The following is a 72,089-nucleotide window of genomic DNA, read 5'->3' on the forward strand; positions in this document are numbered from 1 at the left end:
GTCACCTTGAAGTCCCCACAGATGCGAACCTTCCTTGGCTCCTCAGACTTATTTGTTTAACGTTTTCTTCATGACAGGAATGATGGGTGTCGCCCACTCGCTCCAGTCTACCTTAGATAACACGCCTGCTTTCTCCAGATTCTCCAGCTCTGCCTCGACGGCTGGGCGAATTGCATACGGTACCGGTCTTGCTTTGAAAAACTTGGAAATTGCATTCTCCTCTATTTTTATCGAGGCAGTTACGCCTTTAAGAGTGCCCAGTTCTTGTTGAAATACCTCTTTGGCGTCAGCTAAGATTGTTGACAATCGTCCAGGAATGACGTCGTCATCCTTTTTACCAGCCACCGTCAGTGCCTGAATGGAGTGCCAGTCTAAACTTATCTTTCTGACCCATTCACGTCCCAATAACGGTGGTCCACCATCTTGCAGAATGTAGTGATACAATTTCCATATTTTCTTGCCGTTATATTCGACAGGCACCCTTATTTTTCCTCTGGGGTATACTTTTTGCCCCGTATACATCCTCAAGACAATGGATGTCTCTCTCAAGGGTATGTGTGAGAATAGCCGCTCGTAGTCTCGTCGATTCATGACGGTTAGAGCTGATCCTGTATCCAATTCCATTTTGACTTGGGACCCTGCTATCGTGAGGGTGACCCAAATGGTTCGGTGATCCTCTTTTGCGATTACATTGTGAAGTTTGAGACAGCTTAGTCTCTTGTTCCCGGATTCACTATCGCTCATCTGGTCTTCAGAACTACTGTCCGTCATCTTTAGTACTTTCCTGTACGGTTCCTTAGTAGCCTTTTTGTTGTCGTTGGTCTTCTTCCCAGACCTGCAAACTCGTGCAATGTGTCCCATCTTTCCACATTGCCTGCATATTTTGTCCTTGGACCAGCAGTCCTTCTGGTCATGGTTTGTTCTGCCGCAGCGATAACATTTTGCAAATCCCCGTGTCATTTCGTGGGTGCCGTATTCCTGTGGCTTTTGTTGTATTTCCGCAGCTCCCCTTGCTGCTGCTTCGTACGATACTGCCACGCTGAAAGCCTTATCTAGCGTCAGCTCTTTCTCTGAGAGTAACCTCTTCTGGGTTCCTTCACTCAGGAGTCCACAGACAAATTTGTCCCGTAAGGTATCTGCCAGTCCTGCTCCGAACTGGCAGTGCTTTGATAGCTTGCGTAGTTCCGTAAGGTAATCAGCATTGCTCTCATTTTTATGCTGATTTCTCCTGTGGAATTTAAATCTTTCTGCTATCAGCAGCGGTGTAGGATTTAGGTGTTCCTGTAGGATAGCAACAATTTCGTTAAAACTCTTCGCCTTCGGTTTGGCTGGAGCAATCAGGTCCCGCAATAGGCCATACGTTCTTGCGCCCATTAAATTTAGCAATACCGATGCCTTTTTCTCATCGGCTATTTCGTTTGCCTCGCAATATACCTCGACTCTTTCCACATACGTGGTCCAGTCTTCTATTGCATTATCGAAGGCAGTGATATCGCCAGTCTTTGGCATCTTGAAAATCTAAGATGGCGCCTCCCGCGCTTTGCCTTCGTCCCCGATGGATCAAAATGGCACCTCCCGCGCTTTTCCCTCTTCCCCGCCGAGTTAAGATGGCGCCTCCCGTGCTTTCCCGCCGCTGCCGCTGCTGCCAACGCTGTTGCTGGCGATTATATTTATTTTACTATCCTGTAATGGCGATGCCCTCTGGTCTTCGCGCCTCCCCGATCGCTGCTGCCAACGCCGCTCTCCGCGGTATTTTTATTTTTCTATCGCGCTTCAATATTTGCTCCGTTAATTAAAGTACCGTTCCCGTCATGGAGCGGACCCTCTGGGACACTTCCCTCCCTCTTCTTAGGTCCGAATGCTGCCTGGCTACGAAGCACCGGCCGCGCCCTGTGTGCTCCACCCTCTCTCTCTCTCTTTGCTTCCCGACTCGCTGCCCGGCCCCGTTGCAGAGCCACCCGATTGAGCTCTAACCCGCCGCAGCCCAGGAAGGATCAGTGCACTACCTGCCACCAGCCCGATTAGCTGGGAAACCACAGACTGGAGACCAAGCCTGGCTCTCGACAGTCTCTCCTGCACTTTTCAATTCGATGATTTGGAGGGCGGTTGCCCACGGTCGACGCCCGTTTCTCGAGTTTCTTTGGATTTTTTTTTTCTTTCTTTCTTCTGGCTTCGACCTTCAATAACGTCGTCTGAGGTGCTGCCGAGTTGCAGGTAAGTTCGTTTCTTACTCGTCGCCAGTATTATGTCCGTGTATAATTGAGACACGGAGTGCAGGAGTTGATTATAACAAGTCTTTACTGAATGGAGACAACCTGGAAACTGAAACTACAGAAGCCTGCTAGGGCCTTTTATACAGGGGTGGTCACTGTCGGTACTGCAGTCTGAGACCAGTTATTCCCTTAAAGGTACATACACAACGTATATCGCCACTAAATAAGAGAGTTTGACTTCGACGAACTATAAATAAGTTGTTTATTTACAGGAACAGGCTAATTACAGCAGGTAAGATAGCAGGTAAGATGGCTGACTGCAGGAGCACCGTGGTGTATGTCTTGTCCCAGCGGGGACTCCACGAGGACTGAGTTCGCAGTCTTGTGGGGAGCGTGATGACGTCATCGCGTTTGTGTTGTGACATCATCACGTTGTTCGCGTTTCCCGCGCTTAGGGCGTCACGTGATGCGCGTCATTGCGTCGCTGGCCGTTGAGGCCGAGGTTGCGAGGCCGGGCTGCGCCGGTGCTTGCCGCGGGAGCGGAAGATCGCGTCACTCCCGTCGGCTGGCCGATGCGGCCAAAGACGCTAGGCCGGGCTGTGCCAGCGGCCGTCCTGGAAGGCCGAGTCGGGTCGGCAGCCGGTGCACGCACATCACGTCGTACGTGACGTGACGTCAGCGTGCTAGGGCACGTCTTAAAGGGGCAATGGCCCCAACAGGTAAGTTAAAAGGGCAACGGCCCCAAAAGGTAAGTTAAACATACAGTAAGGTAAGTTAAAGGGAATTATGTGTCTTTATGTAAGGTACAACCGGTGGTACCACCACATGGGCCCCCCCAGAATTCGCTTTAATGAAAGTCCAAGGATGAGATGGTCTGACGAGCTGGTGGTCACGGCGGTCGTGCTGTCTCGACTTGGTAGACGAGGTCTGAAAATGCTGCTCGTGAGCGGATCCTTACGCGCGTCATGGCAAATAAAACGTATCCATCAGGCGAAGGACCGTGGAGACGTGCGAAACAGCAGGACTTGTCAGAGTGACGGGCAGGACGGGCGGACGCGGGCGATGACTCTGTTGATGTTGGAACAAGTCCTTGTTCTGACGAGATCTGCAGGAATGCCGACGGGCGATCCAGAAGGACTTGACTGGTGAGGTCAGTGAACTCGCCGACAGGCGAGCGAAACCTTCAGGAGGCTGGAACACGCGAAACGGTGCGTGCCATAGTGCTACGACGTGAACACAACAGAGGGGGAAGAGTTGCTGCGTTGATCAGTGATCGGGGAGGCCAGCAACTTTCACGTGGCTGATCGCGGCCGCAGGATGCCCGTTGGACCCGTCCTCGATGTGTGCAGCTTCAGTAGACGTTTGCGTTTGCTAAAGCGAAAACTGGATAAAGGGCAGCAACGGTCCAGGTTGTTGTTACTTTCGGGCAGGGTGAAATCTGCCTGGAGGGCGGCAACACTTGAAACTGTTGTAGATTTAGGAGAAAACAGCCGGGAGGGCGGCACGCTTTTGTTCACGCCGAATCGTGTAGTAGGTAACACAACCAGCAGGCTGAAGGGCTGGTGCATCGTCGGCGGAGAAGGGGTCGTCGTTTCGCACGAGGGATGAGTCCTCGTGATTCGTGAGGGATGGCTCCTCGTGCACGAGGATTGCGTCCTCATGTTTTGCGGGGGTGAGTCCTCGTGGTATCCCCGCAGGGTGCGCTCCGATCTTGTGGGCCCAAACATGCTGTACCCCGCGCTTGGAGAGATTTATACTTGCTGTTGCTTTGGACGTAGAGGCGGACGATCCGTGTGGCGGTAGAAGACTCGAATACGGAGGCCGTGAGCACGTGCGTGGTCTGTGCCGCATCGATGTTCTCGGCGAACAGGGCTTCTACCTTCATAAAGCACGAGGGAGACCGTGGCTCCCTGGATTGCGGTAGCGACAGCGGAACGGCTGATGCTTCCATAGCGTGCTTCGTTTGTGAAAGACGTTCACAAACCCACCAATTGTAGCGCTGGTGGACGACGGTTGCCGTTGGTCGTGCTCTACCTCTGTGAGATCGTTCGTGAAAAACGGGCTCACCTCCAAGCTGCGCTTCCATTGCGAATACGTACGCAAAGACGGGGTCGCTTTTGGTGGAACCGATGTTAGGCGGTTGCTGTTCCGTGGTTGTTCGTCGGTTGTGCGTTGGTCGTCTTGAGGGAAGACGAGGTTCAGGCGCGCGTTGCTACCATGAAAATCGTTCACGGATACGGGTTCACCAATTGTAGCGTTGGAATTGATGAGCTCCCGTACTCACATCGTTGGGTCACCAATGTAGCGGTTCGTGTAGATCGCCACTAAATAAGAGAGTTTGACTTTGACGAACTATAAATAAGTTGTTTATTTACAGGAACAGGCTAATTACAGCAGGTAAGATAGCAGGTAAGATGGCTGACTGTAGAAGCACCGTGGTGTAGGTCTTGTCCCAGCGGGGACTCCACGAGGACTGAGTTCGCAGTCCTGTGGGGAGCGTGATGACGTCATCGCGTTTGTGTTGTGACATCATCACGTTGTTCACATTTCCCGTGCTTAGGGCGTCACGTGATGCGCGTCATTGCGTCGCTGGCCGTTGAGGCCAAGGTCGCGAGGCTGGGCTGTGCCGGTGCTTGCCGCGGAAGATCGCGTCACTCCCGTCGGCTGGCCGATGCGGCCGAAGACGCTAGGCCAGGCTGTGCCAGCGGCCGTCCTGGAAGGCCGAATCGGGCCGGCAGCCGGTGCACGCACATCACGTCGTACGTGACGTGATGTCAGCGCGCTAGGGCGCTTCTTAAATAGGCAATGGCCCCAATAGGTAAGTATTAAAGGGCAACAGCCCCAAAAGGTAAATTAAACATACAGTAAGGTAAGTTAAAGGGAATTATGTGTCTTTATGTAAGGTACAACCAGTGGTACCACCACATTATCTTATTTCCTCCCCAATTCGCCCTCTTATTTTTCTCCCCTTGACCCTCCTCTCATAATTTTGGTTGCCCCTGCTGGGGTGATTTTGCAAATGGCTGGACTTCACCATAACCAAATTAATGGCACGAGTGGCCTCACCCTGCCTTGGATATCCCAAGTTTTGTTGTGTTGCATTTTGAGCATAGGAGATTGAGGGGTGCCCAGGAGATCTGTCCTCCTCTTCCTCTGCTGCATATGGCCCCTGTACTTCTGGACCTGGAAAGGGAAGAGAGGGACAGGGGTTAGCTGTTAGTGGCAAGGGCTGGTAGAGATAGGTGAGTGGCAGCTCAAAGCAGCAGCAGATTGTCATGCAGTGTGTGTGAGGGAGCGATTTCAGTGAGAAGAGGAAGAGGGTAAGAGGGCCAGAGGAACCTTGGCTTGATGTGCCAGCTGCCCATAATTTCCATGGCCACCTCATGGCGGCAGGACATGGATGGAGGGAGGCCCTCCTCGGTGTACTCCTGGTATTGTGTTCCAGCTTCTCCTGCAAGAAGAAAGGGAGTGTGTTTGTGTGTATCCTGGTGAAAGGTTGTGAGGATGTGTGTCAGGGTAGAATAATGTTGATGGTGCATGAAAGATGGGAGCAGGTTTTGGCAGCCTGCCAATCTTAATCAAAGGAGGCATATGCACCAATTTTGTACATGCCTCTCCCTAACTTCATCAGTCGTGCGTTTTGATCGTGCTGGCCATTTTGTGCCCGTTTTCGGCACTAGTTGTATTTCTTTCGCTATGTCACTCACACCATGGAAGAGATTGTGTAGCAGCCACTGTGGTGTTTGAATTATGTGGCACACTGGACTCCATCAAGCCCATCCTGGATTCTAAAACTCCGTGTAGATCAAAGAGGGAACTGTATGGGCCGGACTTTGCTCTCAGCGATGAACGAATGGCGCCAGCCATTCATTACACTTGCACTGGCCCAGAAACTTTCTATTGGATTTTGCACTGGAACTCACTGTAAATTAGAGAGCCAAAAAGCATAGCGCCCTCTACAGAGCATCTGGGACCTGTGTGAACAGAGCAAACAACTGTGCATCTGCTTAACCAATCAGATTAAAGAATCGTTAATGAACAGTGCAGAGCCTGAACCAGGATGTGCCAGTTAGGATATTTAATTCAATGTCAAATCAGGTACAGAAAGCAAAACAGAGAGGGCAAGAAACATTGGGATAAGAGATAGAAAGAAAAAGTATAAAAAATAAATCTTTATTTAAATGCTTTTATTTTTTTAAATCTCTAACAATAATTAAAATCTGAAGGAATGAGACTCCACATTTGTAAAAGTTAATTTTCAGTGCCAGAGAGGTGGTTTTGCAGTAATTAAGACTTATCACGCCGTTAAAAGGGTACTTACTCTGGAATGGACAAACCCTAACTTTTTTTTGGTGAGTTTAGTTCCTAGCTCTTAGGTAAGTACAACAACTTTACGTCATTCAATGTGTTTCAATGGTGAGTCAGACGGCGAGATACCATAATAGTGAAGCTTTTGAAGGAGCAGGGCAACTCGGACAGCAACCTCTGGATTTCCGACTTTAGCTGCTCATGTGTAGTTCGAAAGTTGTTGTCCAATTTCCACATAAATAATGGTGAGTGCTGTTAGCCTCACTGTTATTTCTACCATAAAACCCAGCCCAATATCTTCCAATCTTTGATATAGTGATTTTTGTTGGTGCACCACTGCTTGTTGTATCCTATTGATACATTGATGCATTTACCTCAAAGATTTGCACATCAACATCCAATTCTAGTACGATAGCAAAATACTGCAGATGCTGGAAATCCGAAATAACAACAGAAAATGCTGGAAAAACTCAGCAGGCCAGGCAACATCCGTGGAAAGAGAAATAGAGTCAACGTTTCAGGTCGAAACCCTTTGTCAATACTGGTGGTTTCAACCTGAAACGTTGACTCTATTTCTCTCTCCACAGATGTTGCCTGGCCTGCTGAGTTTTTCCAGCATTTTCTGTTGTTATTTTTAACATCCAATTCTATATTTTTCTATTCAGGCGACTGCTCAAGTCACTTCTCTTTGCACCGTTGGGGCCTCTATTGGGTCTGTCCAATCCTTCCTACTCTACTGGTGCTGCTAACTAGTCTGTGCCATTAACATGTCTGTAGGTCGAGATGATGTTGGAGATGGTGACAATTTCTGACTGATGGTTGAATTAGAAGATTTATAAGTTAGGAGGACATTACTCCTAAAGCCTCTTTTATTAATGTAATTCCTTTCTCTATGTTCTCTGGAAGATTTTAGTTGATACTTTTTGAGGCTGTACTGTACAGCAGAAGTGACAGCTCCTGTAGTCCATGTACTACTTCAGAAGGGATGATGTATTTCAGAAAATTTAATGTAAGCAGGCTGACCACAACTGACCGAGCTGGCCGAGTCCTAAAGGACATAGCTGCCAGACTGGGTCTGCGACAGGTGGTGAGGGAACCAACAAGAGGGAAAAACCTACTTGATCTCGTCCTCACTGTTAAGTCTGTGTGTGTATATTGAGAATTACTACACAGACCACAAGAGTAAACTTTAACAGGTCTTTACTAGTTGAAGGTCAGGGCGGAACTGCCCAATAAATCATTACACAGCACTTATATACCGGTGTGGTCACCACCGGTATTACAGTATACAGCAGCCAAGATAAAGTAGTGCAACCCTTAAAATAGTTCTCTTAAAGGTGGAACGGTTACATACACTACAATTAAAGGTGGAACGGTTACATACATTACAATCCTCCCTTTTTAGCTTAACCGTATATACTCCCCATTAAACATAACATATATACACAACTTCATGTAAAAACAGTTCACAGATTCAGTCTCTGCGGAGATGCCTCCTGCGCCTCCTGACTCGGTCCGGATAACGCCTCGGTGGTGTAGTAGTTTTTGGTGGTGTAGTAGGTTCTTGTTGCTGGGGTGACTCATCTAATAGTCCTTCACTGGACTTAACAGCTTGAACTTTCGTAACTGCAGAACCAGCATTGCTGACTTCTAAAGGCTTGAGTACCTTGGGAAGTTTTTCTACTTCTAGACTGACTTGGCTCAGTTCGGAGGGACCACGTGCGTGACCTGGTAGGGGTGATAATGGTTCAGATGAGTCATCATCTTCATCATCATGGGGCAACTCACATGAATATACTAGATTGCTGTCCTCCTCAGTATCTACGTCCTCCAAATGTTTTATTATTTCTATTTTTGGAGCTTCAACTGTGAGTGTGGCTGTGGTCTGTGCATTACTTGATTTGCAGCTATATTCACCAGAGTCTTTGGGTGTGAGGTTTGTAATGGTAAGTTCCATCACATTCTTATTTTGTTTACATTTGTATCGGTCAGAAGATTCGATTAAGCTCTGGTCTTTGTACCATCTGACCATCTTGGGAGTAGGTGTAACCTCACAGCTCAAAGTAACAGAATGCTTCTCTTCCCCTATAATGTTCTGTAGTTCTTTGACTACCTTTGACGGATGCTCTTTAATAGTCAGCCTCGCCTCAGATTTTGATTTCCCTGCAATAAACTGCAGCAAGCCGGTCATCTTACAAGTTGTTTTTTTCAGAGTGAGACGATGAATAGTGCCACGATGCTCAATGTCCACATCTTCAGAAGCATGAAGAACTTCACCATTTAGTATCCATTTTGGAGGCTTTACGTCAGCAACTGAGAGCTCACACTCAAGAATGGCGTCACTTGGCTCTGTCACTTCCACATCACATATGGGTTTAATGATGGCAATTGATTGCTCTTCTACATATAACTTTGCTGTGCTTTGGTCATCTATGACATCGCACATGTAGTTGCCTTCATCTTCAAAAGCGACATTATTAATAATGAGCTTCCTGTACACATCTTCACCCACAATCTCATATTTATTACTGGGATGAATCTCTTTGTCTTTGTAATACCACTTGACAGCAGCATTTGACCTGGAAACCTTGCATTCGAAAATGACACGATGTTTCTCCATGCCAATCTTCTCTCTTAAAGGTTTCACAATTTTAACTGGCAATTCTTTAATTCGAAGCAAAGCTCTGGAAGTAGCGCTTTCAGCAACAAACTTGATCTCTGCAGCATCTTCAGGTTTTGCCTCTGCCACCAATTCCCTGAGTGGCTTATTACTGCTGACACCGCTCACAAAAGGGTGCTCTTTCTTCTTAGCTTTCAACTGATCGATGAATTTGACATAATTCCTTTCTTGCTCAGCTTTGATTCGTTTGGCCTCATCGCGCAGACGGTTTGTGTGTTCCTGCTCCATTTTCTCAATCAGCTGCTTCTGCTGTCTTCCCAGATTCTCCAACTCTGTGTCAAAGAACTTTTTCTTTGCATTCATCTCTTGCTCAAAACGGCGAATCATTTGTTCTAATTGCTGTTGTAGTTTGAGATTGAGTTGAGTTCGAGCCTGGTGTCCCTCAGAAAGGTGCATGTCTGTAGACTGGACAGACTCAGAATCCTCTGTCAAACTATGTTGTTGTTGTTCAGTGGAATTCTGTTCTGATACTTTGTTCTCTTCTGAAGCATTTATGCACTCCTTCGTTTTTCCATCATTAGTCTGCAAGTCCATTTTAGACTTGTCTTTTGCACATGGGCTGGTCTTACCATCATTAGTTCCAGAGTCTGAGCTGATTGTCTTCATCGAGTTCTCACTCTCTTCTTTGTCACTGTCACTGCTGCATATGCCCTCATCCAATATTCTGGACAATCGTGCAGGTTTGACATATTTTTTCTTTCCGGAATCTACCGTTATTGCTTTTCGGGAGTGCCGGTCCATATTTATTTTCCTGATCCACTCCCGTCCCAGAAGTAGTGGACCTCCCTCAGGTAATACATATATGTCCATTCCTTGGTGTTCTTTGCCCTTGTGTACCACCTTGACTTTTATCTTTCCGATGGGGTATACTCTTTGCCCCGTGTATGTCTTTAATACTATCTCCGTATCCCGTAGGGAAATATGTGTGAATAACCTTTTGTAATCTTGCTTATTCATGACCGTCAACGCTGATCCGGTGTCCAATTCCATCTTCACTTGGACTCCTGCTATCTGCAGTGTGGCCCAGATAGTTTGTCGGTCAGCTTCCTTACTCACATTGTGAATTCTCAGACTACCCAGTTCCTTGCTGTTGGAGTCTGAATCCAAATTCTGTTCATCCGAACTCTTCTCAGCCACCTTATGTACCTTTCTGCACTTTTCCTGTGGTGACTTTTTGTTGCTGGTCTTCTTTCCTGACCGGCATACTTTAGCTATGTGACCAAGCTTGCCACATTTTCTACATTCCTGGTTTTTAAACCAGCATTGGTTCTGATCGTGTGTTGTCTTTCCACAACGATAACATTTCGTTGTACCCAAAGCCATTTGATCTACGCTGAGTACCGCTGCCTTCAGCTGCATTTTCGCCGTGCCTCTCGCTGCGGCTTCGTGCGATGCTGCAATAGTGACAGCCTTATCAAGTGTAAGATCATTCTCTTCAAGCAGCCGCTTTTGGGTTCCTTCTTTCGACAATCCACACACGAATTTGTCTCTCAGTGCCTCCGTCAGGCTTTCCCCAAACTGGCAGTATTTCGCTAGCTTACGCAGTTCAATTAAGTACTCCGCGTTGCTTTCCTCTTTCAGTTGCATTCTCGCATAAAATTTAAATCGTTCCGCTAACATCAGCGGTGCGGGGTTCAAATGATCCTTCAGGACAGCAACAATATTAGCGAAAGTCTGATCCGTCGGTTTAGCTGGTGATAGAAGATGCTTCAATAGCCCGTATGTCTTTGCACCCATTGAGTTTAGTAAGGTTAGTGCTTTATCTTCATTTGATATTTTATTTGCCTTACAATATATCTCTATGCGTTCTACATACGTGGCCCAATCTTCAACATCGGGATCGAAATTGTTGATGTTACCACGCTTAGGCATCTTCGCAACCTTCTTGAGGAACACAAAGAAATTTTTCTTTTCTTTTTTTTTTTTTTTTTTAAATGGCGGTTTCCCGCGCTTGTCTTCTTCCCCCGCCTATGAAAATGGCGGCTTCCCGCATTTTGCCTTTCTCCCCCGCTGGCTGTAATGGCGATTGCCGAATTGCTGCGTTCGCCCTCCCCAGCGGTTTTCAAATCGTGCCTCCCAGCCCCTCTTGCAGTCCGGTCCTTTCCTCCGGCTGCGGCTGAGTTCTCCGCGGTTTTTTTATTTTCTCCCGCGCCTTACGATCGTGCCTCCCAGCCCCTCTTGCAGTCCGGTCCTTTCCCCCCCCGGCTGCGGCTGAGTTCTCCGCGGTTTTTTAATTTCCTCCCGCGCTTACGCTGTCCCGGTCGCTGCGCCTCGCGGCCTCGGTAACTGCCCGGCCTTTTTCACCGGTCGCGGTCGAGCTCTCTCTCAACGCTGTTGCGTCTCCCAGCCTGCTTGTAGCCCGGTCTCTCACACCGGCTGCGTTCCCACTTGTAGCCCGGTCTCTCACACCGGCTGCGTTCCCGCTTGTAGCCCGGTCTCTCACACCGGCTGCGTTTGCATTCACCGCGGCTTCCGTGCCTTACGCTGCCCCAGTCTCAGCGCCTCTGGCCCCGACTTCTGTCCGGCTCTTTTCCCCGGCTGTGGTCGAGTTCTCCGCCCTTATATCCTCCGTTTTTTTATTTTCTCCCCTACTCACAGTCAATGTGGCTGACTTGCTGCTCGTCGCTGATCGGCTTACCCACCACCGTGATAGAAGGGATGATCACTGCCTGTTGCTGATGGAAGGCTTCGTGTCAGAATTCTTCCTTTGCTCTGCAGACCCGAGTCTTTTCTCAGCAGAATGATGAGGGCGGATGCCTCTTCTCGACGCCCGTTAAACTGCCTTGGATGTATCTCTGCCGCAGGGTAAGATCGTACTCGTCGCCACTGTTAAGTCTGTGTGTGTATATTGAGAATTACTACACAGACCACAAGAGTAAACTTTAACAGGTCTTTACTAGTTGAAGGTCAGGGCGGAACTGCCCAATAAATCATTACACAGCACTTATATACCGGTGTGGTCACCACCGGTATTACAGTATACAGCAGCCAAGATAAAGTAGTGCAACCCTTAAAATAGTTCTCTTAAAGGTGGAACGGTTACATACACTACAATTAAAGGTGGAACGGTTACATACACTACACTCACCAATTTACCTGTTGCAGATGCATCTGTCCATGACAGCATTGGTGGAAGTGACCACCGCACAGTCCTTGTGGAGACGAAGTCCCGTCTTCATGTTGAGGATACCCTCCACCGTGTTGTGTGGCACTACCGCTGTGCTAAATGGGACAGATTTCGAACAGATCTGGCAACTCAAAACTGGGCATCCATGAGGCGCTGTGGGCCATCAGCAGCAGCAGAATTGTATTCAACCACAATCTGTAACCTCATGGCCCGACATATCCCTCACTCTACCATTACCATCAAGCCGGGAGATCAACCCTGGTTTAACAAAGAGTGCAGGAGAGCATGCCGGGAACAGCACCAGGCATACCGAAAAATGAGGCGCCAACCTGGTGAGGCTACAACACAGGACTACTTGCATGCCAAACAACGGAAGCAACATGCGATAGACAGAGCTAAGCGATCTCACAACCATCGGATCAAATCAAAGCTCTGCAGTCCTGCCATATCCAGTCGTGAGTGGTGGTGGACAATTAAACAGTTAACAGGAGGAGGAGGCTCCAAAAATATCCCCATCCTCAATGATGGTGGAGCCCAGCACATGAGTGCAAAAGACAAGGCTGAAGCATTTGCAACTATCTTCAGCCAGAAGTGCCGAGTGGATGATCTATCTCGGCCTCCTCCTGAGGTCCCCAGCATCACAGATGCCAGTTTTCAGCCCATTCAATTCACTCCACGTGATGTCAAGAAACGGCTGAAGACACTGGATACTGCAAAAGCTATGGGCCCTGACAACATTCCGGCAATAGTACTGAAGACTTGTGCTCCAGAACTAGCTGCACCCCTAGCCAAGCTGTTCCAGTACAGCTACAACACTGGCATCTACCCGGCAATGTGGAAAATTACTCAAGTATGTCCTGTCTACAAAAAGCAGGACAAATCCGATCCGGCCAATTACCGTCCCATCAGTCTACTCTCAATCATCAGCAAAGTGATGGAAGGTGTCGTTGACAGTGCTATCAAGCGGCACTTACTCAGCAATAACCTGCTAACTGACGCCCAGTTTGGGTTCCGCCAGGGCCACTCAGCTCCTGACCTCATTACAGCCTTGGTCCAAACATGGACAAAAGAGCTGAACTCAAGAGGTGAGGTGAGAGTGACTGCCCTTGACATCAAGGCAGCATTTGATCGAGTGTGGCATCAAAGAGCCCTAGCAAAACTGAAGTCAATGGGAATCAAGGGGAAAACTCTCCATTGGTTGGAATCGTAACTAGCACAAAGGAAGTTGGCTGTGGTTGTTGGAGGTCATTCATCTCAATCACATGACATCACTGCAGGAGTTCCTCAGGGCAGTGTCCTAGGCCCAAACATCTTCAGCTGTTTCATCAATGACCTTCCCTCCCTCATAAGGTCAGAAGTGGGGATGTTCGCTGATGATTGCACACTGTTCAGCACCATTCGAGACTCGTCAGATACTGACGCAGTCCGTGTCCATATGCAGCAAGACCTGGACAACATTCAGACTTGGGCTGACAAGTGGCAAGTAACATTTGCACCACACAAGTGCCAGGCAATGACCATCTCCAACAAGTGAGACTCTAACCATCTCCCCTTGACATTCAATGGCATTACCATCGCTGAATCCCCCACTATCAACATCCTGGGGGTTACCATTGATCAGAAACTGAACTGGACCAGCCATATAAAGACTGTGGCTACAAGAGCAGGCCAGAGGCTGGGAATTCTGCAGCGAGTGTCTCACCTCCTGACTCCCCAAAGCCTTTCCACCATCTACAAGGCACAAGTCAGGAGTGTGATGGAATACTCTCCACTTGCCTGGATGAGTGCAGCTCCAACAACACTCAAGAAGCACGACACCATTCAGGATAAAGCAGCCCGCTTGATTGGCACTCCATCCACCACCTTCAACATTCACTCCCTCCACCACCGGCGCACTGTGGCTGCAGTGTGTACCATCTACAAGATGCACTGCAGCAACTCGCCAAAGCTCCTTCAACAGCACCTTCCAAACCCGCGACCTCTACCACTTAGAAGGACAAGGGCAGCAGACGCATGGGAACATCACCACCTACAAGTTCCCCTCCAAGCCACACACCACCCTGACTTGGACCTGTATCGCCGTTCCTTCACTGTCGCTGGGACAAAATCCTGGAACTCCCTTCCTAACAGCATTGTGGGTGTACCTACACCATATGGACTGCAGCGGTTCAAGAAGGTGGCTCACCACCATCTTCTCAAGGGCAATTAGGGATGGCCACTAAATGCAGGCCTAGCCAGCGACGCCCACATCCCATCAATGAATTTTAAAAAAATAAAAAAAAGTAACATCAATGTTCAACTCTGGTTTCACTGCAGTATAGTATTGCTATAATTGTTACATATCATTTTGGGGGTATATGATCAGAAGATCAAAACGCTGGTGAGGCCACAGCTAGAGTACTGTGTGCAGTTCTGGTCGCCACACTATAGGAAGGATGTGATTGCTTTGGAGAGGGTACAGAGGAGATTTACCAGGATGTTACCTGGGCTGGAGCGCTTCAGCTATGAAGAAAGACTGGACAGGCTGGGGTTGTTTTCCTTGGAGCAGAGAAGGCTGAGGGGGGACCTGATTGAGGTATACAAAATTATGAGGGGCACAGATAGGGTGGATAGAAAGGAACTTTTCCCCTTAGTAGAGGGGTCAATAACAAGGGGGCATAGATTCAAAGTAAGGGGCAGGAGGTTTAGAGGGGATTTGAGGAAAAACTTTTTCAGCCAGAGGGTGGTTGGAATCTGGAACTCACTGCCTGAAAGGGTGGTAGAGGCAGGAACCCTCACAACATTCAAGAAGCATTTGGATGAGCACTTGAAATGCCATAGCATACAAGGCTACGGACCAAATGCTGGAAAATGGGATTAGATTAGACAGGGCTTGATGGCCGGCGCGGACGCGATGGGCTGAAGGGCCTCTTTCTGTGCTGTATAACTCTATGGGCTAGATTTTCAGTATAGACAGTTTTGGGGCGCTAAGCTTAGCGCCCGCCCGAAGTTATCGCCCGCCCCAAAGTAGCGCCCCGTTGCCGGAAATTCAGTGGCTTCGCCCTAAGAGGTTGGTGGAGCGCTAAAAGAGGCGTTCCACTAGTATCTTTAGGCGCTAAGCCGGCGGTGGAGAGCGCAACACCCGAGCTCGGGCGCAGCGCACGGCAGACACTCTGGTGCCAGTGAGCTCTTAAAGGGGAAGGGTGCATGTATTTTTTTCAAATGCAAAGTCTGGGGAGAAACGGGGAGGAGGAGGAGGAGGAGGAGGAGGAGGAGGAGGAGGAGGAGGAGGAGGAGGAGGAATGATTGGTTGGTGCCCGGAAACATAAATAGACCGTTCAGAACAACACACAGCTTACTTCCACACAACACATGCAGAGTGCCTTTTGTACGAGTGCCCTTTAATTTGCGCTCCCCAGGGTGTGTTGCGTTCCATTTTACAAACGCTCTGGACGCCAGGCGCACAATGGGGCGGTCCGACTGAAGTTTGGATTCGGGGCGGCCAAAGGGCGTTGCACGAGGATGTGACGTCATTTTCTGCGCGCGCATCCGGGCGGCCGCTAAACTTTGCGCCGGCGCTAACGGGCAACTTAATTTGGGGCGGGGCGCAAACTGCGCTGCGCCCAGGCGCTACACGCATAGCGCCCGAAAATCACTTCTCTTAAGGCGCTAACTGCTGGCGCAAGCAACTGAAAATCTAGCCCTTAGACTCTATGACTGAGAAGTAAACTATTATTCTAAATGAAAGCATCATTAGAAAAGTTTGCAAAAAATGTATTATTTTAGCCTTTAAGGACTGCAATACCATTTACGCACCAAAATAAAAATAATACAAAGCAAGATTACATTTTTTTCATTCTGTTTATGTAAATAACTCAGTCCTGTGACTAAAGCAATGATCTATGAAATTATATATTTATCCAATTCTGTTTTATAATATTTAAATGTAGAATTAATTACACACCCATTCTGATAGCTATAAAGGATAATCAGGAATCAAAGGTTGAATGGTTTTCTGAAATATGTTGGAAGTTAACACATTAGTTGAGCACCGGGGCTCTACATCGCATTAGTTAATTAAAAGTCTAAAGTAATTCCTTTCTTCTTTGTTGAACACTCTGGCTGCATAGTTTAAAGCTTTTGGAACAAGAAACCATGCAGGGTGTAAAAGAAGCATTGTCTAAGTTGCACTGTTGCTTTTCCTGCTCCTGAAACAGCTCTAAGGCACATTTTTTCTACATTTCTCAGTAGCTGGTGTTGCACTCCCTGCTGGGAAACACAAATTAAAATTGCAGTCTCGATTATTAGTGATCTCATTTTACCAGTCTTGGCCAGTTCATCGGAGTGAAGGTGGGCTCATGTGAAACAAGGGCAAAGATAAAGGTTGTACTTCCAATGAATTAGTATTCCTGGAAGAAAGAAAGTCTCTATGCTTTTCTGCCCAATAAATGAAGATATGAGCTTATCCACTCAGTTCTTCTGGGGGGAATTTTAACTTAAAAAAAGGGTAGGTTTGGAGCGTGGGGATAGTTAAATTGTTAAAAATCGGAATCCTGACCTGAACCTGCCTCCAACCCGCCCATTTCCAGTTTTTAACAGAGGCGGGACAGGGGATGGGCTGCGAAAGAATATACTATATATAACCTTTTTAGAAAAATATATAATGGCCCAGAAATTCGGGTCAGGGGCTTCCCGCGGGTGCAAGCCCCCGACCTGCATTTACCTTGCGTGCCGGCAGTTGAGCTGTAGGGCCCCATGGAATTCCGCTCCGGGGCCTGGCCCAGCTGCCGGCGCGCTGTGCTTGCGTGTCCCAGGGGCGTAGTTAGTGCGATGCGTCCCCTGGGATCACGTGAGCCATGGGCAGCCAATCGGAGGAGGGAAAAACCCATTCATAAGATTGACAGGAAGACCTGTCTAAACTTATGAATACTACGGGCCTCAAAATAGCATTAAACCTTCAAATACGTTTTAAAAAATCACACTTTTTCAATAAACTACAAATTACATTAAAAGCTGTTATATCCGTGTGTTAATGAAGACACGGAATGCAGGAGTTGGTTTACAGGTGTTTACTGAACAAAGTCTGGAGGTGAACTAACAGATACAAGACACTATACAGGCTTATTTCGCCCGAGTGGCCATTACCGGCATTACAGTACACAGGGGCTCTTAAAGGCACATACACCACAATTCCTCCCCTTTTAGACAACCAATACATAACATTTTAAGTAATCATTAATTAACATGTTACAAGAACAAGAATCTACACATTTGCGGCAGTTAATCACGTATAAGTCAGTCTCTCTGGAGGCTTCCTGACTCGGTCTGGATAACGCCTCGGTGGTGTAGCAGTTTTTGGTGGTGTAGTAGGTTCTTTTGGCAAGGTCGATTCGGCTTGAATGCCAGTGTCGGGTTTATCTGGTTCTAGTATCACCGGATCGGAGGTAGATACTATGGGTATCTCTGCTTCATCATTAGGCGTATAGAGTTGTGGTGTAGGGTGTCCCTTTTCGGATGACTCTATGATCTGGTCAGCATGGTGCCTTATTATGCTTTCTCCAATGTCCATGGTATACATCAGCGGTCCTTGTCATGTGCAAATAGTTCCAGGCTGCCATTTCTCGGTACGGTAGTCCCGGGCCAAAACTTGTTGACCTATCTGGAAGGTTCCAGTTGGCCTTTCATTCATGCCTTGAAATTGCCGGTTCTCCACGTCCCTTCTGATGTTTGGCTTGATCAAATCCAGCCGACATCTTAGGCTTCTATTGAAGAGCATCATGGCGGGAGTTTGGTTTGTAACCACATGTGTTGCATTCCTGTATGCAAACAAGAAATTATCTACCTTATGCTGTAGATTTATGTCTTCATTACCCATGGCCTTTATGGCCTTCTTGAAGGTCTGGACAAACCTTTCAGCCAATCCATTGGTGGCGGGATGGTATGGGGCGGACGTGTAGTGCTTAACCCCATTGTTTTTTAAGAACTTCCTGAATTCTGCGGACACAAATTGCGGTCCATTATCAGAACAGATCTGTTCAGGCAGCCTTTTCCTGGCAAATATGGTCCTTAATACTGTGATGGTTTTTTCCGTGGTGGTGGAGGACATCTTTATTACCTCCAGCCACTTGGAGTGTGCATCAACCGCGATTAAGAACATTGGGCTAGATTTTCAGTATAGACAGTTTTGGGGCGCTAACCTTAGCGCCCGCCCGAAGTTAGCGCCCGCCCCAAAGTAGCGCCCCGTTGCCGGAAATTCAGTGGCTTCGCCCTAAGAGGTTGGTGGAGCGCTAAAAGAGGCGTTCCACTACTATCTTTAGGCGCTAAGCCGGCAGTGCAGAGCGCAACACCCGAGCTCGGGCGCAGCGCACGGCAGACACTCTGGTGCCAGTGAGCTCTTAAAGGGGAAGGGTGCATGTGTTTTTTTCAAAGGCAGAGTCTGGGGGGGAAAGAGGAGGAGGAGGAGGAGGAGGAGGAGGAGGAGGAGGTGGTGGTGGTGGTGGTGGTAAACATAAATATACCATTCACAACAACACACTGGATCCTTCCACACAACACATGCAGACTGCCTTTTATAATGCAGGAGGAGTGCCCTTTAATTTGCGCTCCCCAGGGTGTGTTGCGTTCCATTTTACAAACGCTCTGGACGCCAGCCGCACAATGGGGCGGTCCGACTGAAGTTTGGATTCGGGGCGGCCAAAGGGCGTTGCACGAGGATGTGACGTCATTTTCTGCGCGCGCATCCGGGCGGCCGCTAAACTTTGCGCCGGCGCTAACGGGCAACTTAATTTGGGGCGGGGCGCAAACTGCGCTGCGCCCGGGCGCTACACGCATAGCGCCCGAAAATCACTTCTCTTAAGGCGCTAACTGCTGGCGCAAGCAACTGAAAATCTAGCCCATTGAGTCCATAAATGGACCAGCAAAGTCGATGTGTACCCTTTGCCATAGAGATGAGGGCCACTCCCATGGATGTAGAGGGGCTTGTGGTGGGGCGTTTTGGACTTTCTGGCATCCTAGGCAGCTCTTGGTCATTTCTTCGATGTCTCCATCGATACCTGGCCACCACACAAACGCTCTGGCTAGGTTCTTCATTTTCACTCCACCCAGATGCCCCTCGTGAAGCTCCTTTAGCACTTTATCCTGGAGTTTGGGTGGAATCACCACTCTGGATCCACACATCAAGGTTCCTCGGCACACTGACAGCTGTTCTCTTCTTTGCGAGAATGCTGGCAACAGTGGTTCGCCATGTGCTGGCCATCCCTTCACCGTTAAATCATAGACTCGTGAGAGAGTCGAGTCATTTCTCATTTCCTTTTCAATGGCAGGATTTGTTACTGGTAGACATTCCACTATGGTTGAGTGGAACATCTCCACTGGGTCCACTGTAGGTGCCTCTTCTACCGTTGGCAACGGTAGACGCGATAACCCGTCAGCATTCCCAACCTGTTTTGATCCTTTGTATTCTATGTCATATTGGTGTGCCCCTAGGAAAAGGGACCACCTCTGTAGCCTTTGCGCTGTCATAATGGGAACACCCTTTTTAGGGTTGAATATGGAGACGAGGGGTTGATGGTCAGTCAACAAGGTAAATTTTTGTCCGTGTAGGTAATGGTTGAATTTCTTCACTCCCCATACCAGGCTGAGTGCTTCCCTGTCGATCTGGGCATAGTTACGCTCAGCTGAGTTCAATGAGCGTGACGCAAATGCTATCGGCCGCTCCGAGCCATCAGGGAATCTATGCGATAATACCGCTCCTACGCCGTAAGGGGATGCATCGCACACCAGTCTGATTGGCAGTGATGGGTTGTAATGAGCCAAAACTTCCTTGGACGTGATCAAGCTTTTGCATTTATGGAAGGCACGTTTACAGTCTTCGCTCCATTTCCAAATTACTCCCGTTTGTAGCAGTTCGATAAGATGGTGCAGAACAGTTGACAAGTTCGGTAAAAATTTATGATAGTAATTTATCAATCCCAGGAATGACCTTAATTGTGAGACATTTTCAGGTGCTGGGGCTTTTATGACCACTTCAATTTTTTCAGGTGACTTATGCAACCCTTCCTCGTTAATTATGTGGCCACAATATGATATTTGTTTCTGGAAAAATTCGCACTTGGGGTGATTTGCTCATAGGCCCCGTTCTCTCAGCCTAGTGAGCACCTGCTCCAAATTGGCAAGGTGCTCGTTGTCGTTTTCTCCTGTTACAAGGATGTCGTCTAGGTAGCATTGAGTCCCCGGAATCCCTTGGAGGACTTGCTCCATAGCTCTTTGCCAGATAGCTGGAGCTGATGCTACTCCGAAAACCAGTCGATTGTACTGGTACAGGCCTTTGTGTGTGTTTATCGTGAGATACTTTTTAGAGGCCTCTTCAACTTCCATCTGTAGATATGCCTGTGCCAAGTCAATTTTGGTGAAACATTTCCCTCCGGATAGTGAGGCGAAAATATCTTCTATCCTCGGAAGAGGATACTGTACCATGTGAAGGACTGGGTTTACAGTCACCTTGAAGTCCCCACAGATGCGAATTTTTCTCTGTTCTTCAGATTTATCATTATTCAATGTTTTCTTCATGACCGGGATGATGGGTGTTGCCCACTCGCTCCAATCTATCTTGGATAATACGCCTGCCTTTTCCAAATTCTCCAGCTCTGCCTTGACTGCTGGACGAATTGCGTATGGCACCGGCCTTGCCTTAAAAAACTTGGGAATTGCCGCATCTTCCACTTTTATTGAGGCGGTGATGCCTTTCAATGTTCCTAGTTCCTGTTGAAACACTTCCTTGGCGTTGGCCAAGATGTCTTTTAATCGTTCAGGTATGACGTCATCATCATTTTTTTTCTTACTGGTCACCGTCAGTGCCTGAATGGAGTGCCAGTCTAAACGTATCTTCCTGATCCATTCATGTCCCAACAGCGGTGGACCACCATCTTGCAGAACGTATAAATACAACTTCTGTATTTCCTTGCCGTTGTATACAACAGGCACCTTTATTTTCCCTTTTGGGTATACTTTCTGCCCCGTATATGTTTTCAAGATAATGGATGTGTCTTTCAAAGGTATATGCGGAAATAGCCGCTCGTAATCCCGTCGACTTATGACGGTTAGGGCTGATCCTGTATCTAGCTCCATTTTAACTGGGGACCCCGCTATCGTGAGGGTAACCCAAATGGTCTGGTAATCTTCTTTGGCAATTACATTATGTAATTTGAGAGAGCTTAGTCTCTTGTTTCCGGAGTCGCTATTGCTCTTCTGGTCTTTGGAGCTACTGTCCGTCATCATTTGTACCTTTCTGTACTTTTCCTTATTGATTTTTTTTCTGTCAGTGGATTTTTTTGTTTCCAGATCGGCATACACATGTAATGTGTCCCATCTTTCCGCATTGCCTGCATGCTTTGTCCTTGAACCAGCAGTCCCTCTGGTCATGGGTGGATCTGCCGCAGTGATAACATCTCTCGAAACCCCGTGTCATTTCATGGGTGCCGAAGTCCTGTGGCTTTTGCTGTATCTCTGCAGCTCCTCTTGCTGCTGCTTCATATGATACAGCCACACTGAAAGCCTTGTCCAGTGTCAAATCTTTCTCAGAAAGTAGCTTTTTTTGTGTTCCTTCACTTAGGAGACCGCAGACGAATTTGTCTCGTAGAGAATCTGCCAGTCCTGTCCCGAATTGGCAGTGTAGGCTATCAACAATCTCCATAAAATTCTTGTCCATCGGTTTGGCTGGAGTGATTAAGTTTCGTAACAGCCCGTATGTCCTTGCGCCCATTAGATTTAGAAGTACCGATGCCTTTTTATCATCTTTTATTTCATTTGCTGTGCAATATTTCTCCACTCTTTCCACATATGTGGTCCAATTCTCTACATTACTATCGAAAGCAGTAATATTGCCAGTCTTAGGCATCCTTAAAAAAAAATGGCGCCTCCCGCGCTTTCCTTTCTTCCCCGCAGAAAAAAAAAATGGCGCACCCTGCACTTTCCCGCCGCTGCCGCTGCTGACAACGCTGTTTTCCGCGTTTTTTTTTTACACAGGTATTTTTAATAGGTGGAGACTCGTTCCCGCCGGACTCTCTGGGACTTTTCCCTCCCTCTGCTTGGTCCGAATGCCGACCTGCTTTGCTGCGCCGGCCGTCTCCCAAGTGCTCCACCCTCCGTCTCTGTTTGCCTCCGCCTTCGCTGCTCGGCCCCGCTGCAGAGCCAGCCGATCGAGCCCCAGCCCGCCGCCCAGGAAGGATTATTGCAGTACCTGCCACCAGCTCGGCTAGCTGGTGAAACCACAGCTTTTCCCTTTCTTTCTTGTTTTTCTTCGACTTTCGTCTGAGGAATCGATCTCCTTGAGGTGCTGCCGAATTGCAGGTAAGTCCGTTTCTAATTCGTCGGCACTGTTGTATCCGTGTGTTAATGAAGACACGGAATGCAGGAGTTGGTTTACAGGTGTTTACTGAACAAAGTCTGGAGGTGAACTAACAGATACAAGACACTATACAGGCTTATATAGCCCGAGTGGCCATTACCGGCATTACAGTACACAGGGCTCTTAAAGGCACATACACCACAATTACTACTTTAAACAATAATTTAAATTTCTGAAGAAAATAATTTTATAAAAAAACAGGGCTAAAAATAAACTTACCTTGCTTTAAAGTATTTAAAAATAATAAACCTGTGGAAAAAATGTTTTAATTTTAATTAATTGACCACTTACCTTGTAAAAAGCAGGCCTTACGCCTGCTTTTTAAATGTGTAAATCCTACAGGCTTAACCTCGCGTGAAAACCTGCAAAAAAAACCTAAGTTCAAAGCGCACGCGCAGCCTCCCCTGCGCGCGCGTTCGACCTCTGAACCTCTTTGTTCAGAGGATCGGAAGTGCCGGTTTCCCGCGCATGTGCAGTGCATGCAGGAAACCGGCACTTCCATTCGGCCTACGGGTGAGTACCCCGTGCATACTCACCCGTGGAGAGCCGAATTTCTGGGCCATTATAACCTTTTTAGAAAAATACACTCTCTTTTGAAAGAATTCTGACCTTGTTGAGATAAGACAGTGGTTGACCCTGAAGAGTACCTTGTAAGGAACTCTACCTTATAAATTCTTTAAAACATGACAAACTGGGTTTGGAAATTTAGAAACCTAACTATGAAATAGCTATGAAAGAATTCTGGCTATTGAAACAGAACAAGTTGTTGACCCTGAATAAATAACCTTATTGAAACAGAAGAATGGGATGGCTCCGAGTAGCTGACCTTTTGGGAACAACACAATGGTGAATCCTGGATATGTGATATAAGTTAAACTTCATAAAGATGGCACATAAGATAACAAACATCTGCCCTCGTAAAGATGACACATTAAATAAGGGACATCTGCCTTTCACACCTTTTTAGATGGTGAACCCAGAACACCTGGAGATGTGGCAGATTCTGGAATATTACAAGCTGATGTGGCAGTAAAGAATTGCAGAGGTCAGCAGAAAGATGAATAGTGATAGTTAACTTGCATCAGTAGAAACCTTAAACGAAATACAACTGAGAAAGGGTATAAATATTGAAGTCTCAAATGGGATATCAGAGTCGCTTTAATCGGGCAAGGCGATTGTCGACTACAGAGGCGGCTCTGTGGTCTTCCACTCTTTGTACCTCGGGGATCAAAGGTATTTTGATATTGATGGATATCCTGTATAGAAAACTTTATAAACTGTAATACTGTAGATTTAAAAGTAAGATTCTCTGTTAAAAAGATTGTATTTCTTCTCTTTTTAGAACTGTTAACGTTGCGATTAACTGATTCACCAACTGTAAATTGCATGTCGGTTCTTTTATTGAATCTCTATATATTTTTTGAATTGCCTCACATAAGTCTTCTGTATCAATAACTCGTGAACTCAATCTCTGTACACTCGTTGGTGAAGAGGTACATTTTTCTGAGGGACGATCTCCAGACCCTCATAATATCTGGAACGTTACAGTCTAGCTAAACTTATTAAAAGCGCTATCTGGAGGACGGTAACATTCTCAGGTTGTTCCTTTCCTTTGGGGAGAAATAACCCAGACCTTTAGACCCAGTTAAGCGTCTTTAGGATTTGGCTACCTCAAACTTTAGTTGAAAGTGAACATCTGAGAAATACGCCTGATCCGGGATAGCCCCAAAGCGGCTAGGACTAGTAAATATCCCTTCAGTGCGACCAACCCACTCCCAGAAGGTGGGACATCAATTTAAATTTTAGAATGAGACTGGAAGCCTCTTTTTTAACCTTCATTTTATTTTTAGCTCTATAGGGATAGGTTTTACACATTTTGTAAAACCCGGCAGTTACAGCAAGGCAATGGCTGCTGCATCTGAGAGGTAAGTGCCTTTATACCTACTGCCTCATCCAGGGTCCCTGCCTAGCCCACACCCCGCGGTCAGAGAACCCCTCACCTGGCCTCCGATCGCTTTCCCAGATCCACCCCACCCCCACAGTCCTCTGGTGGCCGGCCATGATCCTCTGGTGGCCGGCCCCAAAGTGATCTTCCCTCCCACCCCACCACCAATGATCTTGAGGTCAGCCATGATCCTCTGGTGGCTGGCACCAAAGTCATCTTCCCTCCCTACCCCCTACCCCCCACCCCACTAGACCCCCCCACCTGGTCTTCCTCCCCATCCCATAATATTCCTGATCTTCGCCACCCCCACCCGGGTCCCACGATGTCCCAATCTTTTCTTCTCCCCTCCCACCCCACCCACCCCCGGTCACACGATCTTCCCTCTCCCACCCAATGACGTCCCTGATTTCCCCCCCACCCCGCCACCTGGGTCCCAGTATGACCCCGATCTTTTCTTCTCCCCCACCCGCCCCCCTCCCCTGCCCTCGCGGCCTACCCACCCGCAGCCAGCCAGCCTCTCCATCTGGCTAGCTCCAGGAGCAAAACAAAGGCTTCAGATGCAAATCAGGCTCTGCCGTTAAAGTTGTCAGGGCCTGGGGAAACCCGTTCTCCCATGAGCCCCCAACCGGCCTTCCCCATGAAAAGCTAGGCCTCTGATTCTGACAAGTTATCTTTTTACATTTTATTTATTTATTTATTTATTTATCTATTCATATTTTATATATATATTCCTGTCTTTCAGTGTTGAAAAACATTAACCAAAAGTCTTTTTGTCTCATTTGGTATGGATGTCAAAAGATAGTAAACTTTTAGAAGCAGCAAAATGTATAGTATCAAACTGTCTCCCTCAAGCAATAAGCTTAAAAAAAGAGCTGATATCTTTCCAGAGATCACAAGAACTCCAGTGCAGTTTGAAACCTGCTTTAAACCCCATTTTTTTTAAAGTTAGGATCAAAGAAAAATGATCCTTATCACATTCATAAATCCAATGAACCACACCACATTGGGATTCTCTTCCAAGCGGCAGTGTTCTGGCAGGACATCCACCCACTGCCATGACCCCACGGTAACTAAGAGGGAAATAACAACAGGAAACGCTGGAAAAACGCAGCAGGCCAGGCAGCATCGGTGGAGAGAGAAACAGAGTTAACGCTTTCTATCCTATCACTGACCTTCCCTTTTGTTCTTTCATCTCCCACCCTCCTTTTCCCAGCCCCCAAACTTGCTTTCCATTTCCTGCTTTTTTTCCAGTTCTGATGAAAGGTCATCGACCTGAAACGTTAACTTTGTTTCTCTCTCCACCGATGCTGCCTGGCCTGCTGAGTTTTTCCAGCGTTTCCTGTTGTTATTTCGGATTTCCAGCATCCGCAGTATTTTGCTATCGTAACTAAGAGGGAGTTCACTGCTGCAGAAGAGAGGAATTACTGCTAGTGCTAAGGCAGGACCACCACTGCAGCACCAGAAGAGAAAGGAGCAGTGTTAAAAGTGGAAGATTGGCATCAGGTCAAAGATAGGAAGAAATGTCCCACTGAAAGCATTGGCTGACACTGGGCCTTTAGCAAATAAGTGTTGGGAGTGAAATGGAAGGAGAGGAGGCTGCTACAAAGCCTCTCCATCAAGAGGGGGCACTTTAGGGCCCTTATGGCTGCTTTTGGGGGTACTGGCACCTTCCATATGGCGGCCTCGAAAAACAACGGTAATAAGCAGTCGCCAAGAAAATCTGCCAGGGACCTGGCCCTTGCACACCCCGCTCCCCCCACCCACCATGTGTGCAGCAGATGGGGAGGGAGCGACCAGTGGCAGTCCCAGTGAGACTGGTGGCAGGGAATTGCAGGTTGGGCCTCAAGTTATATTTGATATATTGTAGCTGAAGCTGCTTAGGGACATTAAAGCTGATTCAACGATGACATTGGTGTCTACTATATTATTAGCACCAGCATGCTAATAATATGGTAGACACCAATGTCAGGGGAGCAGAGCGGATGCACTCCCTTTATTACGCATGCCAAATTTATTTAAATCACTTATTCCCCCTCATAATCCAGTATGAGTACTGTGCAAGCACAGCTGGATTTCAGCACCTACTTAAAACAGGCACTGTCTGGAAAGCCCATTCAGCCATTTATGAGATGCCAACCTTAAAGGGAGCAAATTTAATCTATTGCTTACAGTACTAACTTTGCAGACTTTTAAGTAATTTTTTGTACTGTTGGCAGGGCTGATGCTGGAGATGCCACTATACTAGCAGGCTCTGAAAGAAGAGACAAATCAGAAGAGGCATGAGAGAAAGATGGGTTTTCACCTTAGATAGTCACACCGCACCCATCCTGACCCAACCACATGTGTGTACAGACCAAGGGGCACCTACCTTGACATGTCAAATGAGATCTGTTTTGGGAAGAATACAATTAACGAGGGAGGCAGTAGGAGAAATATGCTGTTCCCGAAAATCCGCAGGACTGTTTTGCCGGTGAAGTGCCAGGAAGCACATGCCATTGACCTCTGCTCCTGAACCTGCTGAATTATCCGGGGTCAGGGAGATGTCCTCTATTTTGAATATTGTAGGTGGGTGCCATTACAGGAGCATCTTGAGTAACTGGAAATGTGGGGAGGGGTGGTGGTGGAAAGGTGGTGCTGGGCAGCCACTATTGAAGCTGCCAATGTCATCACCCCAATTATTAATTTTTATCAAAGGAACTGAAAAGACAGACAAAATGTTTTTAGGGGGTGCAAGCCAGAACCCAGGCCTAGACTCCTGGGACAAGCGTTGGTACTCCTGGTTCAGTCCAGTGTACTGGCTGCGAGGCATAATCCTGGCTGGGGCTGCAGAAATTTCCTGTCTGAGAAATTTGTTCGACATCCCCTGCCTTGCCCCCAAAAGCCCAGCTCCATTTGATGTCAGGCGCCATGTGTCAGGTGGACAGAGTTTCCACCCCAAATGACTCCCTAGTGTATCCGGGTCCCAGCCCAATTTCCAGCTCTTCCACTGTACTTTTAGCAGCCTCAGGCCGGGGTGCACCACTAAGGATGCAAATTTTTGGCTGGACCATCAGAGCAGTTCTATGACAAGGATGGTTCTGCTAGTGGCTGTTAAGATTACCACTGCCTTGAAATCCATGTTCTCACCCGAAAACATGTCAGGTTCCACATGTACACTGACAACACCCAGCTCTACCTCATCACCACCTCTCTCGACTCCTCCATTGCCTCTGATTTGTCACACTGCTTGTACGATATCCAGATTTGGATGAGCAGAAATTCAGTAATAGGAAGACCAAAGTAATTGGCCGATATTTTCTGGGGTCTGTGTGGGCGCAATTGGAGGCGGGCCGGTTGGGAAATTTGAAATATCTTGCAGCAGGTCAGGAACCTGCCGTCACCCCGCTCCCACACATGCCTGTCCCTCAGGCATGTTTGCCAGTGCGGCAGCAACCCGAATGGCAGAGGCAGGTGAGCTAATTTAAATCCTTATGAGGTACTTATCAGACCCTTAAGCGCCTTTTTCACCCTACCTTTCAAATTTCCCTAGATGAGCATGGAATCACGCAGCTCGGGAACCATGTCTGTAACCCTGAGGCAGCAGTTGAGTGGCCATTCATCCAGCTCCTTACAGCACAGCATGAAAAGTACAATAAAAACTCCCACCTCACAGCTGATCACAGTCTGTTCGCCCTCCTGCCATCTGGGAGACGCTACAGATGCATTCGCACCCGAACGACCAGATTTAGGAACAGCTTCTTTCCCAGGGCTGTCATCCTACTGAACTCCACAAATAAACTCTAAAGCCTGCACATCTGCCAATGCACTTTATTATGTTTATGTTTATGTTAATGTATTACAAGCCAAATGAATGTAGAATGTTTAAATGTCTTAATCTAAATGTACACTCTCGGGAGCAGCAAGCCTACATTTCGTTGTACTGCACTTGTGCACTAACAATGACAATAAAGTTGATTATTATTATTATTATTTCCTAAGGCAGACGCTGTTGCTGACTGCATTGTCAGCACAGGTTTAGATTTCTAGAGGCTGAAAGTGTTTCCAGCAAAGTCGGCATCCACAGTTACCTCATTAGTAGAAACTATCACACCATTGACAGATGGCTTCTGTCATCTCTACTTGACCTGCTATTTATTCCATCTGCATGGATGCGGTTTTTACTGTCTCACCTTGGTCCTCCGAATCGGACCACGATGAGCCCCAACACCAGCAGCACCAGGCACACCAGCAGCACCAAAAGCAACACCACCAACCTTCTCCTCAACCACCTGATGCTGCACAGGGCAGAGGGCATCAGCACAGGGCTGCAACACACCAGGGACGATATCCCCAACACAGGGTAGACAGGCAGAGGATGAGCTTCCTCAACATGACTGAGCAGCAGTGCCAAAGGAGGCTCAGACTATTATGCCAGGTCATCACAGACATTTTCAGATTGCTGGAGCAAGACCTGCTGCCCACAGAAATGGGTGGACACGCCTTACCAGCAGCTGTCAAAGTCACCAGCGCTCTCGACTTCTTTGCCTCAGGCTCCTTCCAGGGATCTGCAGCAGACATTTGCGGCACCTCGCAGTCAGCCACCTACAGATGCATCACACAGGTCACCGATGCCCTCTTTGACAAGTCAGCCAATAATATCAACTTCGCCACTGATGAAGCAAGTGATACTGAGCGGGCGCTCGGCTTTGCCACTCTGCTTGGCTTCCCACGGGTGCAGGGTGTCATCGACTGCACACATGTGGGCATCAGGGCACCCCATCATCACCCAGGAGTCTTTGTCAACTGCAAGGTCTTCCACTCCCTCAATGTGCAGCTCGTCTGCAACCATAGGAAGATCATCATGCATGTGTGAACAAAATTCCCTGACAGCTGCAATGACTTTTTCATCCTACGCCAGTCCACCCTCCCTCAGCTCTTCGCTCATCCAAACAGACTTTCCGACTGGCTGCTTGGAGACAAGGACTATCCACACAAGACATGGCTCATGACACCCTTGAGGAGGCCAAGTACTGAGGCCGAGGAGAGATATAATGAAAGCCACATTTCCACCAGATGTGTCATAGGGCAGACAATAGGCATACTGAAATTGCACTTCAGATGCCTTGACAGATCTGGAGGAGCCTTCAGTATGTACCAGCCAGGGTCTCCAGAATCATCGTGGTCTGCTGCGCCCTGCACAACATAGCATTGCAGCGACGATTAGCACTGCATGAGGAGCAAGGCACTGAGTGCACATCCTCTTCAGAGGAGGAGGAGCAGGAGGAGCATCAGCTGGAAGGCAAGGAGGAGGAGGAGCAGGAGGAACCTGCGGTCCGGATCCCACCAGCAGCCGAGCACATTGCTGCCCGGGAGGCCAGGGATGGGCACATCATGGCCTGATTTACATAACTTTATGCAGTACACCCATGTGGCTGCCACATGCTGCGCCAGGTTGACACCATCCCACAGCAACACCATAAAACATCCCTACAATGATCAAGCCATTCCTTTCACACTAACCACTATTGCTGGAGGTAACGTTTTGTCTCACCATTCACTCCACCTCACTAAGCCATTTACAAAGGTGCACACAAATTTGTCCATGACTGGAAAGCGGTGAAAATAAAGATTTTTATCCATGACATCACATAACAGAAACTTTACAGAAACATTTAATAAAACACCCAAGTGGCTATGCTTGTGAATCTACTTGTGTTTCATTTTTCTCTTACACGTGCTTCTACGAGGTGCTACCCCTATGGCTTCAGCAGAGGTAGAGGCAGCCTGCTCACTTCCCTGCTGCAACTGCTTAGACACGTTTGGCAGACGTCCTCTGGGTCTCTGGGCTTTGGAGCTTCTGATGGCCCCGCCAAAGTCTGTTCCGCCTGCAACTGTGCAGGGGCAGACTCAGCCATCGCGATCCGAGGAGGCCTCTGGGGCTCTGACTGAGAGGGGTGCAATGGGGGAGAAGTGTGAGCACTTTGAGAGGAGCCCCACTTGCATGTCCCCTCTCACAATCATCCCTCTCTTGGGCCACCCGCACTTCCCTGCTAGCAAGGAGCTGGAGACCACCTTGCTGCATAGCAGTTGGGTCATGAGGACTCACTTCTATGTTGAAATCCCTCCTAGAGAGGACGTTTAACAGCCTCTGCCATCTATGCTCCATAGATAGCCATCTATTCTCCATACAGATACCATTATGCACATGATGACCATTCACTGTCCATGGAAGAGCCTACAGTCACCATCGCCTGCGACATGGTGGTGCTCATGTTGGAGATGGACTCCTCCATTCTCTGGACATTTGCAGACATCACAGTCGCAAAACCTGCCAAAGCCTCCTGCATTTCTTCCTACACCTCCAGGAACTCCCTCTATCTGGATGGCCCCCGAGGCTCAGTGTCTGCATGCAGCTGAGCAGAGCTGGGAGCGTCCTGCACCCTCCGGTGAGGAGTCTCCACTGCTGTCCTTGACTCCACCATCTGCTCTTGCTCACTTGTGACTTGTGAGACACCAGGCGACAACACTACTCTATCTTGCGTGGGACCCACCAAGGTGAAAGTATCTCCTCTGGTGCTGGGTGCGCTTATGTCTGGTGACGGTGCACCCTTAGAGGCTGGAGGATGCTCTGTTGAGTCATCTAACTCTTCCTCCTGGACAGTGCGGGGAGGGGGGGGGAGGGCTCCTGATGGACCTGTGGGAGAGTAAAGAGATGAGTTACATATTTCATATGAAGAATGAGTACAGATACCATTATGCACATGATGACCATTCACTGGTGCTGACATCAGTCCCCATTTGAATGATTGCTGTATGCCATGTAGCTGTATGATTTGTAATTCTGTCACCAGGTTGCTGAGATGTCCCCCTCTTTCCATCTCCCACCTCCAGCTGCTCGGCAACTCCAGAAGCTTCCAAGGCAGCCTCCTTTGCTGATGTTAGGGTGACCAATGATTGAGTGCCACCTCCAGTTTGTAATAGAGCCACCTCATGGACTACTGATTTATATAATAATAAAGCCATGTGCAGTACAGTAGTTACTGGAAGCCATGTTGTGCTGTTGTATATATATGCGGTGTCCCAAGGTATCACAGAATTGGCGATGAAGATGCGATTGCGGATTCACTAGCTAAATTTTTGTTGGAGGATAATCCTGCCAACCGATGGAGGGATTGTTAGAGGTTCTTCGTTTTGCAGAAAAACTTAAAAATCTGAGGTAAATTTTGATTACATGGCTGAACTGTCGAGGCTGCCATAGTCCAGATGGCTGCGCCTTTGGGAATAATAGGGCGCTTGGGTGAGTTCCATTGTGACCAAGAGACTTTCGGAGCATATGTGGACTGGTGTAGGGGGTTTCTCTTGCTTGCTCTGGTCTCCTGCCAGGCTTCTTGCAATAATTACCCGTGAGTGGTTCGACCCACTCGCCCCTACGGTTCTAGACCTTGGACTTAGGTGCAGGGAGCTGTAGTGCAGAAAAACTCAATAGACCAGGTCGAATAGCACGAAATGGATGCCTTTATTGAACAGTTTGCAGCATTATAAAATACATGTCATATGCACAGATTAAAGCAACTACAAGCATGCACACATCTATAAACTTAACTCTATAGAAATGGGGGACACACGGCACATCGTGAAAGGGGTAACACATTACAATTACCCTTAACCCCCTCCCCTAGACCTAACTAAGTTTCGATTTGAGGGACTCGGGATCATGCTCACCACTTTAAGAATTGCGGAAAAAATAAGCTTTGCAGCCTTTCGACACAGCTTTCCGTCGTCACGTGGGTTTGGAAGCTTCTGGCGCCTTGGGCTGGTGTGGCCCCTTTCTACCTTCAGCTACGGCCCGGGGATGGTCGATGATCTCCCGATGGTCTTCCCCGGGGCGGGACGCTGGTTCCGAAATGACTCTTTATACAGTCAGAATTGTCCTTCTGATTTCTCCAACGGTGGAGCAGAACTGGAGTACCTGGGCCCTGAGTGTCTTCTTCTCCGGCCTGGGTCGTCGATGATCTCCCGACAAAAACCTCCCTCGTCGTCTTCCCATCGTGGCCGGGCCTTGCCTGGCCGAGCTGGCTTCCAAGCCGAACTCTTCTCGTCGTCCTCTCGTCGTGGCCGGGCCTTGCCTGGCCGAACACCGAACACGTTCCGAACCGAAATTGCTCCGAAGGTCCGAACCGAAGTGCTGCTTAGTTCCGATGGATTCTGTCCCGAAGCGTACCGATGGAGAACTCACTGATGGACTTTACTCAATCCACAGTTATACTTTTTTTTGGAACATTCTTATCTCCCGCCAAATCATAGTCCTGTCTTTGTAATAATTTTGGCGGGCAGAACTCTCTGCAGGGGTGTTTTGTCTTCATAACGGGAGTCGGTGATAGCTGAACTGGCCTTCCTGGGCCGATAGTGTCTTTGCTTTGTTACCGTAACTTGGTTTGTATATTGATCGGTCTGGAGATTGCCCTGGATGGCTGTTAAACGGCTTCTCTTTGTACAGTGTAATGGGCTTAAGCGTTCGTTCAATTGTCCACCCATTCCTTGATGGGTCTCATCCTGCCACCCAAATCTGTCCTGTACTTATAATCTAATCAATATGTATGCTCAGTTCCATGAGTTTCGGCTTCCCGAAACTGGTTTTCGCTGGCTTTTAATGTCCTCAATCCACAAGCCTGTCTGGCTTGCAGTAACAGAAATTCAAATGGTCCCAGAAGCTGGTCACGAGGTCTGGCGGCCATTTTGTGTGCCCTTTTATCAAAGGTTTCTCTGTATAAGCTTTTTTTTTGGTCAATAAAGCTGTTTTATTAACCCTACTTTCCTACGTGATTATTTAATGAAAATTTCGCGAATCTTACACTGGCTATAAATGTTTTTCACAGCGAATAGTATTGTCGAAGTCCCCGATGATGTAAATTGTAACCAGGCAGTTTTAGAAATGAAACAGGCTATTTTTTGACTGAAGCAGGCCCCGCGGTGTATGAAACCCTGAAAAATTTGCTTGTTCCCTCCAAGCCGAAGGACACACATGAGGTAGATCCTAACCAAGTTAGAACAGCACCACAATCCTGAACCCCTGGAAATTGCTGAAAGTTATCGTTTTGGAACACGCGATTAATTAAATGATGAGGGTATCAGTGAGTACACTGTAGCTTTAAAAAAACTATCCAATCACTGTCATTTTGGAAACTTTCAGGACCAAGCTTTACGTGGCCACTTTGTTTGTGGGTTGAAAAATGAACGTATCAGAAGTAAATTGTTGACAACCCCTAACTTGACTTTTGACTTAGCTTGTCAGACAACTATGTCGATGGATATGGCAGACCGATACCTCCGAGAGTTCCATGCCATTTCCAGTCATCAGACAACCGAGGTGAATCAGCTGCAGGCTAAAAGTAAAAGGCAATTGGGCCCCAAGACTTCAGCAACTGGTCAAGGTAACAGTGCATTGAAGTTGTGCTATTGCTCAAAGCTGTCCATATGTGAAGGTAGAGTGGTTCTACAGTAAGAAAACTGGGCACCTTGTGAAGGCATGCCGACAGAAGAGTAAACTGACTGGCAATGCTAGAAGTAGAAATTGCCAGACAATACATACCATTGAAGGGAAGCAGCAGGACAAAGGGTTTCTGGAGATTCACATCATCAGGAGCACGAAAGTGTCTAACATCGATTCGTGAGGTATCGCCATCCAAGTAGATGTTGCAGGAACCAGGTGCATCCGTGAGCGTAGTACCGAAATCACTATATCGCGACAAGTTGCGTGATTATCGACTACAGAAATCGAAGGTAGAGCTGCGAGGCTACTCAGGAGAGCAAATCCCTGTAGTAGGAAGTGTCACCATACCAGTGAAATACAAGGATCAGTGTCAGAGCTTGCCTCTCATAGTAGTGGCAGGAGACAAGCCTGCTTTGATAGGTAGAAATTGGTTGGGATCACTGAAGCTGGATTCGAATGAGATTTTTTGTGTGGAAGCGAAATTTGCATCGAAAAATGATGTCATCAAGCAGTATCCGAAGGTGTTCAGCGAAACGGGCAGTCCAATCCAAGACTTCAAGGCGAGTGTCAGAGTGCAGAAGGATGCAAGACCAGTTTGCTGCAAGCCACATCCTGTACCATACGCAGTCAAGGAGAAAGTTGACCAAGAACTCAAAAGACTAGAAACTGAGAACATTATCTCTAAGGTAGATCTGAGTAATTGGGCAACACCCACTGTTGTTGTACCTAAGTCCGATGGTAAGGTAAGTTTGTGTGGTGATTAAAAGGTAACCGTAAACCAAGTTCTAGAGTGTAATCTATCCAATATGTTGCCAAATGTGGAAGATTTGTTCATAATGCTGACAGGTGGCCAGATCTTTTCGAAGTTAAATCTAACAAACACCTACTTCCAACTTGAGTTAGATGAGGAGTGCAAGTTATGCTTGACTATAAATACTCTCCGAGGCCTATATCAGTTCAATAGGATAACATTTGGAGTGTCTTCTGCCCCCGACATATTCCAGGGGATGATGAACCAAATTTTGCAAGGGATTGAAGGGGTAGTGTGTTATTTGGATGACATACTCATTTCAGCACCAAACAGGCAAATCCATGATAAGGTGTTGAATGAAGTGCTCAAATGGCTAGAGAAGCACAGGGTACAAGTGACAGCTCACAAGTGTGAGTTGTTTTAAAACTCAGTGGAATACTTAGGGCACAGAGTAGACAAAGATGGTTTACGTCCAACCAAGGGAAAGCTGGATGTAATCAGAAATGCACCCACTCCCAAGAATGTTTATGATCTTCAATCATTTTTGGGTCTTTTGAATTATTATGGAAAGTTCTTCCTGAACTTGGCTACATTTTTACATCCACTGAATGAGCTGTTGAGAAAACAGGTGCCTTGGAAGTGGTCAACGGAATGCGACACAGCAGTCAAAGTGTGTAAAAGCCAGTTAGTAGAGAGTATCATGTTAGTTCACTATGATGCATCTAAGGAGATCAAGTTTGCGTGTGACGCCTCTCCGTATGGAGTTGGGGCAGTGATCTCTCATGCACTAGATAGTGGGGAGGAGAGACCAATTGTTTTTGCTTCACGCTCTCTCAGTGCCAGTGAGCGGAATTATGCGCAGATCGAAAGGGAAGCTTTGTCATTGATTTTTGGGGTCAATAAATTTCACAAATACTTGTTTGGTCGTAAGTTTACCATAGTTACTGACCATAAGTCTCTGATAGCAATCCTCCATCCAAAGTGCCCAGTTCCAACCTTAGCTACAACCCAAATGCAGAGATGGGCTTTGATTTTGTCAGCGTATACATATGACACTGAGTATAGATGATCAGCTGATCACAGTATTGCTGATGCTATGTCCAGGTTGCCATCCCCATCACAAGTTACACCAAATAAGGACGAGGTGCTCTATTTCTCATACATTGATGAGCTGCCAGTCACAGCTGAAGAGATTGGTAGGGCAATCAAGTGTGATCTAATTATGTCAAAGGTGTATGATTACATAGCAAATGGATGGCCAAACCAGATATCAGAGGAAGATATCCATCCATACTTCATTGTAGGAATGAATTGTCAGTGGATAAAGATTGTATCATGTGGGGAGCAAGATTGGTTATCCCAAATAGGGTCTGGTCTAAATTGTTAGGAGATCTTCATGACCAGCACCTGGGAATGTGCTTGACCAAGAGCTTTGCACGCAGTTACTTATGGTGGCCAGGTTTAGCTAAAGAGATAGAGTACATAGTCAGTCAGTGTACAACATGTCAATCGGTGAGCAAGAAACCACCATCAGTACCATTACAGCCATGGAAATGGCCTCCCAGAATGTGGCAAAGGTTACATGTAGATTTTGCTGAGCTAGAAGGTCAGCAATTGTTCATAGTGATAGATAGTCACTTGAAGTGGGCAGAGGTTGTTCCGATGCAGATAATAACAACAAGCAAAACACGAGACAATTTGCGAAGATTGTTTTCTTCATACGGCCTCCCAGAAGAAATCGTGTCTGATAATGGGCCACAATTTTGTTCAGAAGAGTTCACACAGTTCATGAGCAGAAACAGTGTGAAACATACCAAAGTTCCATCATACCACCCTGCTTCCAATGGTGCAGCAGAGCGCACAGTACAAATTGTCAAACATGCCAAATCAAGCAAATGTTGGATCCAAATCCAAAGAAACGTCAGTTGTCATTGGACCACAAGCTGAAAAATTTTCTGATTACCTATCGGAATACTCCTCATACCACTACTGGTAGAAAACCAGCAGAGTTGGTGTGAGTAAGGATGTGCAGGAACAGTTTTGAAGAAGGGTCAAACCCGAAACGTCAACTCAAATTTCTCTCCACGGATGTTGCCTGACTTGCTGAGTTTTTCCAGCATTTTCTGTTGTTGTGCAGGAACAGGGATGGGAAGGCAGAGTGTTAGGGATGTGATGAGAGGCACAACAGAATGAAGTTGAGTGTGGCTTTGCACTCACCTTTCCTGATCTAATGAGATCATTGAAGCATTTGCGGCACTGCACCCAGGTCCTCCTGACCACATCCCTGCTATTGGCTTCCTCTGCTATTTGGAGCCAGGCTCGTTTTGTCTCCTGTGGAGGTCTCTTCCGCCCATAAGAAGGGAAGAGGACCTCCTTGTGTGCTCTCACCCCCTCCACAAGCATATGGAGGGAGTCATCAGAGAACCTGGGTGCAGCCCTCTGTCTCCATGCAGTCATGTTTGGCACTCTTTGTAGCAGTCCACTTGTGCAGTGTGCTGCCTGCATACTCCTAGATGAATCTTCAAATGCAATGTGGCCATGGCTCCTTTAAATATCCTGGCTGAAGATGTGTAATCAATGACATCATCAGACCCGCACCATTTAATAGGGCCGGCAAACACGCAGGGCAGCCTTAATAGGCCCCATTAATGAAAAGTCATTCTGAGGAGCGGCATGATATGAAGAACAGGGTCGCGACCCGCCATGGCAACCGACCCGCCCAGGTACATAAAATTCCAGCCATTGTCTTCCATCCCTACCACAAAGTCCATTCCCTAGCTACCGACCCCATCTCACTCCATGGCCACTGTCTAAGGCTGAACCAGACCATTTGCAACCTTGGCATCCTATTTCGCTCTGAGCTTAGCTTCCGAACCCATATTCCCTCCATCACCAAGACTGCCTTCTTCCACCTCCATAACATTGCCTGTCTATGCTTCTCCCTGAGCTCATCTGCTGCTGAAACCCTCATCCATGCCATTATTACCTCTAGACTCAACTTCAGCAATGCACTCCTAGCCAGCCTCCCACCTTACACCTCTGTAAACTTGACCTCATCCAAAACTCTGCTGCCCGTATCCTAACTCACACCAAGTCCCATTTACCCATCACCCATGTGCTCGCTGACCTACATTGGCTCTCAGTTAAGTAACGCCTTGATTTTAAAGTTCTCATCCTTGTTTTCAAATCCCTCTATGGCCTCTCCCCTCCCAATCTCTGTAACCCCCTCCAGCCCTATAATCTCCTGGATGCGACTGCTGCCAACGAACCGAAAGTAGTTGCGCATGCGCAGTTCCAATGATTTTTTGTTTGTCCTCGCCATACTTCCCACAGATTAGTGAGAGAGAAAAGTGAGGGGTGGAAATTTCAGGTATTGTGAGGTCTGTAATGTGACTTGAAAGTGATATTAGGATGTTGTCAGCTTGTGAGAGTTTTATTGTACTCTCACAGATTGTGTTTATCGCTATCAGGTCCTCTGCCTTTTTTAAAATTCGTTTATGGGATGTGGGCGTCGCTGGCAAGGCTAGCATTTATTGCCCATTCTTTTTACCCTTGAGAAGGTGGTGGTGAGCTGCCTTCTTGAGCCGCTGCAGTCCGTGTGGTGAAGGTACTCCCACAGTGCTGTTAGGTAGGGAGTTCCAGAATTTTGACCCAGCGATGATGAAGGATCGGCGATATGCTTCTAAGTTAGGATGGTGTGTGACTTGGAGGGAACTTGGATGTGGTGGTGTTCCCATGCATCTGCTGCCCTTGCCTTCTAGGTGGAAGAGGTCGCAGGTTAGGGAGGTGCTGCTGAAGAAGCCTTGGTGAGTTGCTGCAGTGCATCTTGTGGATGGTACACACTGCAGCCACGGTACACCGGTGGTGGAGGGAGTGAATGCTTAAGGTGGTGGATGGGGTGCCAATCAAGTGGGCTGCTTTGTCCTGGATGGTGTTGAGCTTCTTGAATGTTGTTGCAGCTGCACTCATCCAGGCAAGTGGAGAGTATTCCATTATACTCCTTACTTGTGCCTTGTAAATGGTGGAAAGGCTTTGTGAGTCAGGAGGTGAGACACTCTCCGCAGAATACCTAGCCTCTGGCCTGCTCTTGTTGCCACAGTATTTATGTGGCTGGTCCAGTTAAGTTTCTGGCCAATGGTGACCCACAAGATGTTGATGGTGGGGGATTCAGTGATGGTAATGCCGTTGAATGTCATGGGAAGGTGGGAGGATACAGTAACAGAGCATTTGGATAAACATAATTTAATAGGACAGAGTCAGCATGGTTTTACGAAGGGGAAGTCACGTTTGACAAATTTGCTCAAATTCTTTGAGGATGTAACATACAGGGTGGATAAAGGGGAACCAGTGGATGTAGTGTATTTGGACTTCCAAAAGACATTTGACAAGGTTCCACACAAAAGATTACTGATCAAGATAAAAAATCACGGGATTGGGGGTAATACACTGGCATGGGTGGAAGATTGGCTATCTAACAGAAAACAAAGAGTTGGGATAAATGGTTCGTTCTCGGGCTGGCAATCAGTAACTAGTGGTGTTCCGCAGGGGTCAGTGCTGGGACCCCAACTCTTTACAATCTATACTAATGATTTGGAGGAAGGGACCGAGTGCAACATATCCAAGTTTGCCGACGATACAAAGATGGGAGGGAAAGCAGTGAGTGAGGAGAACATAAAAAACCTGCAAGAGGACATAGACAGGCTAAGTGAGTGGACAGAGATTTGGCAGATGCAATATAATGTTGGAAAGTGTGAGGTTATGTACTTTGGCAGAAAAAATCAAAGAGCAAGTTATTATCTAAATGGAGAAAAACTGCAAAGTGCTACAGTACAAAGGGATCTGGGGGTCCTGGTGCATGAATCACAAAAGGTTAGTATGCAGGTGCAGCAGGTGATCAGGAAGGCCAATGGAATCTTGGCTTTTATTGCAAGGGGGATGGAGTATAAAAACAGGGAAGTCTTGCTGCAGTTATACAGGGTATTGGCGAGGCCACACCTGGAATATTGCGTGCAGTTTTGGTTTCCATATTTAAGGAAAGATATACTTGCTCTCGAGACGGTTCAGAGAAGGTTCACTCGGTTGATTCCAGAGATGAGGGGATTGACATATGAGGAAAGGTTGAGTAGGTTGGGACTCTACTCATTAGAGTTCAGAAGAATGAGAGGCGATCTTATCGAAACATATAAGATTGTGAGGGGGCTTGATCGGGTGGATGCGGTGAGGATGTTTCCACTGATGGGTGAGACTAGAACTAGGGGACATAATCTTAGAATAAGGGGCTGCCCTTTCAAAACTGAGATGAGGAGAAACTTCTTCACTCAGAGGGTAATAAATCTATGGAATTTGCTACCCCAGAGAGCTGTGGAAGCTGCAACATTAAATAAATTTAAAATGGAGATAGACATTTTCCTAGCAGATAAGGGAATTAGGGGTTACGGGGAGAGGGCAGGGAAGTGGACGTGAGTCTAGGTTCAGATTAGCCATGATCCTATTGAATGGCGGAGCAGGCCCGAGGGGCCGTATGGCCTACTCCTGCTCCTATTTCTTATATTCTTATGTTAGACTGTCACTTGTTGGAGATAGTCATTGCCTGGCACTTGTGTGATGCAAATGGTACCTGCCACTTATCAGCCCAAGCCTGAACATCGTCCAGGTCTTGTTGCAGGCGGGCATGGACTGCTTCATTATCTGAGGAGTTGTGAATGGTGCTGAACACTGTGCAGTCATCAGCGAGCATCCACATTTCTGACCTTATGTTGGAGGGAAGGTCATTGATGAAGCAGCTGAAGATGGTTGGGCCTAGGATACTGCACTGAGGAACTCCTGCAGCGATGTCCTGGGGCTGTGATGATTGACCGTCAATCACCACAGCCTTTGTGCTAGGTATGACTCCAGCCAGTGGAGCATTTTCCCCCTGATTCCCATTGACTTCAGTTTTACTAGGGCTCCTTGATGCCACACTCGGTCAAATGCTGCCTTGATGTCAAGGACAGTCTCTCTCACCTCACCTCTGGAATTCAACTTCTTTGTCCATATTTGGACCACGGCTGTAATGAGGTCGTGAGCCGAGTGGTCTTGGCGGAACCCAAACTGGGCATCAGTGAGCAGGTTATTGGTGAGTAAGTGCCACTTGATAGCACTGTCAATGGCACTTTCCATCACTTTGCTAATGATTGAGGGTAGACTGATGGGGCGGTAATTGGTCGGGTTGGATTTGTCCTGCAGGATATACCTGGGCAGTTTTCCACATCGTCAGATCGATGCCAGTGTTGTAGCTGTACTGGAACAGCTTGGCTAGAGGTGTGGCTAGTTCTGGAGCACAAGTTTCAGCACGATAGCTGGGATGTTGCTAGGGCCCATAACCTTTGCTGTATCCAGTGCACTCAGCCATTTCTTGATACCACGTGGAGTGAATCGAATTGGCTGAAGACTGGCTTCTGTGATGGTGGGGACCTCAGGAGTAGGCCGTTATGGATCATCCACTCAGCACTTCTGGCTGAAGATTGTTGCAAATGCTTCAGCCTTGTCTTTTGCACTCACATGCTGGGCCATCATTGAGGATGGGGATATTCATGGAGCCTCCTTTAGGATTCAACAAAGGAGGACAAAGAGATTAATTAAGAAAGGGAAAATAGAATATGAGAGTAAGCTGGCGGGGAACATAAAAACTGACTGTAAAAGCTTTTAGAGATATGTAAAGAGAAAAAGATTGGTGAAGTCAAGCGTAGGTCCCTTGCAGTCAGAATCGGGGGAATTTATAATGGGGAGCAAAGAAATGGCAGCCCAATTAAATACATATTTTGGTTCTGTCTTCACAAAGGAGGACACAAATAACCTCCCAGAAATATCGCGGAACATAGGGTCTGATGAAAGGGTGGAACTGAAAGAAATCAGTATTTGTAGGGAAATGGCGTTAGGAAAATTGATGGGACTGAAGGCCGATAAATCCCCAGGGCCTGATAATCTACATCCCAGGGTACTTAAGGAAGTGGCCCTAGAAATAGTAGATGCATTGCTGGTCATCTTCCAGAACTCGATAGACTCTGGAACAGTACCCATGGATTGGAGGGGAGCTAATGTTACCCCACTATTCAAAAAAGGTGGCAGAGAAAAAGCGGGGAATTATAGACCGGTAAGCCTGACATCGGTAGTGGGGAAAATGCTAGAGTCCATTATAAAAGATGTAATAGCAGAGCACTTGGAAAGTAGTGACAGGATCGGACAAAGTCAACATGGATTTACAAAAGGTAAATCATGCTTGACTAATCTACTGGAATTTTTTGAGGATGTAACTGGTAAAATAGATAAGGGAGAACCAGTGGATGTGGTGTATTTGGACTTTCAGAAGGCTTTTGATAAGGTCCCGCATAAGAGATTAGCGTGCAAAATTAAGGCACATGGGATTGGGGGCAAGGTATTGACTTGGATAGAGAACTGGTTGGCGGACAGAAAGCAAAGAGTTGGAATAAACGGGTCGTTTTCCGAGTGGCAGGCAGTGACTAGTGGGGTACCGCAAGGATCGGTCCTAGGACCCCAGCTGTTCACAATATATATTAATGATCTGGATGAGGGAATTGGATGTAATATCTCCAAATTTGCAGATGACACAAAGCTGGGTGGGAGGGTATGCTGTGAGGAGGATGTCATGAAACTCCAGTACGATTTGGACAGGTTGGGTGATTGGGCAGAAACATGGCAAATGCACTATAATGTGGATAAATGTGAGGTTATCCACTTTGGTGGCAAAAACAGGAAGGCAGATTATTATTTGAATGGCAATAGATTGGGAGAAGGGGAAGTGCAAAGAGACCTGGGTGTTCTTGTGCACCAGTCGCTGAAGGTAAGCATGCAGGTGCAGCAGGCGGTTAAGAAGGCAAATGGTATGTTGGCCTTCGTAGCAAGAGGGTTCGAGTACAAGAACAAGGATGTCTTGCTGCAGTTGTACAGGACCTTGGTGAGACCGCACCTTGAGTATTGTGTGCAGTTTTGGTCACCTTACCTGAGGAAGGACGTTCTTGCCATGGAGGGAGTGCAGCAAAGATTCACCAGGCTTATACCTGGGATGGCAGGAATGACGTACGAGGAGAGATTGTGTCAATTGGGCTTATACTCACTGGAATTTAGAAGATTGAGAGGGGATCTCATCGAAACCTATAAAATTCTGGCAGGTCTGGAGAGACTAGATGCAGAAAGAATGTTTCTGATGGCCGGGGAGTCCAGAACCAGGGGTCATAATCTAAGGATAAGGGGTAAGCCATTTAGGACTGAAATGAGGAGGAATTTCTTCACCCAGAGAGTGGTGAACCTGTGGAATTCTCTGCCACAGAGGGCGGTGGAGGCCAGTTCATTAAATATATTCAAGAAAGAGTTGGATATATTTCTTGAGGCTAAAGGGATCAAGGGATATGGGGAGAAGGCAGGGACAGGGTACTGAATTTGGATGATCAGCCATGATCTCATTGAATGGCGGAGCAGGCTCGAATGGCCGAATGGCCTACTCCTGCTCCTTGTTTCTATGTTTCTATGTTTCTCCAGTCAGTTGTTTAATTGTCCACCATCATTCACAACTGGATGTGGCAGGACTGCAGAGCTTTGACCTGTTCCGTTGATTGTGAGATCGCTTAGCCCTGTCTATAGCATGCTGCTTCCACTTTTTAGGATGCATGTAGTCCTGTGTTGCAGCTTCCCCAGGTTGGCACCTCATTTTTATGTACACCTGGTGCTGCTCCTGGCATGCTCTTCTTCACTCCTTATTGAAGCAGGTTTGGTCCCCTGGCTTGGTGGTAATGGTAGAGTGAGGGATATGCTGGGCCATGAGGTTACAGATTGTGGTGGAATATAATTCTCCTGCTGCTGATGGCCCACAGCTCCTCATGGATGCCCAGTTTTGAGCTGCTAGATCTGTTCTGAATCTATCCCACTTAACACGGTGGTAGTGCCACACAACACGATGGAGGGTGTCCTCAGTGTGAAGATGGGACTTCTTCTCCACAATGACTGTGCGGAGGCCACTGCTACCAATACTGTCATGGACAGATGCATCTGCGACAGGTAGATTGGTGAGGACGAGCTCAAGTAGATTTTTTCTTCGTGTTGGTTCTCTCACCACCTGCTGCAGGTCCAGACTGGCAGTTATGTTCTTCAGGGCTTGGCCAGCTCGGTCAGTAGTGGTGCTACCGAGCCACTCTTGGTGATGGACATTAAATTCCCCCACCCAGAGTACATTCTGTGCCCTTGCTACTCTCATTGCATCTTCTAAGTGGTGTTCAACATGGAGGAATACTGATTGGTTGTGGTTTGAACACACAGCTGGTGAACAAAATGCAGGCACAGGATGTTCATATTTAATCGGCTGGGAAAAGGATCATTGAGAAAAAGAGTAGAGACATTGCGGAGAGATAGAGAGAGCAGCACTAGGTTGTAAAAAATATACATTGCTTACATATCATAAAACTCCACTTTGATTATATCATAGTAATCATTATTGAATTTCAATAGTACTATAAATCATAATAATCTTACATATAATAAAAGATATATTGAAAATTGGCGAGAAATAATAGCCTAGAAATTGGGCTGCACAGTGCCCATTTTTTAGGTGCTAAGTTTGCTGATGACATGAAATTAGGTTGGATTGTGAGTTGGGAGGAGGATGCAAAAAGGCTTCAAGGCGATTTAGACAAGTAGAGTGAGTGGGCAAATACATGGCAGATGCAGTATAACGTGGATAAATGAGAAGTTATCCACTTTGATAGGAAAAACAGAAAGGCAGAGTATTATTTAAATAGTGATAGATTGGGGAATGTTGATGTACAAAGGGACCTGGGTGTCCTTGTACACCAGTCACTGAAAGCAAACATGCATGTGCAGCAAGCAGTTAAGAAGGCAAATGGTATGCTGGCCTTCATTGCAAGAGGATTTGAGTACAGGAGCAAGGATGTCTTACTACAGTTATACAGGGCCTTGGTGAGACCACACCTGGAGTACTGTGTGCAGTTTTGGTCTCCTTACCTAAGAAAGGATACACTTGCCATAGAGGGTGTAGTAACCTGGGAGGTTATGTGTAACCTGATCCACCAGGTGGTGCTGTGGCAATTGCTCTCCTGAGTTAAGTCTGATCTGTACTGGTTGTACTCTTTGTTTTTGCTGCCTCATGGCAGAAGCTTTTATGTGCAAGTGTTGATTAAACCATGTTACGGAGTTAACCTGTGTCTGTCTCCATCTATGGCCAGCTCAAGATGCCACATATGGCGACGAGAATAAACGACGGAAAAGTTTTGGAGTATTTGGAAGAGGTGCTCGGGTTGGTTAGCAAACTAGTCAGAAAAGCACGAGGCTAGGCCGCGGGAGTCAGAACGGAGTTTGATTTTTTGGCTGAAGTGACCGGACTCCAAGGATGGCAGGAACGGTAGGCTCCGTGGCATCTTTTGACAGCAAGTCGCAGTCTTGGGAGGAGTATTGTGAAATACAGAGCCATTTCTTTATGGCAAACGAGGTGGACAGTGCAGAAAAGAAAAGGGCCATTTTACTGAGTTGTGTGGGAGCGCAAACCTATACACGGATGAGGAATCTGCTGAGCCCGGAGCGACCAGGAGAAAAATCTTTTGACGAGTTGGTGAGTCTACTAAAGAATCATTTCAATCCGAAACCTAGTGAAATAGTACAGAGATGGAAATTCAATTCGAGGATTAGGAGGCCGGAAGAAAACGTTACTGAGTATGTGGAGGAGCTTCGGAAGCTCGCACAGGACTGTAATTTTAGAAATACGCTCACAGTCATGTTAAGGGACAGACTAGTATGCGGAGTTAACGATGACAGTATACAGCAAAGGTTGCTGTCAGAAGAAGGATTAACGTTTGAGACGGCACTTAAAAAAGCACAAGCCATGGAGATGGCTAACAAGGACATTAAGGACTTAAACAGTATGAGCAAGGAGAAATGGAGTAAACCAGTGGGAGGAGCTGTTTTCAAGATGGAAGCTGGCGCGAAAAGTCCACCAGTCGGGGTTGGGGATTGCTACCGATGTGGCGGGATGAGCCATTATGCAAAGGACTGCAGGTTTGCAAAGGCAAAGTGCCACAATTGTGGAAAAATAGGGCACTTAAAGAAAGTCTGTAAAAGGGCAGTGAGTGAGAGAAGCAGTGCTAAAGGGGCAAAGCATGCTAAAGGGGGGAGGGAGAAGTACACAAAGCGGGCAAATTACATACAAGAGGAAGAGTCTAGTGAGTCTAGTGAGGAGGTTTTCACTATATACAGTATAGACACTTCAAGGCCCAACGTACCCCCTCTCACTCAGTATTTGATAGTGAACGGAGGTCAAGTACAGTTTGAGATTAACACCGGATGTAGTGTAACCATAATGTCGCAGACTGAGTACACCAAGCTATGGGGGGAAGCAAAAGTACCAGAGCTAGGTACATGCCCCATTAGTCTCAAAACCTAAACAGGACAGAAGGTGGACATTTTGGGGGCGGCCGAAGTACAAGTGGAACACAAAGGAGTCACCAAAGAGCTTATGGTGGTAGTGGTAGCAGGGTCAGGGCCAAACCTGTTAGGGCGAGGGTGGATCAGTGAGTTGAGTGTGGACTGGCAGGCAATGAATAAAATGGAGGACAGTACAGAGGCACTGCAAGAAGTGCTGTTGAAGCATGAGTTAGTGTTCAAGGACGAACTGGGCACCTTAAGGGGAGCCACAGCCAAGATTCATGTAGCCAGTGATGCCACGCCTCGTTTCTTTAAACCAAGGTCGGCACCTTTTGCAATGAAAACCAAGGTTGAGGCGGAACTAGATCGCCTGCTAAAGGACAAAGTAATAGAACCAGTGAAATTTTCAGACTGGGCGGCACCAATAGTCCCGGTATTGAAGCCCGACGGTAACGTAAGGGTGTGTGGTGACTATAAGTTAACAGTGAACAGAGTATCATCACTAGAACAGTACCCCATTCCGAGAATGGAGGACATGTTAACATCGCTCGCTGGGGGAGAATGATTCAGCAAACTGGACATGAGTCATGCGTATCAGCAGATATTGCTAGATGAAGAATCAAAAAAGTTTGTCACGATGAACACGCACAAGGGGCTGTTCACATATGCCAGGTTACCATTTGGTGTCAGTTCTAGCCCAGCAATATTCCAACGGACTATGGAGGGCATTCTCCAGGGCATTCCAAAGGTGGCCGTGTACTTAGATGATATTCTGCTGACAGGAAGTGACGATCAGGATCACTTAAAAACACTGGACAAAGTGCTACAGCAGCTGGAAGAGGCAGGGCTTCATGGAGAAGGAAGTTACATTCCTGGGACATCGGGTGGATGCCACAGGCCCCCATCCATTACCAGGGAAAGTGCGGGCAGTGCAGGATGCACCGGCACCCACCTCAGTAACTGAACTGAAAGCCTATCTAGGGCTCCTGAATTATTATAACTGGTTTCTTCCAAACTTATCGATGCTGCTGGCACCCCTGCACAAACTGCTGAGAAAGGAGGAGCCATGGCGTTGGGGGCCAAAGCAAGCGAAAGCGTTTCAGCAGTCAAAGGAGCTACTTCAGTCCAGCAGGGTGTTAGTGCATTACGACGAGAAGAAGGAGCTGATAATGTCCTGCGATACATCACCCTATGCATTGGGGGCAGTGTTGGCCCACCGCATGCCAGATGGAGCGGAAAGGCCCATCGGGTTTGTTTCACGCATGCTCACAGCTGCGGAGAAGAACTATTCACAGCTTGATAAAGAGGGGTTGGCCATTATATTTGGAGTAAAGAAATTCCATAAGTACATATATGGGAGGAAGTTTGTAATCAGTACTGACCACAAGCCTCTTATTAGCTTGCTGAATGAGATGAAAGCGGTGCCTGAAATGGCATCACAGAGAATAATGAGATGGGCAGTAATACGAAGAGCCTATGAATATGTGATCACGTACAGAGCCGGCAAGGAAAACGGGAACGCGGATGCTCTCAACCGCCTGCCCCTCTCAAAATCCCCTCGCAGTACTTCCCCTGAGGAGCACGTCCTGATGCTGGATCAGGAGCTCAGTCCCCTGATGACTTCAGCGCAAATCCAGGGCTGGACAGCCAAGGACCCCGTTCTGTCAAGGGTCCGTGAGTATGTGTTGAAAGGCTGGCCAGATCACCGTGAGGGACCGGAGTTCGCGCCGTACAGACAGGGACAGCACGAGCTCAGTGTCCAAGATGGATGTGTGCTATGGGGAGCATGCATCATAGTCCCAGAGCGGGGATGCTCTACTTTGATGGAACAGTTGCATCAATCGCACCCAGGCATGACTAGAATGAAAGGACTGGCTAGGAGCTACCTGTGGTGGCCTAACTTGGATGCTGACATTGAGTCAAAGGTAAAGTCATGCACTATATGTCAGGAACAGAGGAAAGCAACTGCCGGGGCACCACTCCATCCCTGGGAGTGGCTCAGCAAACCCTGGAGGAGAATTCACATAGACTATGCGGGACCTTTTATGGGCAAAATGTTTTTGGTGCTGGTTGACGCTCACTCAAAGTGGATCGACGTTTATCCAGTGAGCTCTGCAACGACTGATGCCACACTGAATTGTCTCAGGAACAGCTTCAGCATGCATGGTATTCCAGAAATGATTGTATCCGACAATGCACAGTGTTTTGTTAGTGAAGGGAGCAAAGAATTCATGGTAAGGAATGGAATCACACATGTCACCTCGGCTCCATATCACCCAGCCTCAAATGGGTTAGCCGAGTGAGCCGTGCAGACTTTTAAGGAGCTCATGAGGAAGAGCTCAGGTGACACCCTGGAGACCAAGCTCAATAGAGCCTTGTTTAGTTATCGTATAACACCCCAAGCTACCACGGGGCTTTCTCCGGCTGAGTTGATGATGGGGAGAAAGTTGCGGTGCACGTTAGACCTGATACACCCAGATCTCAAAAGCAAGGTTGAGACAAAACAAACAAACCAAAAAGCGTACCATGACAAACATACTAAAGCTCGCCATTTCACCATAGGGGGCTCTGTGTACACCCGGAACTTCGGTTATGGACCTAAATGGATATCAGGACTAATCCAGGACATTACAGGACCTGTGTCATACTCCGTGTTACTAGGGGATGGTCGAGGGGTTTGTCGGCATGTGGATCAGCTTTTCAGCCGGCAGCAGGGGGAACTGCCTCAGATGGAACAAAGGGCAGTAGAGGAGGCTGTTCCAGGACCCAGCACGGCTTATAAGGTGCCAGTGGACACTGGTACTGCCAGGCCACAGTGGGACAGAGTAAAACCAACATCAGAGACTACTCCAATCTCAAGTGTGAATGAATCTGAGAATCCACCACAAGTGGAATTAAGACGTTCACAAAGGATTCGCAAGCAACCAGAAAGACTTATACAAACCTGTTAAATTAGTCAGGGGTTAACCATGGTTAGAGCATACTGGTTAGTTAAAACGTAGTACCTAGTAAGGGTTATTGTTTAAGAATTGCATACGGCAATCTTAAGGGGGGAGGAGTGTAGTAACCTGGGAGGTTATGTGTAACCTGATCCACCAGGTGGTGCTGTGGCAATTGCTCTCCTGAGTTAAGTCTGATCTGTACTGGTTGTACTCTTTGTTTTTGCTGCCTCATGGCAGAAGCTTTTATGTGCAAGTGTTGATTAAACCATGTTACGGAGTTAACCTGTGTCTGTCTCCATCTATGGCCAGCTCAAGATACCACAGAGGGAGTGCAGCGAAGGTTCACCAGACTGATTCCTGGGATGGCAGGACTGTCATATGAGGAGAGATTGGGTCAACTAGGCCTGTATTCACTAGAGTTTAGAAGAATGAGAGGGGATCTCATTGAAACGTATAAAATTCTGACAGGGCTAGACAGACTGGATGCAGGGAGGATGTCTCACCTGGCTGGGGAGGTCTAGAACGAGGGGTCACAGTCTCAGGATATTGGGTAGGGCATTTAGGACTGAGATGAGGAGAAATTTCTTCACTCAGAGTGGTGAACATGTGGAATTCTCTACCACAGAAGGCTGTGGAGGCTAAGTCACTGAATATATTTAAGAAGGAGATAGATAGATTTCTAGACACAAAAGGCATCAAGGGGTATGGGGAGAGAGCGGAAATATGGTATTGAGATAGAGGATCAGCCATGATCATATTGAATGGCGGAGCAGGCTCGAAGGGCTGAATGGCCTACTCCTGCTCCTATTTTTCTATGTTTCTAAATGCCTCCAATATGGTGGGCAGCAAGATTGGTTTTCCCTGAGGCAGCTAGCGCCAGTGCAGGCTGCACTTAGGAAAGCCAAGCCTACATGTGGCCTAACAGGCAGTCTTTAAACTCTAGTGTCTGCTAAGCCACAAACAACAAGGTAAGTTTTTAAAATATGATTACCTGAATATGAACCCAGGAGGAGCAAGAGTGCCCTACCCGACCCTCTATTCAAATAACGTGGGCTAACAGTACTCCAGTTATCAATTCCCTTCTCCCCCTCCACTGATTTCCTGTTTCTTTCCTGCTTGTAACCATTAGTCCACACTCCATGTGCCTGGTATGTGTTGTTATTTAAATTGGAGCTGCTGGTAGGAATGTTGCTCAGTAGAGGGGTCAGATAGTGGGAAGGCTGATCACTTGAGGAAGTGGGGCAGTGGTCACTGAAGGTAAGAATGTTGTCAATAGACACTCTGATGAAGTAGCCATTCACCTGTGTCGGAATATTTCAGTAACACCAGAAAGGTGAAGAGTCCCAGAGGAAGCAGATTTTGCTGCAAATTCCTGCTCTCACACAAATTATGGCCACCAAAGCCCTGGAAATTTGGGCCTTTGTATTTACATATAGATAGAAAAACTGCAAATGCTAGAAGTTGGAAAATAAACCTGAGAATGACATAGAATAACAGCCATGTAACCTTCTAATCAGTTTTGGTGCAATAAAGAACAAGGAATTAACTTGAACTCTTTGAACCTCTGCAAAGAGCCAACCTTTATTGGAGCAGATCCATGCTAATTCAAACATTTGCCATCATGCTAGCACAACATTTTGAAGTATCACCACACATTGCCTGACAGGATACAGGTTTATGGCCATAATTCCCCACATAGCTCAGCCTTTGAATGAAGAGAAGCTTACCCAATGTAAGGGAGAGAAGAACAGAAGAACCCTAAGGACATATTTGCATACTTCCTAATAGCCTGTGATAAAGCCTATTGGTAAAAGCCTGGGAGTAGGTTGTCTGTTGCTTGCTCTCTCACTTAGGGATGGTGCACAGCATTTTAGAAAATAATACATGCCTCTATATGTATGATGTGAGATGTTGCTTGTCCTGTTCATCTTAGTCTTAGACCTACTTCCAAAGTGGCACAATGTATAGTGGCACTAACATATACTGCCTTGCCAGTGGCACATACGTTTCAATTCATACACAACTGAGCACCTAAATTGCTGTGATGAGGCCAATCATTTTCATGTAAAGGGAGAGAAAATTGGAAATAGAGTTATGTCAAGGCACTGTTGCGCCCTCCTTGGAGGTATTTCACAGTAACACTGGACAAGGCCTGAAAGCAAATCTGCCTCCCTCACAACAAAAAGTACAACTGTAGCCCCAGGAGAGGGACTAGGCAAGAAGAAAAAGATTGGTGGTACAGTCCCTTCAAACATTATTCTATTGTCAGTAATTATTTTAAGAACATAAGAATTAGGAGCAGGAGCAGGCCATACAGCCCTTCAAGCCTGCTCTGCCATTCAATAAGATCATGGCTGATCTTCGACCACAACTCCACTTTCCCACCCAATTCCCATATCCCTTGATTACCTTAGAGTCCAAAACTCTATCTAGCTCAGCCTTGAATATACTCAACGATTCAGCATCCACAGCCCTTTTGGGTAGAGAGTTCCAAAGATTCACAACAATTTGTAATCAATATATTAGTATATTATTTGACCTTTCCCAGGAGATAATGTTGCTAGGAGCTGGGTGAAGGGTGTGCGAAGGTGCACCGTTGACTGGATGCGATGGGATTGATGGACTTGGTGATGTTTGCTCACCTTTTTTTTGTATGTTCATATGTAACAATTACACTGATTATTAGGACATACAGCTTTAACACATCGTTGTAAACTCAAATTATACATAAAAATACGCCATATAATTATTTATAAATTATTATATAATCTTCCTCCAAACAGATTGTTTTGTAACAGGCCATAAAGTATCTTATTATGCATTAGATAGCAGTTCATCTTCTGAATATATTCGTCAAAGCCCTGACATGTCATAGAACAATAGCAAAACGTGCATGTTTCAGCTATGTAGAGAATATACACCCACAAAGCACACCAGACAAAGTGATATAGATGTTAATTTATTGAACACCAACATTTATGTTTTATGGCTCTTCAACATAATAACATTAAGATTAGTGGACCTTCCCCATGGCTCAGATTGTAAATGCACGGCCCAGTGTGAAACTGAGCTAAACAGAAAAGGAAGGTTCCAGGTTCAATCCATGGTCTGTGCTGAGTTAACTGATCTCAGCCATGGAGGTGGTAGGGATGTTGCAATTGGCTTCTCAGTACTCCTGGACGAGGAAGAGAAAAAGTTAACCAGAATTTCCATTCCTGACCATTAGCCAGTGACTCCTACTGAGAAGTGCGTGGGGGTAGATGTCAGCTGAGAATAGGATCATGATAAACTGTGATGCTCCCTACAGTTGTATAGTTTACCATAAATTGCTGTCTTGGCTGGCACATGAACAATGACAACTTGGATGAGTTATCAACGTGTGGACCCTACCTGTGGAACTGATACCGCTGCAAGTCTCAGCACTTACAGGGCAGAAAATTCTGAGGATATGCTTTAAAATGATATTTTAATAAAGGGCCAGTAATTCCGGTCCCAACGCGTGAGTACGGATGGGGTACTCACGCGTGGGCCCGTTGGAAGTGCCAGATTTCAGCATGCGCGGGAAACCGGCATTTCCTCCAAGGGGTTCAGAGGTCCAACGTGTGCGCGCAGGACTCTGCGTGCACGCGTTGAACTTCCTCCTTTTTGACAGGTTTGCCCGTGTGTAAGGGCCTCAACTTTTTAGACATATAAAAAGGAGGCGTAAGGACGTGATTCTTTAAGGTAAGTGGTCTATTATTTAAAATTATAACATTTTTTCCACAGCTTTATTGTTTTTAAGGACTTTACAGTAAGGTAAGTTTATTTTTAGACCCGATTTCTTAATCAAATTTTTGAAAAAAATATTTTTTAATTGTTTAAAAGTTTTTTAAAGTTATTTATAGTTCATTTAATTAGTGGGATGTTTTTAAAATTTTTATTTAAAGTTTGAGTAGTGTTTTGGGCGCCCGTAGTTTTCATGAGTTTGACAGTTCTTACTATCAAACTCATGAATGAAGTTTCCCCTCCCTTGATCCCAGCCAGCACATCGCACTAACTACGCCGCTGGATCAGGCAAGCACAGCGCGCCGACGTCTGAACCGGGCCAGTGACAGGAATTCCAAGCAGGCCCAGGCTTCAGATGTCGGCGCGCCGGGTGAGTGCACATCGGGGCTTGCACGTGCGGCAAGCCCCCGATCCTAATTTCTGGGCCATTATATTTACCACCCTGCCCTCTGCTTCCAATCAGTTTAACAGCATCCAACCAGATATCCCAAAGCTTCTTATCCCGTGCCTTTTTGGGACTATTCCGAGACCAGAGAGGCAGTGGACCTGCGAGGGATCACCAGAAGCATCGGAGGATAAAAGGAGCAGCCTGAGGCAACGAGGCCCAGAGCCCTGAGACCGGAGAGGCAGCAGACCTGCGAGGGATCACCAGAGGCGGCGGAGGTACTTAAACAGCAGCCCAAGGCAGCGAGGCCCAGAGCCCCGAGACCAGAGAGGCAGCGGACCTGTGAGGGATCACCAGAGGCGGCGGAGGATAAAAGGAGCAGCGCAAGGCCCAGAGCCACGAGACCGGAGAGGCAGCAGACCTGCGAGGGATCACCAGAGGCGTACCAATCCAGATTCCGGGAGAGAGGTAAAAAGTAATCCAAGTGTGACGTCAGCAGGAAGCAGGTAAGTGATTGGTTGGTGAGTATTTCTCTCTTTCTTAGAAACTATAAAACAGAGTTAAAGTTTAAGGTCTCTCTGGTGTAGCGGGGGCTGTTGGTAAACTATTTAACTGTAGTGTAATTAGTGGGATTGATTGATTTAATTTAAACTCAATTAATTAAAGGGTAAGCCATGGCAGGACAGCTCGGCCCTGTGATCTGCTCCTCCTGCGAGATGTGGGAACTCAGGGACACTTCCTGAGTCCCTGACAACTACATGTGCAGGAAGTGTATCCAGCTGCAGCTACTGACAGACCGCATTGCGGCACTGGAGCTGCGATTGGATGCATACTGGAGCATTCACGATGCTCGGGACATCGTGAATAGCACGTTTAGGGAGTTGGACACACCACAGGTAGAGGTTGGAAAGGAAGAAAGGGAATGGGTGACCAACAGGCAGAGGACTAGGCGCAGGCAGGTAGTGCAGGGGTCCCCTGTGGCCATCCCCATCTCCAACAGATATGCCACTTTGAGTACTGTTGGGGGGGATGGCTTATCAGAGGAAGGCAGCACCAGGGGTGGCTCTGCTGCACAGAATGGGAGGAAAAAGAGTGGTAGCGCTATAGTAATAGGGGATTCAATTGTAAGGGGAATAGATAGGCGTTTTTGCGGCCCCAAACGAGACTCCAGGATGGTGTGTTGCCTCCCTGGTGCAACGGTCAAGGATGACTCCGAGCGGCTGCAGAACATCTTGGAAGGGGAGGGTGAACAGCCAGTTGTCGTGGTGCATATAGGCACCAACGATATAGGTAAAAAGCGGGATGAGGTCCTAAAAGTGGAATATAGGGAGTTAGGAGGTAAATTAAAAAACAGGACCTCAAAGGTAGTGATCTCAGGATTGCTACCAGTGCCACATGCTAGTCAGAGTAGAAATAGAAGGCTACTTCAGATGAATAAGTGGCTAGAGGAATGGTGCCAGGGGGAGGGATTCAAGTTCCTGGGACATTGGAACCGGTTCTGGGGGAGGTGGGACCAGTTCAAACCGGACGGTCTGCACCTGGGCAGGGCTGGAACCGATGTCCTAGGGGGAGTGTTTGCTGGTGCTGTGGGGGAGGGTTTAAACTAAAATGGAAGGGGGTTGGGAACCTGAGCAGGGAGACAGAGGAAAGGGAAACAAGGATAAAAGCAAAAGATAGGAAGGAGAAAAACAAAAGTGGCAGTCAGAGAAATCAACGGTTTAAATCAAACGTGGCCACAGTAAGTAATAATTCTAATAGGTCTAAGAGCATTAAAAAAACAAGCCTGAAGGCTTTGTCTTAATGCGAGGAGCATTTGTAATAAGGCGGATGAATTGGCTGTGCAAATAGAGGTAAACGAATATGATTTGGTTGGGATTACGGAAACGTGGCTCAAGGATGGCCAAGACTGGGAACTCAACATCCAGGGGTATTCGATATTCAGGAAAGATAGGCAAAAAGGAAAGGGAGGAGGGGTAGCATTACTGGTTAAAGAAGGGATTAACACAATTGTAATGAAGGATATTAGCTCTGATGAGGTGGAGTCTGTATGGGTAGAATTGAGAAATACTAAGGGGGAAAAAAACATTAGTGGGAGTGGTATATAGACCTCCAAACAGTAAGGCGGAGGTTGGGGATGGCATTAAAAGGGAAGCGTGCAATAAGGGCACAGCAGTCATCATGGGTGACTTTAATCTACATATAGATTGGGCTAACCAAATTAGTAACAATACTGTGGAGGAGGAATTCCTGCAGTGTTTACGGGATGGTTTCCTGGACCAATGTGTTGAGGAACCAACCAGAGATCAGGCCATCTTAGACTGGGTATTATGTAACGAGAAAGGATTAATTAGCAATCTTGTTGTACGAGGCCCCTTGGGTCGGAGCGATCATAATATGATCAAATTCTTCATTAAGATGGAGAATGAAGTAATTGACTCAGAAACTAGGGTCCTCAATTTAAATAAAGGAAACTATGATGGTCTGAGGAGCGAGTTGGATAGGATTGATTGGGGAGTGGCACTCAAAGGGTTGACGGTGGATAGGCAATGGTAAACATTCAAAGACCGAATGGATGAACTACAGAAGTTGTTCATCCCAGTTTGGCATAAAAATAAAACAAAAAAGGTGACTCAACCGTGGCTAACGAGGGAAATTAGGGATAGCATAAGATCCAAGGAGAGGACATACAAATTGGCCAGAAAAAGCAATAATCCTGAGGATTGGGAGCAGTTTAGGATTCAACAAAGGAGGACAAAGGGATTAATTAAGAAAGGGAAAATAGAATGAGAGTAAGCTCGCAGGGAACATAAAAACTGACTGTAAAAGCTTTTATAGATATGTGAAGAGAAAAAAATTGGTGAAGTCAAGCGTAGGTCCCTTGCAGTCAGAATCGGGGGAATTTATAATGGGGAGCAAAGAAACGGCAGACCAACGAAATACATATTTTGGTTCAGTCTTCACAAAGGAGGACACAAATAACCTCCCAGAAATACCGCGGAACATAGGGTCTGATGAAAGGGCGGAACTGAAAGAAATCAGTATTTGTAGGGAAATGGTGTTAGGAAAATTGATGGGACTGAAGGCCAATAAATCCCCAGGGCCTGATAATCTACATCCCAGGGTACTTAAGGAAGTGGCCCTAGAAATAGTAGATGCATTGCTGGTCATCTTCCAGAACTCGATAGACTCTGGAACAGTACCCGTGGATTGGAGGGTAGCTAATGTTACCCCACTATTCAAAAAAGGTGGCAGAGAAAAAGCGGGGAATTATAGACCAGTAAGCCTGACATCGGTAGTGGGAAAATGCTAGAGTCCATTATAAAAGATGTAATAGCAGAGGACTTGGAAAGCAGTGACCGGATCGGACAAAGTCAACATGGATTTACAAAAGGTAAATCATGCTTGACTAATCTACTGGAATTTTTTGAGGATGTAACTGGTAAAATAGATAAGGGAGAACTAGTGGATGTGGTGTATTTGGACTTTCAGAAGGCTTTCGATAAGGTCCCGCATAAGAGATTAGCGTGCAAAATTAAGGCACATGGGTTTGGGGGCAAGGTATTGACTTGGATAGAGAACTGGTTGGCGGACAGAAAGCAAAGAGTTGGAAAAACGGATCATTTTCCGAGTGGCAGGCAGTGACGAGTGGGGTACTGCAAGGATCGGTCCTAGGACCCCAGCTGTTCACAATATATATTAATGATCTGGACAAGGGAATTGGATGTAATATTTCCAAATTTGCAGACGACACAAAGCTGGGTGGGAGGGTATGCTGTGAGGAGGTCGTCATGAAACTCCAGTACGATTTGGACGGGTTGGGTGATTGGGCAGAAACATGGCAAATGCACTATAATGTGGATAAATGTGAGGTTATCCACTTTGGTGGCAAAAACAGGAAAGCAGATTATTATTTGAATGGCAATAGATTGGGAGAAGGGGAAGTGCAAAGAGACCTGGGTGTTCTTGTGCACCAGTCGCTGAAGGTAAGCATGCAGGTGCAGCAGGCGGTTAAGAAGGCAAATGGTATGTTGGCCTTCGTAGCAAGAGGGTTCGAGTACAAGAACAAGGATGTCTTGCTGCAGTTGTACCGGGCCTTGGTGAGACCGCACCTTGAGTATTGTGTGCAGTTTTGGTCACCTTACCTGAGGAAGGACGTTCTTGCCATGGAGGGAGTGCAGCGAAGATTCACCAGACTGATACCTGGGATGGCAGGAATGACGTACGAGGAGAGATTGTGTCAATTGGGCTTATACTCACTGGAGTTTAGAAGATTGAGAGGGGATCTCATCGAAACCTATAAAATTCTGGCAGGTCTGGACAGACTAGATGCAGAAAGGATGTTTCTGATGGCTGGGGAGTCCAGAACCAGGGGTCATAGTCTAAGGATAAGGGGTAAGCCATTTAGGACTGAAATGAGGAGGAATTTCTTCACCCAGAGAGTGGTGAACCTGTGGAATTCTCTGCCACAGAGGGCGGTGGAGGCCAGTTCATTAAATATATTCACAAAAGAGTTGGATATTGATGTGCCTCAATAATCCCGAGACTCGATGTTAGCGGAACAAAACAAGGCTTTTATTAACTTAGAAGATAACACGCAGTGGAGAGAGGTATCTTCCCTGGAGGTCTGCAGTACTGGCTGTGAGGCCAGACTGAGCTGGCTTACATAGAGGCCAGGTATGGGCGGAGCCCTACACACAACACATTCCATACATTCCAATACACAATACAATGGTGAGGAGAAACCTGAAACCAACCACAGTCACAGGCAATACAATGGTAAGGGGGAACCTGAAACCAACCACAGTCACAGGCAGTGATGAATGGAATATTTCATCACATTCACCCCTTCTATAGATTTAGTCTGTTCGGGGGTTTGATAGTCCTCTGCGACCAACGTGGCTGTTGTGGTGTCGCGGGTGTCGGTTGGGTGTCCCCGGTGGCCTCCTGGGTCTCTGCCGGGGGTGCCGCCAGGGTTGCTGAAGGGGTAGTTGGTGGGGGTGCCGTTGGTCGATGTTCTTCCGGGGGTGATGAAAGAGTAGTGGGTGGGTAAGAGTTGCTGTGGTCGTTGTTGCTGCTATTGCCGTGGTTGTTGTCATTACCGGCTGGGGCGACGTCTTTTATTGACACGGTGTCCTCCCTTCCGTCGGCGTGCCGGACATACGCGTATTGGGGGTTGGCGTGGAGTAAGTGCACTGGCTCCACGAGAGGGTCCGTCTTATGGCCCCTCACATGCCTTCGCACGAATACCGGACCCGGGGTGGAGAGCCATGACGGCATGGATACGCCTGAGGTGGATTTCCGGGGGAAGCTAAACATTCGTTCATGAGGCGTGGCATTAGTGGCAGTACACAATAGCGACCGTATCGAATGGAGCACATCTGAGAGGACTTCCTGCCAGCGGGAGATAGGGAGGCCCTTGGTCCTTAGAGCTAGAGTGACTGCTTTCCATACTGTCCCGTTCTCTCGCTCCACTTGACCGTTACCCCGGGGGTTGTAGCTGGTGGTACGGCTCGTGGCGATACCCCTGGACAGCATGTACTGGCGTAGCTCTTCACTCATGAAGGACGCCCCCCTATCCGTGTGGATGTAGCTCGGCATACCGAACAGGCTGTTGAGGCATTTAATGACCATGGCGCTGGTCATGTCTGGGCAGGGGAAGGCGAATGGGAACCGGGAGTATTCGTCCACAATGTTCAGGAAGTAAACATTGCGGTCGACAGACGGGAGGGGGCCCTTGAAATCTAAGCTGAGCCGCTCAAAGGGCCGTGTAGCTTTGATTAAGTGGGCTCTATCTGGGTGGTAGAACCGAGGCTTGCACTCAGCGCAAGTGCGGCAGTTCCTGGTCAGAGACCGAACTTCCTCAATCGAGTAGGGTAAGTTGCGGGACTTTATGAAGTGGAACAGCCGCGTGACCCCTGGGTGGCAGAGGTCGTTGTGGAGGGTCTGTAGCCGATCCCCGGTGGCGCTGGCACACATCCCTCATGAGAGGGCATCTGGGGATTCGTTAAGGGCCCCTGGCCGGTAAATGATGTCATACTCGAAGGTGGAGAGCTCGATCCGCCACCTAAGAATCTTATCATTTTTGATCTTCCCCCTCTGTTTATTATTGAACATAAACGCTACCGACCGCTGGTCGGTAAGTAGGGTGAAGCGTTTGCCGGCTAGGTAGTGGCGCCAGTGGCGCACTGCCTCCACGATGGCTTGGGCCTCCTTTTCCACGGAGGAGTGTCTGATCTCGGGCCCTTGGAGGGTCCTCGAAGAAAGCTACGGGCCGCCCCGCCTGGTTGAGGGTGGCCGCCAAGGCAAAGTCAGACGCATCACTTTCCACTTGAAATGGAGTGTTCTCGTCCACTGCCTGTAGCGTGGCCCGCTCAATATCCTGCTTAATGCTTTTGAAGGCGGCGTGGGCCTCAGCAGAGAGCGGAAAAGAGGATGCTTTCAAGAGGGGGCGGGCTTTGTCGAAGTAGTTGGGGACCCATTGGGAATAATAAGAAAATAACCCCAGGCACCTTTTCAGGGCTTTGGGAGTGTTGGGCAGGGGCAGCTCCCGTAGGGGGCGCAATCGGTCGGGGTCTGGTCCGATTTCCCCATTCTCCACCACGCTGCCTAGTATGCAGAGGCGCGTGGTGTTGAAAACGCACTTGTCCTCGTTGTAGGTGAGGTTGAGTTTTTGTGCGGTTTTCAGGAACCTCTCGAGTTTCGAGTCGTGATCCTGCTGGTTGTGACCGCAGATGGTGACGTTGTCGAGGTAGGGGAAGGTTGCCTGCAAGTGGTGGTCATCGACCATGCGATCCATCTCCCTCTGGAAGACCGAGACCCCATTCGTCACCCCAAAGGGGACTCTGAGGAATTGGTAGAGGCGTCCGTTCACCTCGAAGGCGGTGTACGGGCGGTCCTCTGGTCTGATAGGGAGCTGGTGGTATGCTGACTTGAGGTCGATGGTGGAGAACACCCGGTATTGGGCGATTTGGTTCACCATTTCTGATATGCGGGGTAGCGGGTAGGCGTCTAGTTGGGTGTACCTGTTGATCGTTTGGCTATAGTCGATCACCATCCGTTTCTTCTCGCTACCCCTTACCACCACCACTTGGGCGCGCCACAGGCTATTGCTGCATTCAATAATGCGCTCTTTCAGGAGCCTGTCTACCTCGGTCGCGATAAACCGCCTGTCCTCCCAGCTGTACCTCCTGCTTTTGGTCGCTATTGGCCGGCAGTTAGGGGTAAGGTTCGCGAATAGCGAAGGCGGCTTTACCTTCAGGGTAGCCAGGCCGCACACTGAGGGGCGGCTGGGACCCACCGTACTTGAGCGTGATGCTTTGGTGGTTGCACTGGAAATCCAGGCCCAAGATCACGCTCGCGCATAGATTCTTCATGATTAATACTTTAAAATTATCGTATACAGTCCCGTTAACGGACAATTGTACCGTGCAGTAACCCAGAATGGTCGATGTCTGGGTTTTATCAGCCATAGAGCTGGTACCCCGAGTAGGGACCACCTTTTAGGGAGAGTTGTCGTGCCAGTTCCGGGTGGATAAAACTCTCCGTGCTTCCACTGTCAATTAAACATTTAACCCCGCACCCGTTTACCTCGATGTCCACCATTGATTTGGATAGCGGGTGGGGCCTGGTCTGGTCCACTGTGACCGATGCCACTGTAGGGCCCTGATCGAGACAAGATGGCGTCCGCGCTGTCTGCTCACAAGATGGCGGACCCCACGAGGTCGGGCAAGATGGCCGCTCCCACGGCGCACACGCGGCGGTGGCGGGTTTTGGTTTTCCAGCGGGGTTCCCTCTGCGCACCTTCCCAAAGTGCCCCTTCTTACCGCACTTAAAGCAGGTGGTGCCTTTCGCCGGGCACAGGTTTCTGGTGTGCTTTGGCTGCCCGCAGAAGTAGCAGTTGGGTCCCTGACGCGTCGCGGCTGTCGTAGGGCTTCTGGGGGGAGAGCGGGGCCCCGACGGTGTCGGGCTGCCGGGCGGGGATGATGCCTTCCAAGATGGCGGCGCCCTTGGTGCACACGTGGCGGCGTGGACGGCGCGGGCTGAAGAGTAGGCGTCTGAGTTTCTCTGGGCCACATCCAGGGATCGCGCGGTGTCCGCAGCCTGTTTCAGGTCCAATCCCGTTTTTTCCAGCAGTCTTTGCCGGATGTAAGTGGAGCTGAGGCCTGTGATAAAGGCATCGCGAACAAGCTCGTCGGTGTACACTGCGGCTTTTACATCTCGGCACTTGCAGTCTTTGCCAAGCATTTTCAGGGTGCCTAGGAACTCCTCCACCGATTCCCCAGGTCGCTGTGCGCGAGTGGCGAGCAGATGCCTAGCATACACCTCATTCGTAGGCTGCTGGTAATGCGCCTTTAAGATGTCGCAGGCGGCCAGGTACGTGTCGGCGTCTTGGATGAGGGGGTAAACCCGGTGGCTTACCCAATTCCGCAGAATTCCGAGTTTCATACTCGCAGCGTCCGTAGCGTCTTTGACGGCTGCGGAATTGTCCAGGAAGAATTCCATACACATAAACCAGTGTCCGAAGCGTGCTGATGCGTCCGGAGCATGCTGATCCAAATCCAAACGTTCGGGTTTCAGGAGTTGATCCATTGTGTTGAAAAATAAGTTAATAAAATTGATGTGCCTCAATAATCCCGAGACTCGATGTTAGCGGAACAAAACAAGGCTTTTATTAACTTAGAAGATAACACGCAGTGGAGAGAGGTATCTTCCCTGGAGGTCTGCAGTACTGGCTGTGAGGCCAGACTGAGCTGGCTTACATAGAGGCCAGGTATGGGCGGAGCCCTACACACAACACATTCCATACATTCCAATACACAATACAATGGTGAGGAGAAACCTGAAACCAACCACAGTCACAGGCAATACAATGGTAAGGGGGAACCTGAAACCAACCACAGTCACAGGCAGTGATGAATGGAATATTTCATCACAGATATATTTCTTGAGGCTAAAGGGATCAAGGGATATGGGGAGAAGGCAGGGACAGGGTACTGAATTTGGATGATCAGCCATGATCTCATTGAATGGCGGAGCAGGCTCGAAGGGCCGAATGGCCTACTCCTGCTCCTATCTTCTATGTTTCTATATTCCCCATTGGACCACCTTCTGAACAGAGGGTAGAATGCACACAGGAGTTTCCAGAAACACATAATATTGCAGTTTTGTCATTTACCATAAACAAGACGTTCAGTACTTTGTGGCATAGGTTCTTAGCAGGAGCATCTGAGCATAGTTTGATAACTCACATCCAGTTGAATGTGTTGCATTTCTATTTCCATGTTCTTTACTGGTTCACAGGCTCACTGTCATGCACACATCTTCTAACAGTAACCAATCCATCGTGATGTGACATAAAGGTAAAAGTTCCAGTCTTGCTGAATACCCTTCACACTGTACTGTCCCATTGTAATGAGTCAAATGGGGAATGTAATGTAACATGCATGCTTAAGAAACACATAAAGCATGTTGAGTAATAATTATCTTTGATATTCTTAGCTTGCTCAGGACTTGGTGCAGTTTGTTGATTGGTTCTCTGGAGAGAAAATTAAAAGAAATCAGGTGTAAATTTTTGACTCCAAGGTGAGAATTTTTCAATCATTTTAGCAGTCTTAGCTTCACCTAATCCCTAAATGATGATGTGGGATCAGGTTAATTGCATCCAACCAGATAACCTGAAGCTTTTACAGAAAAAATGTCCGAGCAGGAGAATATATTTTTTCATCAAGGCAAACAAAGAATTGTGAATCCAATTTTCCCTTTCTGAGCACAAATCTGTGCATTTACTTACAGACACATTTACAAACATGCACAGATCCAAGATTTTCCTTCTCTCCATAGGATTTAAAGGAGGACGATTTTGTCCAACCAACCTCTGTGACTTTTTGAGGAAAGAACATAGTGTTATGTGGAAAGATGTAGTGTAGCTAAACTTCCCAAAAGCATTTGACAAAGTTGCTCACGACAGGCTACTATATCAGTTTAAAGCAATGGGAATTCAAAGTAAAATCTGGGATTATATAAGAACTTGGTTGAGGATTAGGAAGCAGCAAGTACTTGTTAGAGGAGCTATGTTAGGGTGGGAAAAGTGCTGAATGAGGTCCTCCCAAGGATCAGTGGTTCTCTGGAGAGAAAATGAAATCAGGCGTAAATTCTTGACTCAAAGGAATTTTTAAATTTAAATTAACTGCTTGGGTCCAGAAGCTAATTGCAAACTTATCAGATTCAAAGGGTGATACCAAATTAAGAGGGTCATTTGACTCTGAGGGGGCAGCTCAGGAACTACAAAATGAAATAAATTTTACGTTTGAACTCCCATCACAGAGATTCAAGTAAGATAGCAAAATACTGCAGATGTTGGAAATCCGAAATAACAACAGAAAATGCTGGAAAAACTCAGCAGGTCAGGCAACATCCGTGGAGAGAAATTTGAGTTGACGTTTCGGGTTTGACCCTTCTTCAAAACTGGAGATTCAAGTGATGAGAATGCAAATTAGGAATTTAAATGTTGCGTTCAGTGCACCCAATTTGTGGTTGCACGATCTTCCATCCACTCCTGTTACACAAAGCTCTGCACCAGAAATGCTAACTTATCAAATTTACCCCATATGCAAGTGAACAGGTCAATGACAGATGAAACTTAATATGGAGAACTGTAAATTACTGACCGTAGGAAAAAGATGGGCAATGTAAGTACTTCATGAATAGTGTCAAAATAGCTAAGGATGAAGTTGAAAGAGACCTATTGGTTTAGTAGAGTGAATACTCAACAAGCAGAGCAGCAATCAACAGGTAAAATAGAATGCTAGACTATATAGCCAAAACAATAGCGTGTAAGTCAGGGTACATCATTCTCAACCTGTCTCCACTCTGGTCAGACCACACTTGAATACTGTGTCCAGTTCCGATCAACAAGACATAAGGGAGACATTCAATTGCTGGAAGCAGTTCAGAGAAGAGCCGTAAGGCTAATCGCTAGAGTTAAAACACTGAATTATGAGGAAAGACTGAACAAACTTGTGCTTTTCAGCCTTGAAAGGAGGCGACAGAGGTAATCTTACAGAGGTATAGGGGGAAAATTCGTTTGGTTAGCGTCTCCCGTTAGCGCCTCTGGGGGGTGCTAACGGGACACTAGGGGCTAGATTTTCAGTATAGACAGTTTTGGGGCGCTAACCTTAGCGCCCGCCCGAAGTTAGCGCCCGCCCCAAAGTAGCGCCCCGTTGCCGGAAATTCAGTGGCTTTGCCCTAAGAGAGTGGTGGAGCGCTAAAAGAGGCGTTGCACTCCTACCTTTAGGCGCTAAGCCGGCGGTCCAGAGGGATAGCGCCCAGGCGGGGCGCAGCGCGGGTGCGGTCATTTTTGCACTGACAGCAGACCCCGTGGTGCCGACCAGCTCTTAAAGGGGGAAGGGACGAATTGGTCTGCTGCCACGCCCTGCACACTGCAGCCTTGCAAAGAGGCCTCAACACTGCTGCTCAGCCCCAGGGAGTCATGGCAACGCCAGAGAAGGCCCGTCAGCGTGCCCTGCGCTTCTCAGAGGGTGATCTGGACATAATGGTCACAGCTCTGGAGGTGAGGCGCAAGATCTTGTTTCCAGAGAGTGGGAGGAATCCAACCCACCATGACTACACCAAAGCCTGGAAGCAGATCGCCCAGAGGGTGACGTTCACCGGCGAGGCCCCCAGGACCAACAAACAATGCCGTAAGAAATACAACGATCTGACCAGGATTGTGAGGGTGAGTAGCCTTTCCAGTCTCCTCCTCATTCTTGCATGTACACCTGACATGATGGGCAAAGGGACCTGAAAGTCCTATTGGCCAGCCCTCAGCCAGCAGCATTGGGACAGTCATGAGCATCAAATGGCCATTCGGCACTCTACACTTTGACCAAGCTATTCCACCATGGGAGGCAGTGCACAGTACATCAGGGCTTCACTCTGTCCAAGCTATTCCACCATGGGAGGCAGTGCACACTACATCAGGGCTTCACTCTGTCCAAGCTATTCCACCATGGGAGGCAGTGCACACTACATCAGGGCTACACTTTGGCCAAGCTATTCCACCATGGGAGGCAGTGCACACTACATCAGGGCTTCACTCTGTCCAAGCTATTCCACCATGGGAGGCAGTGCACACTACATCAGGGCTTCACTCTGTCCAAGCTATTCCACCATGGGAGGCAGTGCACACTACATCAGGGCTTCACTGCGCACTTACAGCCCGTCCTTTCTCTTGCAGGCTAAAGTAGCGTTTAATCGCCAGGCCCGTGCCAGGGGTGGCCGCGCCAAGCTGCAGAAGCTCACTCGGCTGGAGGAGCGCGTGTGTGTGCTCATGGGAGCCCGTGTGATTGTCCCCACAGCGTGCGGTGTATCCGACCCTCCACTGCCCGGCAATGGTAAGGACCTCGCCTTTTGGCCCTCTCGCGTCGCACTGGCCCATCCGAGCTACCTCCTTTGCCACTGTCCCACCAATGCGCTGAATCCCACCAGTCCTAACTCCCTCGCTGACGCCGTCTCCTCACTCTGAAGCTACTCTTGTGCATTCCTGCTTTCAGCTGGTGACGACCAGGACCCTGAAGCTGCCAGTGACAGCACCTCCGACCAGGAGGAGGAGGAGGAGCAAGCCGGACCTTCGGGGGAACAGTCACGTCCCGCAGGAGAGGAGGAAATGCTTGACACCTCCTCACTGGACGAGTGCCTGGAGGAACTGTCGCAGGGCAATGCAGCTTCTGGGACCAGTGGCGTCCAGCCACCCAGCAGCCGTGCGCGTGGCCCGCGGCCTTCCCCCCCAAAGGGGGGAAGGATCAGAGGGGAGTGCTGCTGCTCGGCACACTCGCCGTCACCAACGCGGCAAGGGTCCCCTAGTTCGGCCCCCTCCTCCCCAGCGGGAGAGTCGCGACTCCAGTCCGGACACCTTCACTTCGGAGGAGGTGCGGAAGCTGGATAAGATGGCCGACGACTCGGACCGGCGCCACACGGAGCTCATGAGCGTGGTGGGGTGCATGCCTGAGGCCATCGAGTCGCTGGCGACCAGTGTGCGCGAGTTCGGGGCAGCAACTGCCGCGACTGGCCGCATGCTGACTGATGCCATCAAGACCCTGGCGGATGTGATGCGCACGCACACCAGGACCACAGGGCCACTCACTGCTGCCACACGCGCTGTCTCAGGCAGGCATTGCCAGGGCAGGCGCCGCGCTGGACCATCCCAGCAAGCCGCCCGTCGGCTGATTGCTGCGGATCCTGCAGTGCGGGCCCGGCCGAGTGCCACCGCGCCACAGCACCAGCCAGCGCATCCCAGACGCCAGCTGGCCCACATTGCGCCATCCGTCGCCGCCATTCCCCCTCTGGGGCGTCAACGGCAAGCGGCTGCAGCTGATGGTGGCCAGGCTCAGGTGCGCCACTCAGCAGACGGCCCCTCGAGGCCCAAACGCCGTGTAGGCCGCCCCCCAGCGGCATCTGGCGGAAGGGCATCTGAGCCTCAGGCGCCTTCCCCCAGCCTCGCAGCAGCCACTGGGCAGAGCTTGCGAAGGAGCAGCAGGCAGGGCAGGGGAGGCAAAATGCTGGCCAAGGTCTCTCCCTCGCGGGCCACTCAGTAGAGGGTGTGGGCAGCTTTCCTTTAATATGGCGGTGGCCATCTTTATTTTGCCCATGGTTGTGCTTTTGGAGGGCTTATTTTTTGCGTTAGGCCGACGTTGAGGCCCGGTTTCAATAAAGGTGGAGTGGCTCCTCCCCAGTTTGTGCGAGTGAGTCGTTTGTTGGGCTTTTTGTGGGGCCCGTTTATTGTTTTTGGGGATTCATGTGGGAAGGGCTTTTCATTTTTGTGCAATAAAAAATTATCTTTATTCATGCAGTCTCCATGGTTGTTCTTCTTAGTGTTTGTTGGCTTCGCCGGCTGAGGGCTTGCGGAGCGGCTGCATTCATCTTCCCTCATGGCCCCTGGCCATTCCCTGACAGGGGGCTTAGAAGTACCGTGTAATAAGGTGGCGTCGTGCGGCCCTTGGCCCTGGTCGCTCCCTCCTGGGAACGTACTCCTGCTCCTCCTCCTCCTCCTCCTGCTCCTCCTCCTGAGGTGCTGGTCCAACGTCAGGTGGCAGTGCCTGAGTCCTGCGGATAGCCAGGTTGTGTAGCATGCAGCAAACCACCACAAATTGGGAGACCCGGTCCGGCGAATACTGGAGAGCTCCTCCGGAGCGATCAAGGCAGCGGAACCGCTGCTTGAGGACCCCAATAGTTAGCTCGATGATGTTGCGGGTGGTTTGATGGCTCTCGTTGTAGGCCTCTTCAGCAGCGGTCCTGGGCGCGCGGAGCGGGGTCATGAGCCAGGTGCACAAAGGATAGCCTTTGTCCCCGATGAGCCATCCTCTTGGGGAAGGCTGTGCCTGGAACATGTCATGCACAGTACTCTGCCGCAGGATAAAGGCATCGTGGCTGCTGCCTGGGAAGCTGGCATTGACTGCCATGATGCGCTGCTTGTGGTCACAGACCAGCTGCACATTCAGAGAATGGTAGCCCTTCCTGTTGCGATACTGCTCGCCATGCTCCAGAGGGGCCCGCAAAGCCACATGCGTACAGTCAATGGCGCCCTGCACCAAGGGGAATTCCCCGAGTCTGGCAAATCCCAATGCGCGCTGATGCTGGCTCTCGAGGTCCATGGGGAAGGAGATGAATTGGCTTCTCCTTCTGAACAGTGCTTCGGTCACGTGGCGGATGCAGCGATGCGCGCCATACTGGGAGATGTTTGCTATGTCCCCAGCAGCGTATTGGAAGGAGCCGGTGGCATAGAAGTTCAATGCCACCGTCACCTTCACTTCCACCGACAGAGACGTCCTGCACCTGAGCTTTGGCCGCAGATCTCGGCGAAGCAGGTGGCAGATCTCTGCAATCACCTCCTTTCGGAATCGGAGCCTTCTAACACATCGCGCGGCACTCATGTTTAGGTAGGAGCGCTGCTGGCGGTATAGCCTGACTGGGTAAGGCCTACGTGGCCGACGCCTGTAGCCCCCTCTGCCTCTAGCCAGGGCTGCCCCTCTCACAATGCGTCTGCGAGCCCTACGGATATGGCGCTGCAGCTGCACGTTGGCACCCCATGCAGCCCCCATCAAATCCTGGCAAACAGTCTAATTTCCAAATGGCCACTTGCAGCGCTATTGCCTGAGTCCAAAAATACCTGCCTCTTGCTGCTTGAAACCAGTTAGCTATCCTCCTTGTTGTGTCTCCAGAAATGCGTTGCACAAGACTGTTTTCTGAAAAAAGGATGGCCTTTATACTGGAGAGGACGTTCCCTTTAATTAGCGCCCCCCGGGGCCCGCGCTGGTTGTGTTGTGTTCCTTTTTCCAAACGCTCCGGCCGCCCGCCGCACAATGGGGCGGTCCGACTGAAGTTTGCAATCGGGGCGGCCAAAGGGCGTTGCACGAGGATGTGACGTCATTTTGTGCGCGCGCATCCGGGCGGGCGCTAAACTTTGCGCCGGCGCTAACGGGCAACTTAATTTGGGGCGGGGCGCAAACTGCGCTGCGCCCGGGCGCTACACGCATAGCGCCCGGAAATCACTTCTCTTAAGGCGCTAACTGCTGGCGCAAGCTACTGAAAATCTAGCCCTAGGAACATAGCGCCCAAGCGCGGCGATTTTAGCACCGCTCGCAAAATTGACCAGTTGTTTTGCTGCAGCGCTAAACACTACTGCCACGATCTCCTGCGCCCGCAGATCGTGATGTCAGTTGAGCGTGCAACACCCTGGTAGCGCCCCGGACTAGATACTGAGTTGCACCCCCTGCCTTACCACCTGCCGTTAGGAACGACAGGTAGAGGGGAACGTTTTCAAGTTGGGAAGGGGCTGGGGGAGCACTATTTAAGGGCGGGCGCTTCCTGCCTATTCTTCTCAGCTAAATTTTTGGAACAGGCAGGTTGAGAGGGAGTACATAAGAACATAAGAAATAGGAGCAGGAGTAGGCCAATCGGCCCCTCGAGCCTGCTCCACCATTCAATAAGATCATGGCTGATCTGATCCTAACCTCAAATCTTCTATCACTCTCCATCCCACCCGAACCCATGTGATCTCCCGGGAGAGGCGAAAAACCAGATAAAAAACCCAATGGCCAATTTGGGAGAAAAAATCTGGGAAATTCCTCTCCGACCCATCTAGGCGATCGAAACTCTTCCAGGAGATCACTCTGTCCCTATATTTTCTACAGTACTTACCTTCTGTAAAGGCGATCTCCACCCCAGCCAGGAACAGGAATAAAACCATCTCCTGAAATCTAACACAGAATTAGAGCACAAGAAGTAGGAGCAGAACCAGGTTACACGGCCCCTGGGCCCGCTCCACTACCCACAGGGCCATGACCATTCCGAACCTAGACTCATGTCCAATTTCCTGCCCGCTCCCCGTAACCCTTAATGCCCTTTACTTCTAGGAAACTATCTATTTCTGTTTTAAATTTATTTAATGATGTAGCTTCCACAGCTTTCTGGGGCAGCAAATTCCACAAACCTACCACCCTCTGAGTGAAGAAGTTTCTCCTCATCTCAGTTTTGAAAGAGCAGCCCCTTATTTTAAGATTATGCCCCCTAGTTCTAGTTTCACCCATCATTGGGAACATCCTCCCCGCATCCACCCGATCAAGCCCCTTCACAATCTTGTATGTTTCAATAAGATCGCCTCTCATTCTTCTGAACTCCAATGAGTAGAGTCCCAATCTACTCAACCTCTCCTCATATGACCACCCCCTCATCCCCGGGATTAACCGAGTGAACCTTCTTTGTACTGACTCGAGAGCAAGTATGTCTTTTCTTAAGTATGGACACCAAAACTGTATGCAGTATTCCAGGTGCGGTCTCACCAATACCTTGTATAACTGCAGCAATACCTCCCTGTTTTTATATTCTATCCCCCTAGCAATAAAAGCCAACATTCCATTGGCCTTCTTAATCACTTGCTGCACCTGCATACTAACTTTTTGAGTTTCGTGCACCGGGACCCCCAGATCCCTTTGTACTACAGTACTTTCCAGTTTCTTGCCATTAAGATAATAACTTGCTCTATGATTTTTCCTGCCAAAGTGCATAACCTCACACTTTCCAGTATTGTATTCCATCTGCCAAATCTCTGCCCACTTACTTAGCCTGTCTATGTCACTTTGCAGGTTTTTTATGTCCTCCTCACTCACAGACGTCTGGAGAGATTCGACACTGTCCGAAGGAGTTTTGGGTCCCGAGAACCACTTTGGAGGTCGCCAAGCGGCAAGCTCTTTCCCTGGGCCGAACCATTAGTGCTTCCAACACAATAAATTTTGAGGTCTCTCCAGGCCGAGATTCAAGGCTGCAATGAGCAGGGTGTGGCTGGCCAGCAAGATGGCGCCTCACCTTTAAGAACTGGATGGCGTCCGTCTGTCTGGCTTCCATGGTAACTGACATCGCCTGAGCTTCGGTAGCGTTCTGAGATAGCGCCTCACTCCCCGACGTTAGCGCCTTAAGAGAGGTGTGTAGCACTTGATTTTGCGCTCAAATCACCTCCAGGGGCGATAAAAGAGAATTTCGCAGTCGGAGGCAATAATTAGCGCCAGGCGCTAAAATTTGCGCCCAGCCCATATTAGCGCCCCAAAATGGGCGATACCCAATTTTTCCCCCGTAAGCTAGTGAATGGCATGGAAAAGATTAATTTGGAGCACTACTTCAAACTAATTCATAACACAGGACAACAAAGCACAAATTCAAACTTTAGGACTGATATCAGATAGTTCTTCTTCATGCAGAGAGTGATCAATGGATTTCCAGGCAGACTGATGGAGGCAAAAACCCTAGAATCATTTAAGAAACAACTAGATGCAGCAATGGGAGATTGTAAGGTCTTCCATTGATGAATGAGCAAAGATGAGACAAATAGCCTTCCTACACCTGAACTGTGAGGGAGCCGATGTCCTCGGGGTAATATTTTCTAGGGCGGTTCGGGAGGATTTAAACTAATTTGGCAGGGGGATGGGAACCTAGGTAGTGGAAAAGAGGGAAGTCATATGAAGTCAGAAATAGATGGTAGAAAGGTGAGAAGCAATAAGCAAAGGAGAGAAACACAAAGGGCCAAACTAATTCATAATGAGAGTGTGAAAAAAGCAAGCCTGAAGGCTTTGTATCTTAATGCTAGAAGCATTAGGAACAAGGTGGATGAATTAGTTGTGGAAATAGAGGTAAACAAGTATGATTTGATTGGGATTACAGAAACGTGGCTGCAGGGTGGGCAAGGCTGGGAACTTAACATCCAGGGATATACAATATTTAGGAAGGATCGGCAAAAAGGTAGGGGAGGTGGGGTAGCATTGCTGGTAAAGGAGGGGATTAATGCAATGGAAAGGAAGGATATTAACTCGGATGAAACGGAATCTGTATGGGTAGAAATGAGAAATAGCAAGGGGAGGAAAACGTTAGTGGGTGTGATATATAGGCCTCCAAATAGTAATATGGAGGTGAGGGAAGGCATAAAAAGGGAAATTAGAGAAGCGTGCGATAAGAGCACAGCTGTCATCATGGGTGACTTTAATTTACATATTGATTGGACTACCCAAATTAGTAAAAATTCTGAGGAGGAGGAATTCCTGGAATGTTTTCGGGACGGTTATCTGGACCAATATGTCGAGGAGCCGACTCGAGATCAGGCCATTTTAGACTGGGTATTGTGCAATGAGAAGGGACTTATCAGCAATCTTCTTG

The sequence above is a fragment of the Somniosus microcephalus genome, chromosome 1 (assembly GCF_052327205.1).
Source record: "Somniosus microcephalus isolate GS21.2 chromosome 1, FLI_Smic_1.0, whole genome shotgun sequence".
Classification (NCBI taxonomy): domain Eukaryota; kingdom Metazoa; phylum Chordata; class Chondrichthyes; order Squaliformes; family Somniosidae; genus Somniosus; species Somniosus microcephalus.